The following is a 63116-nucleotide window of genomic DNA, read 5'->3' as shown; positions in this document are numbered from 1 at the left end:
CTCACATTGGATGCTTTTAGTATTTTCTTTCAAGGTTTCAAGCAGCTATTTACAAGTTGTATAAACTATGAAAGAATTCTTAAATAGTACCTTCCTCCTGCCCAGCGATTTGTCCCTTTGCTTATGGGTTGCTCCATGCCCCTCGCAATGACGTACTATTTAGCTAGCCTTATAGGCTCAATGTTGAAGGACAATAGAATGTTTTAGATAGGATATGTACGTTTTTGAGAATTATCTTAAATCAACTGACACTACTCTGTTGTTGGCTAGCTAGCGTTGGCATTGCCAGTGAGCCAGGTAGTTGAGACCAAAAATTTACAGGTTCATTTTCAAATTGGGTCCTCGTTCCTCTAATTTATTTGAGTGCTTAGACAAGTAAAAGCACAAGACTTTGAGGAAAAAAAATCGAGAAGCCCACATCTTGTGTTCCTAGAGGTATATACCCCTTTTGCTTATTGGCTCGCAATGGTTCAATCGCCCCAATCTTCCAATGCTGCAAAGAGTTTCACTCTCTTCTGTCAAACTGGCTGTGCTGTTCAATACCGTTCTAAAGGCGGTTTCAACAGTTTTGATGATCTCATCTATGCAATGTGCATCACCAATTTTCAACATTATGAAAGAGACGGCGGTTTCCAAGGATGACAGTTGGATTTATGTGGTAGGAAATAGGGTGGCCCACCTTCGCCACATGGGAATTGACACCCCCTCCCCTGCTTGGGGTTTGGAGTTTTAGGTTGAGGGTTTTGCCATTTGCTACTTTGCTTGCTTTTACTGAGACCAAATTTTTCCTATTTTGCCCTATATTTAGCTCCAGGTTGGGTCAAATGGTCTAGTGTGATTTGGAATCTAGAGTTTGGTAGATCCTTGATGACAGTGTATTTCTTCTCTAATTGGTCCACCGAAGTGGTGGTGCTAAGAGACTCGTATTTGATTTCTTTTGGAGTTTGGCATCCCAAGGTACAACATGGAATATCGTCCGGCTGTATATATTTATGTTTTTGGTCATCGTGAATTCCTATCATCACCAAGGGGACAATAATCCCTGGCCAACTCCAAAACCTTTGGCCTAATAAGTTGCGATTGGTTTGAGTTGGTATCAAAAACTAAACCGTATTCCATGAGTTGGCACGAGTGATAAAGAGTATAAAAATGTATGTGAACCTTCCGCTTTGTATCAATCTTTCATCTCCTTTAATATGAGAGGGAGACTCCTTGTCTCCCTTGATCTTAGGTTGAATCTTGTTCTTAACATGAGAAGTAGCAATTCAACCCAACATCAAAGTCTCAATGATTGCAAGTATAGACACAAAACTGAAGAACATAAATATTTTCCATGAATGTTCAAAAACATAACCATGTTGATTTGAGTATCAAAAAAGCACATAGACGAACTCAATTACCAATACGCCACAACTACATAAAAAATTTACTAATGAACAAAACACATATTCTTATGGGCACCAACAACCAAAATAAAATAACTTGCTCCCATTTATATTTCAGCTAGGCTTTTATCATAATTCTTACCTTCAGTTTTCAAACGCCTTCTTCCAAGCACAGTCGAAAGGAGATGCTCAGCAACTGCATTGCCGCATGTGGGCGTAAAGAATTTTCATAGAGAAATAGGAGAAAAGAGTTCTAACAAACCATCTAACTAAAACTCTAAACCTTAAATAAGGACACTACTTTACTGTTGTTAAATTTAGTTTTACTGCATGACACAAACTATCAAAGTAATTGTTTTTTGTATTACATTTAACTAATGAAATATTGAGAACAAAAGGAAAAATGACAAAGCTTCTGTTAGGGTAATATTAAAGCAAAGCCCGTCCCTATGGTTTTGAGAAAAGCGCGACGACATAATTTTTTCTGGTTGGTGTCTATCTTAGTACCAACGAGGCGCGTCATCGAGGGTTATGGAATTGGCATTGGTTTCAGCGTCGATTTGGTAATGGTAGAAACGATTCCGGATTGCGTGCGGGTGGTGGTGATAGATGTAAGTGCAGAGCAAATCTTAGCTTGAGGATCGACATTCTTGACGGAGGTAGATCGAGACGTGGCACATCGGGGAATAAATCGTCGTTTCTCCCTGTCAGTGGATTTGGTTCAGTTTGCAAGGTTTCGGGTAAGATTTTATTGGTTTCTGGTCTTGGTTGTTGCGTCATGTTGTGCTGTAAAGGTTGGCCACCGAAGATGACAACGGTGCCATTGGCGGCAGGTTGGCAAAGCGCATGTGCCAGTGCTCCTTCAAATATTTTTGCCTGGGTTTGGGCCTCTAGGTCTGGGCTTGGGCAATGTAAGAAGAGGCCCATTTGAGTATGTTTGATTCTCTTTAGAGTTCGGCCAATATAGAGAGTGTCTTGACACCCTTAATAATTACTTAGTGCTCTGGGTTGGCTTCGCCTGAGTTTTTGACCTAGCTACTTGGGCTGTTTTGGGCCTTTTATGATCTCTTAAGTGTTAGTTTAATTTAGATCATGATTTCGGTGGAATTGGTAACTATCTTAAGTTGGACTGATGTATCTCCAGTAGCTTATAGATGAGGAATTGTCTCTTATTTGTTTGCTCGGAAGTAGCATTATGTTTTGTACCACAATTGAGTGTAGGCGGATGAAGGACTAGTCAATGATTTTTCCTTAGAATGCACGAAGTTAGTCTTCGTTTATAAGTTCGCTTTAAAAAACAAGCTCAAATAGATTTGTAATGAGTATGCAGTGCTCTTAGATAGAAATTTAGTTGTTATCCCGTTATACTTTTGTAACAACCCGACCCGAAACTAATAGAAGAGAAAAATAAGACAACACCATCTACTAGATCCATACCTGGATCAAGTTCAATGGAATTTAAATCGAATGAGCCATGACTTTACCTCTAGCGGTGGTACTGATACACAGATAGAGAAAGCTAGATTGCGTTGAACTGTACCATAGAAATCAGAATTAGAATCTAAGCTATAAAGAGAGAGATTCGTCTCTAATATGTATTCGGTTGGGTGTGCAACCGTGCAAGAGAAGAGGGGGAGGGCAAGAGCCACAAGAGAGAGGGCGATAGATCTTTCTCGAGAGGGTTCCAAAGAGACCCAAAGATAGGGACTACCGCTTTCAGCCTTCCATCTGGTTATATATAGCTAAGACAGATGATAGAGATCAGGCAGTGCTGGGATGAACGACCCAAATTGCACCATCTAAATTTCGATTAATTCATTCTTCTTCTTTTATTGATTTATGTATAACCCGAGTTTTCAGAAATTCTCTGAAATTCCTACGAACCCGTCATCACGTGAATCCCATAAAATTGATATTTGATTTTAGATCATTGAACAAAATTTTAAACATCTTGATAATATATGTAGGGTATTACACAACTTTCTGTCTTTAAATATTTGTAGACTACTAGACGAGTGTCTTTCGACCGATAATAATGCAATAAAAAAAAAATTTGAAGTAAACGTGTTTCTAGTTTTATTGGGCAATCCGTACGGACGACATATACCCAAATATCTAGAGCTAAAGTCTAAACGTGCCACTGCCACCCAATGTCTCAAAACGACACATCACATCACATCACATCACATGCGTCAAAAGCTTCCCCTCTGACAGTCTTTTTCCAAAGCAAAAACACAAATCCACATGTCGTCAAACTCGGGCCAACTCGACCATAATAAACGCTAGTCCCTCACGTACCCGATCATCTCCCCCTCACACCCCTGTTCGGGTCAGGCTCGGATTCCCGGGAACCGACGTATATAAATTGGACACGTCGCTCAGTAAAAATGGCGCAAAAAAAGAGACTAAAACCCCAAACCTTTCTTCACATCAGACTTACCGGACCCAAAAAACAAAAAATTAACTCTCTTCCCCAAAATCGGCGATTTCTAGGGTTTCTGGGTTCGATCAAGCACCTCTGAATCTCAGTCGGCGCCGCCGGAACTCTCCGATTCGGGGACTCTGAGATGTGAGGGATATTGGGTGAGTTCAAAGCTTCATGCTTTTTTGTTCCTGTTTTGGTAAAAGTTTATTGCTTTTGTTTTAGCTCTTTGGGTTTTTGATTCTGGGTTTTGATTTATGTGATGTGATTCTTTAAACTAGAGGAATTTGGGTTTGTGTTTAGGGCAGAGGGATTTTTTGTTTCTGGGTTTTATTGGGTGTAATGTAGTTGGTGCAGTTTGGTGGATCAAAGTTTTGTGTTTGTTTCTGGGTTTAGGTTTGAATGTTAGGTAGTAGAAATTGTTTGGTGCTGGAATTTGTTTCCTTTTACGAAGTTAATTTAGCGGGTTAGACTGAATTTTGTTAATTTGTGTTTTTGTTTTGAGGAAAAAAAAAAAATGGAATACTTTTGATTATAGGAGGACAAAACCCAGAAGTGTGGTTTGCAACGTCGATTTACTGACTGTGTGTGCTTGTGGGTGGAAGTAGTGGTAGTCTGAATTGATGAGGAAGAAGAGGAAAGGAGGTGTGGATGACACATCCCCAGATCCACCGGAGGCTCTGACATCAAAGTCGTGCAATTCACGGTCGTTGCCGCTAGAGGATTATTCAAGGTTGAAGAAGCGGTGTAAAGAAGATGATGCGGGTAATGAATCTGCGGGATCGTATAAAAGTAGGCTTGCAGGCATTGCCACCGCTCCGCCGTGTGGGACTTCGTCTTTGGTCACACCAGGAAGAGGCATCAAGAGGAAGATAGGGTGTATAGATGTTGCTACCCAAATGGGTAGGAAGAATAAGATTGAGGAAGATTATAGCAAGGGTGCTACAATTGGACGTGGAAAGTTTGGTTCAGTTTGGTTGTGTCAGTCCCGGGGGAGTGGGGCAGAGTTTGCTTGCAAGACTCTGAAGAAAGGGGAAGAGACGGTTCATAGGGAGGTGGAGATAATGCAGCATTTGTCTGGTCATCCTGGGGTTGTGACATTACAGGCTGTGTATGAGGAGTCGGAATGTTTTCATCTTGTGATGGAGTTGTGCTCAGGTGGGCGCTTGATTGATCAGATGCTTCAGGAGGGTCAGTATTCAGAGCAGCGGGCTGCTAATATATTCAAGGAAGTGATGCTAGTTATCAAGTATTGTCATGATATGGGGGTTGTGCACAGAGACATAAAGCCTGAGAATATTCTTCTTACTAAAGCAGGAAAGATAAAGCTTGCAGATTTTGGACTGGCCATGAGAATATCCTACGGTGAACACCATATCCCTTGTTTGTAGCATTTTGTCTTCATTTTCAAGATACAATTTCTTTTGCATGTCTAACTGTTGACCACTTGAGTTTTTATGCATGTTTATAGTGTTTGGTTTTTTTAATTAAACTATGCATGCTTATAGAATAAAAAAACTACCGTGCACATGCTTATATAGTACCTAGTTTGATTTATGATTTCTGTTGAATCTGCATTCTGTGTTATCTGGACATTTTAGTAGTTGCTCGCTTTTCATTTAGGAGTGTTGAAACTTTTTTTAGAGCTTACAGCAGTGTACATGTTACTTTTCTCCTTAGAATTTTATGTGATTTGATTCTGTTATGATAAGTAATCAGTGGAGAGGCTAGGTTGCCACACTAGTTTTTGTTTTTCTTTTTCTTTTTCTTTTTCCATGATTATTATGTCAAAGTAGTTGCATGCATGATTGCATTTGATTGGAACTCATTTTTAAGCTCTTTGCATATTTTTTGCGATTGTTAATAGTAATTTTTTTCAGCTGTTTATATGTGGATTAATTCTGTAGTTAAACCTTTCCTCTGCTTACTGCAGGTCAAAATTTGACTGGTTTGGCTGGAAGTCCAGCTTATGTTGCACCAGAAGTTTTAGTGGGGAAGTACTCTGAGAAGGTGGATATCTGGAGTGCTGGTGTCCTCCTACATGCGCTCTTGGTTGGTTATCTTCCATTTCAAGGAGACTCCATAGAAGCGGTTTTTGAGTCGGTCAAGACTGAGAAGCTTGATTTCCATACAGGGATATGGGAGTCAATTTCTAAACCTGCGCGAGATCTTCTTGGTAGAATGCTGACAAGGGATGTTTCAGTACGGATAACAGCAGATGAAGTACTTAGTAAGTTTATCGTTCTGTTGAATTTGGGAAGTGTTAGCTATATTCAACTCTTTATTACACATATTCCATCTTTTCTGTAACACACACACATATTTTTACTTTTAAAAATGCACAACTCATTTGTTCTGGGGTAAGGGCTAATTTGAGATCTGTTTCTTGTTAAATGGATTAGCCTACTTATTTGACTCTTTCTACAATAGTCTGAGAAGCATTTTCTTCTATTACGGTGCATGTGTGCGTCAACTAATATGTTGTTAAAATGGGTAAAGATGTTTTTTTTTTTATTACCATTTTTCACATTCACTTATTGCTGATCCAAGCAGTGTAATACTTTCAGAATTTTGAATGCATGACCCCCTAGCCAGACTTCTAATCCATGCCTGATTACCAAGATTCTTTTGCATTTTTTCTCAGTAGTGTCTCAAGTGTGTGCTTGCACTTCTACTGTTTGCCTTTTTAATTTTTTTTTTAAATTTTAATATTTTATTTTATTTTATCTCCAAGAAGACGTCAAATTATGATTTTTTGTTTGTTTTGCAATTCATATATAGTTCCGAACAAAACATGTCAAACATTGACATGTTTTGGTGTTTCACAGGGCATCCATGGATATTATTTTATACTGAGCGAACGTTGAAGGCACTACCCATTAAATCGAGATTGAAGAATCAAGCAGGAGCGCCTTGCCACCAACTTGCCATTGCACCCAGACTAAAGGCAGTACTGAACAAAACAGAAGATGGTTCTCTCAGTGAAACTCTAAGCGGCCCTTCATCTTCTGGTAGTTGCAAGTCAGATGATCAAGATGATTGTGGTTTAGTAGATGCACTTGCCACTGCCGTTTCACACGTGAGAATTTCTGAGCCAAAAAGGACCAGGCTGTGTAGTCCCACAGGTCCAATTGAGCAGCAGTGTTCATCTAACATGAAAGCTAACCTCTGTAAAGCATTTTGATCCTGCTGACAACTGACACCATCCAGTATCGTTAGCTCTACTGTTTTTAAGCCGGGGGATTCAATAACCTGCCCTGGTAATGATCTTCAGTGGGCAAAGATATCAAGTGACATTAAGCGGAGGAAGATGGTAAATTTGGGTTTAATATTGGTATTGCCTGTGAAATCTCGCTGCTACTCTTCTTTCTCTTTCATATATGCTTATTTTAATCAAATAATGGTTTTAACCTGACAAATTAAGAATCCTTGTACAGATTGTGTAAATAGAATGTTGCCGTGTATCATGATGTGCTTTCTCGACATTGTATCATAGGTGATATAGTTCATAATCTCGGGTTATTAAAGAGGTGTGGAGTGCTTGAAGCAAATAATCTTCCATTCCCTTTCCATCTTGCAGATTATATCTCTCCTGTAGTACTCAGTTACAGTCAAATGCCCCTTGTATATCAGCCTGATTATGAAGTTTTAGTTTTGATTATCTTTGTCTCTTTTCGAAGGATGTTTGGAGTTGGATGATTGTGATTTAACAATATAGTTCCTCTTGTAGCTAGCTGTTTCCAGTTTGGGTATTTGAGGACCATTTTCAGGTTTCTGCCGTTAGCTGAACCATTATTGTATGACTTTGTACTTGGGAAGATAAGGGTCCTCCTCAGCTGCATCCAATTCAATAAGAATTCCTGTAACCCTCTTCCTGTGTTGTATTATAAGGTTGTAGGGTTTCAATTTAATCCTGATTGTATTCTCCCCGACAGTGTAATATGTGATTTCTAATGTGCAGCAAACCCTCAAAATGATATGCAAGTGAAACCCAGCAGCTATGAAAATTATAATCAATATTTCCTGCATCTTTTATAGTAATTCTGGAAATTGGAAATTTCATGTCTCTTGGGCTGTGGCCTAGAGATCATTTCAAAAAGGAAAAAATGGTTTACATCTGTGATCATTTCAGAAAGTAAAAAACGGTTTACAAAGATGTAAACCGAGGACACCCATTGAAAAAACGGTTTACCTATGATTACACAACTTTCGCTACAGATCAAGATCACCCATTGAAAATTTTCCAATGGAACATGCCTTGACGATTCACAAATAGTCTTCTTATGGATGTTTATAAAAAAGGCAATCCCACCTTGTCTCTCAAACTGATTGGCTACTCAGCCATCGATAGTCCTGGAAGGTGGTCAAGTTTTTGGTAAAATCCTTCGGTCGGATTCAAACTGATGACCACTAAAAAAATCACTACCCAAAGTCCAAAACAATAATAATAATAATAATAATAATAATAATAATAATAATAATGCTAAAATATTCAAATCCGTGTCAAAGAAAGTTTCCTTTACAGTATCATTACCATATTATATTACATCAATTTTTGACGATCATTTCTTTAAGTCGGTCACTTTGGCACATTCCGAGCTTGGTCAATTATGGGTTTCAATGAAGCTGCCAGAAAATTACAAGAGGCATCGAAAGTTTGTATACATGATCATTGAAACTCCCAACTCTTGTTGCATCGGCCCAACAATGTGGATTTGCCATTACCAAAGAGAAGAAAAATCCATTCGGATTCCATAATTACTCAACAAGAAAAGGCCTCGAGGAAGCTAGTCCACCCCTTCATGTCTATATGATGTCTTTTTGAGTTTTAGAGGTGTGGACACACGAAACAACTTCACAGCCCACTTGCTAAACATGAGTGCAACCCTTATACATGGTTTTCTTTAATTTTGGGTCCAAGTTACCATTGCAAAGTTGCATCTGATAAAATATTGTTTGCATTTAAATTGGCAGGCATGAAGCTAAGTTCATTAGTGAGATCGCTGAAGAGATTTCATAACGAGTATCAAACCGCAACTATTTAAATGTGGCAAAATATCCTGTTGGAATAGAGTCTCGTGTACAAGATATGGTTGGCATTTTAGATGTCGGCGGAAGTGATGTTTGCATGGTTGTTATATGGGATATTGGTGGGCTAGGGAAAACAACAATTGCAAGGTATGCAACTCAATTGCCCATAAGTTTGAAGGTTGGTGTTTCTTGGCAAATGTTAGAGCAGCTTCAGTACCCCATGGAGGCCTAGTTCAACTACAAAACAATCTTCTTAATGAGATTTTAGGAGGCCGGAAAATGGAGATGACCAATGTTGATAGAGGAATCCAGGTGATAAAAAAAAGGTAGTAAAATGGTTCTCTTAGTTCTTGATGATGTGAATGAATTGAACCTATTGGACAAATTAGCTGGAGGATTGGATTGGTTTGGTCGTGGCAGTAGAATTATCATAACTACAAGAGATAAGTGTTCGCTAATTGCTCATCAAGTCATTAGATAATGATGACGCTCATAACCTCTTGACTTGGAATGCCTTCAAGGAAAACAGAAATCATGTGCAAAATTCCCAATTAATACATCTATGCTGGCGGTCTTCCATTAGCTATAAACATTTTAGGAGCTCTGATCGTCTTCAGTGGCAGCTCGATCCAAAATTCTTCACATCGTTGTTGATGCCACGAAGGATGATGTCGAGCGCCATGTAGATCTCCGCTTCAACTCAATCTAGAATTCTTCACATCGTTATCGCCACTGCCTGCCGCAGCGTCGTTGGAGCTCTAGTCCTTGAATTCGCAGTTGCTCAATGCCTCGGCGACAACAGCTAATTAGGGCTTTAAGGTCTAGATTGGGGACGGGAGAGTGAGGAGCTTGTGGCAATGTTCCATGTGACTCTTGCTTGTCTTAATTTGGTTCGAGAGTGAAGAAAAGGTGAAGAAGAAGTGGGAGAGAGAGAGAGAGAGAGAGAGAGAGAGAGAGAGAGAGAGAGAGAGAGAGAGAGAGAGAGAGAGAGAGAGAGAGAGAGAGAGAGAGAGAGAGAGAGAGAGAGAGAGAGAGAGAGAGAGAAGGAGAGAGAGGTATGTAATTTGTAAATTTTGGGATCCCAAAAGTGTGTTTTTATCTTTATATAGGGTGAGTAGACACACAAATCTTTTTAAGGGGGAAGTGGGTTCTTGTTGGGCCAAATTTGAGCATTTGGTCAATACCCAAATTTAAACAGTAGCAACAGTCAAACGGAACATTGCCACGAGCTCCTCACTCTCTCATCCCAATCTCGACCTTGAAGCCTCGATTTGTTGTCGCCGAGGCTTTGAGCCACTACGAGTTCATGGACCAGAGCTCCGACGACGCCGCGGCAAGCAGTGGTGATAATGATGTGAAGAATTTTAGATCGAGTAGAAGCGGAGATCTACATGGTGCTTGACATCATCCTTCGTGGCATTAGCAACGATGTGAAGAATTTTGGATCGAGTTGTCGCCAAAGACGATCACCGCCGGGGATGAGGTGGTGACGAGTTTGGCGCTGGTGAGTGAGAGAGCTGCAATGTTGCCAGAGGTGGAGGTGGAAGGGTTGCTTCTGTCCAACTCGTTTTTCTAGATCTCCAAATGATGGAGTTAGACTGTTTTGAAGTTGCAATGAGGATTAGAAATTTCAAAGCTGCACTTAGCCATTGATCATCGTCGTAATTGCCAGTGCAGATGAAGATGTTTAGGATAGATGCATGCAGATTGGGATCAATGGAGTAATCCAAAAACCAATATTGTTGTAAGGCATTGGCAGCGAGTTAAGAAGAGTCCTGGTGCATGCAAACAAAATGTGTGATGACACCGCAGCGCTCATAGTTTGCACAATGGATGAAGAAGCAAGTTTCTTCGATATTTCTTTGGCTCCAAAATCGTCATTCCTTCTCCAAATATCAAAAACATAAAGGTGGTACACCAACATTCACAGTTAGAATGGAATACAAGATTAAATTAGCTCTTTTTTTTCCGTTTTTTCTTTCTCTTTTGTGTGATGGAACTTTGTTATATATATTTACATAGATTGAGTTGAGAAAAAAAAGTTTTTTTTTTTTTTTGAAGAAACTGACAACTCTTTTATTGATCAGCAGAATCATATATAATGATTTACCCATGTGGGGCTGACAAAAAAATCATTACCTAAATGATTCAACCTTTTTAAAAACAATGAAGCACATCCAAAAAAGTCCTTGTTCATCCATGGAAAATAAAAAAGGCACAGATGAAGAGGACGCTCTTGGCGTCAAGTTCTTCAAGCATCTGTTGAGGAGGGTGCATCTGCCAAAAGCAAATTACCACCTTCCTCAGCAAAGTCTTCCATCTTCTCAGCTTCAACACCTCCAACAAATTCCAAATTAAGAGTCATTCGCCATTAGCATTGTGGCCACATCCTCCTGCCTAATGCCCTTAGGCGCTTTAGGAACCATATTCTTGCGTGACTTAGGACCCTTGGATGAGATCCATTATTGTATCATAGCTTTACTTTAAAAAAATATTAAAAAAATAAAAATAAAAATAAAAAGGTTGCTTAGATGAGATCCATTGTTGTATCATAGCTTTGGATTTATTCTTTTGAATTTTTGTTCTTTTTTTCATTTTTTTTTTGCGATGAATTTTTTGTCACAGAGATCAATTCTGATCATACGGCTTTTGGTGGACTAGGTTTCTTCATTTTTTATTGGGCAAATTTCATTTTACCTCCCTGATTTTTATACCCTAAATCATTTGTGCCCCTGCACTTTTAATTTCATCATGCGTGTCCCTGTACTTACCAATTTCAATCAATCTTGTCTAACTCTTGGCTTTTCTGCCAGCTATTGTGTGATGTATTTTGAAATTGTAGTCACATATGATATAATTTTGATGCCACATTAGTGAACCATCATCATATAAGGGAGCCCATTAGAACCACATTTTCAATTTACAAAATACTTGACAAAAAAATGAATTATTGGACATGATTGATTAAATTGGAGAGCACATGGATTCACGTGATTAAATTTGCACATTTTCATTTTTTTACCTCTTTTGTTTTCTTTTGAATTTTTTGGGTTTTGGCCTTTTTTTTTTTTTTTTTGAGTAAAGCATCATAGAGATTTTCATTAGTACAGGGGAAAGCCATAATGACCATTACATATTCTTCTGCTACCATCTACAGACAGACAAGAAGTTGTGATGAACACACCACAGTGATACATAGGATAGGACCATTCATTAATTTCATTTGACATGTCATGCTCACTTATTCAAAGCAAGCTTATTTAACTATGAACCAGTACGCATAGTAATAGACTAGTTTAAATAGAAAAACTAACTAAATGGTAGGTATAAAAACCCAGTAGTTATTCTAGACCCAAGCAAGCCAGGCCTAAAATCTATCTTCAATGCTCCAAGCCCAACCAATGGCCCAAGAAGCCCATCAAGGACAAGACCTAACTGCCACCAAGACAAAGTTAATCCACTAGACATTCTAGACCCCAACAAACTAAAGCCAAAGACTAGTAGGGCTCTAAACCAGGATAGAAGCCTAATAAGCCTATTAAGGGCCAACTCTAGCAGCCCTGCTGGACACCACCATAATGATGGCACCGTCATCTGGGATACTAACTTTGTTCAATCAAACAGCCACCACAATGAGAGAGCCTTTGCCATCGAAGTCACCCGTAATCGGTTTGAACTTGGGTCCAAAAACACAACCCAAACACACAGCCAACCATATTGATTTGGTCCATTTGGACACCCGGAGCCAAATCATTTGATTCCTGGCATCGCCGCTGCGAATCACTGCTCTTCTGTTCAACCATAACCAGCATGCTACATGCATCGCAACGTGAGGCACCAACATCACGGTAAAGCTCGCATCACTCAATACCACCTTCAGTAGAGGTAAAATAGCCCAAGTTGGATTCATAATGACCCCAATTAAATCGACACCACTGCACACCACCTTCGTTATCAACAGAAGAAGACCCAATCGCAGATGACCGCTAGTAGTCCTCTTCCAATCCCTTGGTCGGATCCACCAACCAAATCTACGATCCATATTTTCAGAATCAGCAAGAACATCTTCGAACACTGAAGAAAATCAGAGGCTAAAAACCCAAAAGAAAGTTGTCAAGAGGTTTCGACGTTGAATTCTAGCTAAGTTGATCCCGACTGGTGATGAGTTCGACGCCTCATAGCATCGCTGGATACCCAAGCCAGGGCGACTAGGGTTTACGAGTGGCAGAGCTCTCACTACCATGATGAAAGTATCCCAATAAAAACCTCTATTTTCTTGCCTTGTATATTTTGTTTAATTATTTGGGTTCTGGCCTTTGGAGATAATTGTTGGGTTTTATTATCCCCCAATAAACTTTTATTGATCCCAAATAAATTATTATTTTTCCTAATAAAAGGCAATAAAAGGTTTTGATTTTGATGTAATCTCCTAATCTTCTTCCTCAATCAAAGCTTAATTTGTTTAATTTTAATTAGATTAGTCCCCCCTCCCCCCAAATAAACTTTTGTTGCCCTTCAATAAAAGGTTTTGAATTGATGATGTAACCTTCTAATCTTATTTCTCAATCAAAGTTTGATTTGTTTTATTTTAAGGAGATTAGTCCCCCCCCCAAAAAAATAATAATAATAATAAAACTCTGTAAAATTTTATTGCCCCCTAATAAAGGTTTTGAATTGATGTAATCTCATTTTCTTCTTCTTCAATCAAAGTTTTATTTACCTAATTTTAGGGATTTTTTTTTAACTAATGAAATTTCATTGATAAAAACTCATGCCAAGAAGGCCATTATATACCCATCCGCTGACACATACCGATGGCCACAGTGGTACATAGGATAGACCTACTATATTAGAACTTATCGCTCACTTATTAAAGCGAGCCTATAACTATGCAAGACATCTTCATAGTTTAAGGCTAAACATAATGAAAAACCCTATATCTTCTCCTTGCCCTTTAGACTAGGGCTTGGAGGCTTACCCGAATACATAACACTCATGACATCTTCAACAGGAATCTTTTTTGCTTTGGGAGGATTTTTGTTCTTGGCTCCCAATGGCCTACCTCTCTTCTTCTTGCCTCCAGGAAGCTCTACTTTTACCGGTTTAGGCATCATAACCTCCACAGGCACTAGCAAACCACCTGGTGTCTCCACTAATCCAAGAGATTTTGCATTAAACTTTGTAGGGAATTCAGGCAGCTTCACCTTCTTTAAGGGAGCAATAGGGCTAGTTTTACCCTCCACTAAATCGGACATCAAAAATTGCAACTTCTTTGGAGATAGAAAGGGATGATCCCTCTTTGCAGACTGGTCAGTGTCCACGAGTACCAAAGCCAAATCATTATCCTCATTAACTTGTTTTTTCTCTACATTACAAGTAACAATGGGCTTGCGTACCTTACTTGTCTCAGCCCCTCCAAAAAGAGACCTTCCCACAAGCAGAAGAATGGGGGTATTAAGACCTTGGAAGTGAAACAGTCCATCCTTGAATTGATTTACTTGAAACCCTAAAAAAGGACCATCAAGTTCCAGTTTTCTTGCTGCCGGCACAGGAGCAGCCATGCTTGTTGGCGTGGTATCTTCAGCCTTACATGCATCACCCTTATGATACACACAATGGCAAGTATTGCATTTGCCCACCAGATTCTCAAAGATGAAGTGAACCTCTTGCTCAACCCCTGTGGCAAACCTTAGGGTTTTTTTGCATGAAAAAAGGTTTTGAAATTGCATGAGAAACCGTAACCCTAATATCACGCGTTGCATCAAATAGCTTTTGATCCAAATGAAGAAATTTACCTGCAACAGAGGCAACGTTGGCAATAGTTTTCCTCTGCTCATATGCTAGTGGCATATTGGTGATCTAAACCCAAAAGAAAAGATCATCCATCTATACAGATTGCAGAGGTACCACTCCATCATAAGGCTGAATAACAACCAAAGCTTGATTGAAACTCCACAGTCCACCCATTAATACCTTGTTCCTATCTCCCCTACGATCAAAGGAGAAGAAAAAAAAAAAATTTGAAGCTTTCTGCTGGACGCTAAAGCCTTTATTTAGCACCCAAATGCGACTAAAATGCCTACGCAGGTCAGCAACATTTGTTGGTTTCAGAGTCAGAGGCCTTGCCATAAGATACGATTGAGCATTCCTGTTTAAATTTGGATAAATAGATATTTTCCTGTTTAAATTTGGTTTGATAGCGAAGAAACGGTGAAGAAGAAGTCAGTTGGAGAGAGAGATAAAGAGAGGTCTGTAATTTTTAAATTTTGGGAGCCCAAAAGTGTCTTTTTATCTTTAAATGGGGTGAATGGGCACATAGATCTTTTAGTGGGGTGAGTGGGTTCATGTTGGGCTAAATTTGGGTATTTGGTTAAGATCCCTCAAATAATTTCTTTTGGGGTTGGTCAGGACTGGCCCTATATTTTACTAATATGGGTTGCTAGGCCGGCTTTGGCTTTGAAAGCATAGCCCAAGCCACGTCCTATGTAAAATGGGTTGGGCTAAGCCAACCCATAGCCCAAAAAATAGTGCTGGACTTAGGCATGTTCAGCCCTATGCTGATTTTACAGACCAAGACTCCTTTTCCAGTTAGGGCTATGCCCTTTCGTACTAATCCTCACTTCGATTGCAAAGACTTTCTCCTTAGGTGCATGTCTGAACAACACTACTTCTATGATCTTAGCAGCATTGGCCGCCATGGCCCAAACGAAAGTAAAAAGACATGTAGCTCATAGTTCAATTAGACATGTAGGTTTTATTTGTACCTACTCACTATTTAGGTTAGCCCCAAAGGCATTGATTAAGATTTGCATTCACTTCCTCTATTTATCTTTAAACATCAAATAGCAAATAGATGTAACCCGAAAATTAACTACTTGGACACTAAGAATGACAAATGAGGCCGGTTGGAGATGAGGATCACAATATCATCACCATGTTCATTATTTGTTTCATGCCCTCCTCAATGGTCAATAAAAATTATCGGAGATTCCCCAGTCTCATTAAAATTTAGGTATGCAAACCGTCCCAATCTCCAATAAAAATTCAATTAATCAATTTTTTTGTTAAAGATATTTTTTATACAAACTAAAATGATTTTTGTTTGTCATCTCAATCGTAAAAAAATAAAAAATAATCATAATAGAAAGAGGTAAACCACACACAAAAAATACATACACAATATATATATATATATATATTTTTAATTAACAAATATTGTTGGGAAGGGTTTGGAAATGGGGATTACAACACCATCCCCACATCATCTCAGATTTAAAAAAAAAAAATAGAGATCAGAGACTATTCCCCAATAGTTCTAGAATTCTCTTCCATTAAGGTCGAGGATCCAATAAGAAAATTTATATCATCCTTGTTTGGCATATTAAAAACTACTAAATCAATCCGCTGTACCAACAATGGACATTGCTCATATTACATGCACTAGAACACATGCATCAAGAAGACTAGTGTAAGGGCCGCTTTGGTGCGACTGTACGTGCTTATAGGATAAGCTGGCTTATGTTGTGATATGAAAATAAGTGGCTGTCAAGTAAAGCAATTGAGTGTTTGATAAATTGATTTTTAAACTGGTTTTTAGCAGTACTAGCTTGAAATTAAAAAAAAAAACATTTAGTTTTAGTTTTAGCAATTACGACTGTCCGTTACTTTTAATTTAAGCTGCTTATAAATTTTCCCAAATTCCAGCCTATTTTTGAATTGAGAAGATACAGTTTTCCTGTTTGCAATTGCAAGGACAGAAGAAGTTGCTAAGGGAACACGAATTTAGTAAATGTGGTTTGCTATAAAAATTATGCGAGCGATGAAATTACACAATGATATTCCTCGTAATAGAGGCTAAATTGCTGTTGATGCCATTCTCTTCTCAAAAACTAACAGCAATGTCTCACATACATGAGCCAAGGGAGCACGCATCAAATCCAAATTCTGCGTCCGGTAAGACATTCTCATTTTGTTCCCAGTTTCATTAGCATGCTCATTATATCATTCAATGATTCATAACTATCTTGAACGAAGCCATTAGGTGACTTTGTTTGCTCCAAGAAGTAGTGCTCATTCGGCTTCATCTTTGTCTCCATAGAAGAATTACCAGCCTAATTTGGTTGCACGAACATTGCAGTGGCTCTAAAAAAGTGATTCACCTAGCATTACTCGTCAAGATGAATTCCTCTAATAATTGCATACTTCTTGAAGAAGAGAATGGCAATATAGTCATGAATCCAGCCAATTGGCCAAAGAGAATGGCAATATAGTCATCAGGGGCGGAGGGAGGCTGGGGCCCAGTGTGTCCCGTGCCCCACTCAACTTTTTTATGAAAAATAATATATATATATATATATATATTAATATTATATTACAATATGATTTTGTTATATATTTTTAAATTAATTTTTAACTTTGGCTAATGATGATGGACTCACGTGCTCCTTTTTTTGTGAGATAATTTGAGATGTGTACAGCCTCCCAATCTTGATAATTGATCACTGTATATATTATATAATATTTTTCTTTCCCAATTTTTTTTTTTTTAATTAATAATAGAATTGGTTATATATAATGATTCCTATTTCCATATTACTTACGGATTTTCAAGTCTAATACAGATACGATTTAAAAAATATTTTATTATATCAATAACATGTGTGTGTGTATCGTCAAGTAATGATTCTCAATATAACGCGTCTTCACTCGTTTACACAGTCGAATGGGTGACAAGTTTATGAATGATTGCTTGATTTCATATATTGAAAAAAAAAAGTTTTATTAGTATAGATGATGAGACTATTATGCAACGATTTCAGAATATGAAATCTGGTTTAGCACAATTACCATTATAATTGATAGAAATTATATTTAAAAATTTTGTATATTTTTATATTATTATTTTTTTGTGCCTCAGTAAACCTAAATTCCTGGCTCCGCCACTGATAGTCATGATAGGACCAAAACATAAACAGACAAATCTTATTCATCATCTATTAATATTCAACATGTTATAACATGCATCTCAGCCATTGACCCAACTATTATAATCACAATGATTTATGGTTTTCTGAAAGGTGCCCCTAGATCTCAATCTCGAGGTCGATCAATTCCCTATTTGACATATACAAACCTCCAAGCGAACCATGCTTGACCCTGAACAAATCATGGGAGTGAAAAGCAGTGCCAGACCACTCCACAAACCGAAGAGCTTGAGCCCCTCAATAACCCTACTCCTCATAGGCCTCTTTTTGCTGTCTCTCATTCTCATCCTATTTCATGGCTTTTCTTCACTCTCCATCTCTTCTGCTTCATGGGATTTCCAGAAATGGAGAAGTGAACTTGGTGCCAACAACAATGATGCTCGTGATGATCTTAACTCGAAGCTGCGAGACTCGGTTACTTTCCTTCCTCTCAAAGACCTGAGGTTCACTAAAACTGCAATGGAGGGCAACACTTGGTTTATGAGCTCTTTCAACGACACATGCGAGGAAAATGAATCCCAATTCCTCTATTTCCCTTCACAAGCGTCAAAGGGAAGACTTCTATGCATCAAAGGTCATGACCAAAAAGATGGCACCAAGAACTCATATGCCTTGGCATGGCCTCAAAGTCTACCAAACTCCACCACAGTCTTGAAGGGCCTCACCTTTGTGTCTGACACATACTATGATTATGTAAACTTGTGGCATGGACTCTCTGCAATGGTCCCTTTTGTGGGTTGGTCCATGAAGAACAGGTCATGATCCAAAATTTTGATGATATCTTCGAATTTTTTCTGATGTTTTCTTTTGGTACATTTTTCTCAATGTTTGTGTACTTTCAGACCTTCGATGTTAATCTTCGTTATTTCCGTTAACATTGACATCTTGTTACAGGTGTTTGAAGCCAACGAGATGGGTGTTGTTCCATTGGGGAGAGCTGAGAGACAAAATGGGGTTGTGGCTTCAGAACCTAATGGAAGCAAACTTAGGGAAAGTGCTGATTGAAGAAATGGGAAAAGGAGAAGGGCCTTATTGTTTTGAGAAGGCTGTTGTGATGAGACATAATGTTGGGAAAATGGGCAAAGAGAAGAAGCGTCAAGTGTCTGACTTATTGAGATGTAGAGCAAGAGTGTTTTGTGGCATAAATCCTTCAGGCAGAGGGAAAGAGGTTGGTGTGAGTGGGGAGCCAATTATAAGGCTAACTTTGCTAATGAGGAGAGGTTCAAGATCATTCAAGGATCCAACGGCTGTGATTACTATATTTGCAAGGGAGTGTGCATTGGTGGATGGGTGCTTGTTAGAGGTTGTTCAGTCTGAAGACCAAAGTTTTTGTGATCAGGTTTGCCCTCTTCTCTATTACATCTGAAGAGGCAGAGTTTTAGTATTAGGCTTGGGACATACTGCTACAATTACTAGATTTGTTTATCATCAGGACTCGCTTGATCTCATTTATGTTTAACACCATAATACATCATTTGGTAAACATATTCGTTAAGACTCAAGACTAGCATTTTGTTTAAGTACATGTAGCATTTGGCAATAATTTTCTCACTTTTCTGTTCCAATCATGCAAGTAATTTCCTCCGTAGATAGAACATCAAATTCATGAAAAGCCACACAAGGGAAATAGTAAATAAAGACCAACTCTTTTTTTTTTTTTTTTTCACTGAAAATAATCTTAGGGTCACCTAATTTGTTGCATAATTAGGTGACTGTTTTCCTTTTACTTGTTTATTCTAGAACCATTGTGGATTTAGATAAAATGAAATACCCTGCATCAATGTGTGAATGCATGTGGCACCTTTGACGTTCAAGTAGTTGTATTTTTGATTTTGGTCTTCTTGAACAGGTTAGGGTAATGACCAACACAGATATTCTTGCATCCCCACATGGAGCTCAGCTAACAAACATGTTATTCATGGATAGAAACAGTAGCATAATGGAATTCTTCCCTAAAGGATGGTTGGAGCTTGCCGGGATCGGTCAGTATGCTCATCACTGGATGGCAGATCAATCCGGTATGAAGCACCGAGGTGCATGGTGGGATCCTAATGCTGAAGAGGAATGTCCTGACCCTAAACAACAACTAGAATGCTTTAACTTCTATAAAGATGGCAAGGTCGGTCACAACGAAACCTACTTTGCAGGGTGGGCTAGAACTGTTCTCAACCAAGTTCGGATAAGCAAGCAGCAAGCCATGCAGAGTTCACAGAGATATTCAAATGTTTGCCAATGCTAGCTATCTAATCTTCATTCATACTTTGTAATCTATAGCAACATATGAAAATAATGACATTTCTTTCTCCATGCAGAAATTAAAAAAACAAATGAAATGTGTAAGGGGAAAAGCAAGAGCAAAGATTTCATATCTAGCTGACTAGGTTACATAGATCATTTGTCTAGTATCTGAAACAAAAGATTGTTTCCCTGATAGGAAGCAAAACTGCTTCAACCACAATATTTTCAGAAACCTGAAGTGCTATTGTCAATATTTCAACTTGTTATAGTAACAGAAGCGTGAGGATTGCTTTACAATGACACCAGTAATTTGGAATTCCAGGAAATCTCTTCTTGAACAAAAAGATATTTGGAAGGTGGAAAATACTTTTGAGATCATCTTTCATCATCTGGATATCTTTGACCAAAAGTACACCAAAAAGAAACAAATGAGCGCAAAACACACCACATGGACAACATGGTTTGAACCACTCTGGATGGTGCTCTTGTTCAATCTCCTGACATTATTCTTCAACCATGCTTGAGCTTTCATCACTGTCATGTCCTGCAAAAGATATGGGTTATTCAAAGTCACACCATCTCCACACACAGACAATGAGAAGCATGCACAAAATGTGAAGGCAAACATATGGAGTCCTTCAACAAGTGCCAGGAGTACAGTATTACCTTCAACATGACTCGATAACTAAGTGATCTTCTAGTAATGTATACTATTTGTTTATAATAAAAGAGTTGCGAGAGAGAGGAGATAAGAGGAGCAACAGATCAGGAAATAGATAAGGAAATGGATAGGTTTTAAAACACAAACCAAAAACCATTTCAAATTGTATTACCTATTTGACTTCCAAAGGGAGCTTGAGCAAAACGTACATTGACGACATAGGGTGCTTTAATTCTGTTTCCTACAATCCTACCTCTCCTAATATTTCCTTCTAGTTGCATGAAGTGGTAACATATTATTCATCTACTATATTAAGTTTTAACTCTTGGATTTCAAGCAAGTCTCTTATATGAAGAGCAACTTGTTTTAACAACAGAAAATACCACTGCACATTCCTGTGAACTGTAAATATATTCATCAATCCTACTTTATATAATTTTACTACTTTTGAGAAACAATCCTTCCTCTCGTTCTTCTAACCAAAGTATAGATATGGAGGATCCTAGATGATGGTAAAAAGGTTGCCATCTAGCATTCCTAACTCCAAAGTCAAATTGTCGAATACAGAATGTAAAAGTTGTAATCCATCCTTCAGTTGTTAATAAAATGAATTATATAAGCAATAATGTTTGAACTTTGAAAGCATACCAGCTGATTGAGCATAGCATTCTGAGATTTGGCTTCAACCTCAATCTCTTGAGCCACCTGCACCAGTACACAACAAACAAAAAGAAATCAAGATTAAAAACCATGTAGGACATTGTTGTGATCAAATTGCACAATCAATATCAGCCCGAGGCAGCTAAGCATGGAATAAAAGCTTTTATTGAGGCAAAGTGAAGTTACAAAAGCAGATGGACATGATAAAGAAAATTCAAACAGCTGTTCTACAATTCGTAAAATATTAGGGTCCGAGGTATAATCAATCAAACAATATGATGCAGTCCCCACACCCCAAAATGGGGAAAAAAAAATATTTCCGGACTCAGTAAGTACAAAGAAACCTTTCATCTTGTCATGTGGAATAGATACTTCGACAATGCTCCCCTACCAACATATTGTCACTTCTGGAATACTAAGCATGAGGCCACTCAGTAAAGGAATTGAATATGCAAACATGAATTTACCATATAGTAGCTAATTAATGCTACAAACATTAACAAATTCATGATGAGGGTCGTAACATCTGTAATATTCAAAAGTTCTTATTCATATCCTTTTACGTAGGGCCTCTTCTAGGCAGACTGCATTCCAGTTACGGCCAAATAAAACCCCAAGCGAAAATCTTTCAAGATGAAACCATTATTTAACATCTAGAGATCACATCATTCTCCAGAACCCAACTGCAAGAACATATCTTTATCGACAAGGTCAAAAAGAGTATACTTGTTGGACTGCAATTCAATAATCAAGATTCAAAAATCCTGAAGAGAAGCATCGCTCCTGTACCATATTCCATCCTTCAGCAAAGTAATTTCAACCCTATCCTAAACCATCAAGCAATATACTTTTCACATTGAACTAAATAACCCAATTAAATTTTATATATATATATATATATATATATCAGAGTGCATACGTTTCTCAATCTTCTGACTTGGGATCGAAGACCAGTGATCTCCTCATCGACGTCGGCGTGAATTGGATCAATCCTCAATTGGATTTCATCTGGGTTAGCCCTTCTATGCGTCATCTTTCAAATTCAAGCCTCAAACCTATCAAAGATTCAAACTTTTCTTCACTACCTGAAGAACCCAATAGCACAAGTCACAATCACAATCATAAAGTTTCAATTTTTTTTTGAGCCATGAAAACTACAAAAGTAAAATAGATCGAAGCAAAAGGCCATCGTCATCCTATAAGTTAATTGATCAAGAACCCAAGAGGGGGCCGATCCTATGTACCTTCGCCGGCGATCAGAATACGGTATCTCCGAGCGACGGTAACAGTAACGGTAACGGTGACGGTGCTGACGTAAGAGTCGGAGAGAAGAGGAAGAATCGAGAGAAATGTAGAGTTGGGAGCTTAGACGAGAAGAAAGGGTAGAGGCTGTTATTTTGAGCAAAGAGCGAGACCGAATTGTTATTGGACTTTGTAAGAAAGATAAATTTCAGTTTGATCCCTAAAGTTTGGGTACATTTTCAATATCCTCCTTTACTTTTCCGCCGGTATTCAAAATTGTCCTTCAAGTTTAAATTATAGTATACCGACATGGCGACATTCAATACGTGTAGATAAGTTATAATTCTAATATTATAAAAGTCATGTTTGATTCTCATTGACATATATAAACGTAAGGTGAGAACTTTTTTTTTTTAAAATAAAAAAAAAGACTTAATTTTTTTTCTTTCTTTTTTTTAGAATATGTACCTTACAGTAAGAGTTCAAATTTTTTTTTATACCAATATCTGTCCAAATTCGAGTATTACATCTTTTATTTACCAAAATTTTAATCGAAATAAAAATTTCAAAGATTATTATTATAATATCGTTTGATAAAATATAATGAAGCATTTAGTATGCCGTTTACAAGATTAAAATTGTTTTATGACTCTGACTTCTACTAAAAGCATGTTGATCGCATCAAAATGCCAAATTAATAAAATGAAGGGGAAAAAAAAAGACTAGAGAAGAGAGGAGAAATATATGTCACTAACTAAGAAGTCAAGCTGTTTATTTTGCCGCAGGAGATTTGTCATCTTTGTTTTTGTGCAAGCTCGTCCAGGGAAGAAGGCTAAACTGCGTACTGATTCTTTGGCGTTAATGTGCTTGGACGTGGAGGAGGGTTTTGGCTTACCTAATGATAATGGGAAAGTGAAAGACTCACCCTTGAAGACTAAGAGGGGTAGGCCTAAAGGGTCTAAGAATAAGTTGGGACCAAAGGTTCGTAGTAAGAGAGTGGTTCGGAAGATTACTATTAACGAGACTGCTGAAGGACAGCTGGGTAGTGACTTGTATGTGATGGGCGATGTAACTCCATCGGGGGAGAACGTGGTTTCTAAGGAGGTATGTGTGAGTCCTCTCCTAATGGGGATGGCTTCGGGTATAGCTGAAGAATGAGTTTTGTCGCCAAAAATATTCGGGACATCTTGGCCTTTTGATTCTCGAGGATGTTCTAGGATAGATTTTGGCAGGGCTTCATGATCTGTAAAAAGGTTGAATTACTTAGATAGTGACTCTTTTGACAGTCCCACAGGGATGAGTGATTATGTATAATTTCACTGATCAATGCAATGAGTTGACAATTCTCTAAAAAAAAAAATCGTTGTTTTCTTATGCTAAGATATATATATATATATATATATATATATATATTTCTAGAGTTATGGGTAATTTGAGGTTATTGAAAATACATAAGAATATTTTTGGGTAGAAAAAATGTGACCATGAGGCTTTCATTCATAAACTAATACCCCTCATTGGTCATTAAACTCCGAGTTATTGAAGAATCGATTCCTGACAATAACGTGGAATCCACACTCATTCCAATATCTATATATATTAATACGTAAGAAAACTCATGTGATGCCCCGGAAATTCGTAATTATTTTCCGAGGATTTTCCGGAATTAATTTTATAACTAGTGGACGGTTTCGTGGCTCGTGGATGGAGCGGAAGTGTTTCGGGCGAATAATTAATTGAAGAATATGGTTTTAGGGGGGTTGCCAAAGGTTGACTTTTTATTCGTTGGGATTCTCCGAAAACTTCCTTCACGAAAGTTGTAGAGCGCGTTGATACGAGTTCGTGGACATGTGGAATCGGAGTTCGTATGAGAAAGTTATGGCCATTGGAAGAAATTTCCATTTTGGTATAAATAGAAGTTTCCCAAGTTGGAAACTTACTATTTTCATTACTTCCATTTTCGGAAGTTTACTTTCTCTCTCTCTTCTCTCTCGGCTGCACCTTCAGAATATAAATAATCCGACTGACCCGACCCGACTTTTCCGGCGAACTGCGGCGGTCTCCGGCGACGAAACTTTCCAGATAGGATCGTCTCCTCCGTCTGGTCATCCCTCTGATGTCCTCTAGCACCGATTCTCCTAGACGGTGGCGCTGCAAGGCGGTGCAGGTTGGTGTTTTCGGACCCGAACGGAATTCCTTGTTCCGACGTCGGCGAGGCTTCAAGTCTTCTTGGTTGAGCTCAGAGCAGCCTCGTTGATCGATCCTTGGTGGTTGTTTGGATCGATTCATGTGAAACTTCGATCAACTCGGATTGGATTACTGTTCACGGCTTGTGAGGTGTTTTCGATCCCTTATGCTTGTTTTCTGACTTCGAGTTAGTTATGAGAATTCACAAGCATGCTTAGATGAAGAACTTTGATGTTGGGAGTTTTGTGAAATAATGTGTTTTTGGCTGGCAGCGGTGCACCACCGTCTGTGGTGGCTTTCCGGCGGCATTCTGGCTGTGTTCCGGCCACTTAAGGAACTGTTTTTGGTATTATATATGTTCTACTCGTTGATACGAGAGTTTCGATATATAATATGTAAATTTTGGAGTTCGTATGGAATTGTTATGATTTTTGCAATTTCATACCGATCGATTTATTCGATCCTTGAGGATTTAAGCGTCCGATCGACATGTGGTTTGGTCACATCGATCGTGGACGTATTCCGGGGACTTTGGGAGGTCTCGGATGTGGTTTCGCCTCATTTGGCGTCACCTTGGGAATTTTGGTTCGATTTAGGTTTCGAACGTTATCCCTTGTGATTCGTTGACTGAATGAGAGCTGTAATTCCTTAGGTATGTGACGTAGTACTCCTCAGACGGCTATTTTGTGGATTGGCTACCTTGTTCTGTATTGAAGACGCAGCGGGAGATTCAAGGTGAGTAATCTCACAAGGTTCATTAATGAATGGAATACCTTTATCGTTTGGTAAGTAAATCTCACGATATTTGTTATGAGTAGGATTGATATGTGTTATGAGTAGGATTGATATTTGTTATGAGCAGGATCGATATGTGTTATGAGCAGGATCGATATTTGTTATGAGCAGGATCGATATTTGTTATGAATATGATCGATATTTGTTATGAACATGATTACCCTATTGTCTTGGAGTTATTAGGTTAACTACAACTATAGTTGGTATTAGTGGCATTTCTAAGTGGATGACTATGTGTGTCTATATATATTATGGGATATATATATATACATATATATTCATGTATTAGTGACTTCGTGGTGAATCTTTGTGATGATTGTCATGTGTAGCTTGTGTAGGAATATGAGTAGGATGGTTGAAATCTATGTGATGATCGCTATCTATGTGATGACCAGCGAAATCTATGTGATGGTCGTTATCTATATGATGACCAGCGAAATCTATGTGATGATCGTGATCTATGTGATGACCAGCGAAATCTATGTGATGATCGCTATCTATGTGATGACCAGTGAAATCTATGTGATGATCGCTATCTGTGCGATGATTGGCGAGATCTGCGTGAATCTATGTGATGATCCTTGAAATCTAGGTGATGATCAGTGTGATGATTGCTCGGTAGCGAAGCTGAGTTGTTATTAAGTTAACAAAGATCGAGAGGACTGCTGTGATGGTTGGGGTTACCTACAGACGTCAGAGTGTAGGATTACTATGATTTGAATTACTTGACTTAATGTGACCTCCTGAACTAAATTATATGCAGGGGTTACTATGAATCGTTTGGCTTGTTTTGATATGTGATTGCCTTGTTTCTTCTTGATTGTATTGATTGATGGTTTGATTTATCTTAAGAGCCACAGTGGTGACGAATTGTACTCTGTGTTGAGGATAGGAAGGTGATTCATTGATTTTCGCCTTTGATGTCATGTTGATGACAAAAGCTCCTAGGGGGAATGGGGAAATGAGTGTGATTTTGGAATTCGCCGTAGTGCATTAGGATGACGTCAAACATTGCTTGAAGAAGTCTTGTTTGACCTAAATTTGTGTAATTTGATGCTAGGATTGAGGTTATGAGCAGGAGGCTTTTGTGAAATTTGTGTAATTGGTTTTGAGTTACTCATACGAGCTTCATAAGCTTACCGGGTTTGTTGTGTGGCAACCCGGTGCACTATTCAATGGAATGGTGTAGGGGTTAATCCTGCAGGTCAGGGAAATCGTGGCTGAAGCTGAGGTGGCGCTTTTGCAGCTTTACGGTAGGAAGCTATCTTTGTGACTTTACCCTTGATAAGGACTTCTGTTGTATAGTTACTCTGAGCTGCATTTACGTTTTATTTGTTGTTGACAATTTAATTCGTAAGCATTGTAATATATAACTCTATGGAGCGAGTGTATATTAACTTTGAGGGTTCAGGGCATCAGTATGTACTTGGTTTAAAAGGAAAAAGATTTCAGGTATTTTGTATTGATGACTGAACGTTCACGCATGTATAATTATGGGATTATATATATCGATTTTCTTGTGTGTAAAATCAGGGGCGTGACAACTCATACACTGTAATTATTCATTTTATTTTATTTCTCATTCTAAGTAAGTAAACGTGTCAAGAAATTTTTTTATTTGTTTTTGAAAGAAAAGACGACAGACTATATTAAGTGATAACAAAGGGTTACATGGAGTGATGCAAAAGCATCGAAAGAAAACAATAAAGCATAACGAGATGCACAAACGCATCTATAATAAAGAAAAAACAATAAAAGATAATAAGATGCATAGACGCATCTAGAATGAAAGGTAACCAGGATGTGACTTGATGTCGAATGACATTGCTGCACTGCATATGTCACAAGAGCAGTGTAAATGTAATAGTAACTATAACCGATGATATGATCACCTAAGAGAGGTGATTCGCCCACTAGGAGTTCGAAAGTAACCGAAGGTGTCAGAAACTTGAAAATTAGCAGACGAACTCCTAAGAACCAGAACCAATATCATATCAATATGAGCAGCTGTCTCAGATCCAAGATCCTGATTTGTAAGCGACCAGAATCCCAAATACGGATCCAAATCTGGCCCAAGACCAAAGTCAAGTCTGCCAAAGCAGCCTTGACAAACGCCCAAGCCCATTTACTCCTAAACCCTAAAAATCTTTATTCAAAGAGAAATTTTTTATACACTCCTCTAACTACTTAATACACATCCCAATGTTTTTACATTTTAAATCATATTTCATAGGTAGGTTGAATGACTAAAATAGACATTTATCTATTAGAAGAAAGAAAGAAAAATTTGAATCATGCATTTGTTCTTTTCTGTATCTCTTATTCTAAACTTAAACATTGTGAAACATCTTTCCTTCTCCACATTTCACCTCAATTTCCACCATTGACATGAATTCTCAAGAAGTTGATCAACAACCTTCAATTGAAGTATGTGTTCTTTATGTTGTGTTGCAGTTGGAACATTGAGGTATAAATGAATTTATAAATATAATATGGTAACGTTCAAAGAATTTGTGATAAAATAGAAAATTTCTTAGTTCAATGCTCATTTTGTGGTCTTAATTATCATTCATTTGTCCATTTATTAATTCAATAGATATACATGTATAGAATGAGTTATTTTATGTAGATTATAGTTAACATATTAGGCAGATCCATCTTTTTAAATATAGGCCATCATAGTTTGTTAATATTTGGATTTGAATTCCTAAAATCATCTTTGAATGGGATGTGCGTAAAGCAAGTATTTTGTGATTATATCAAATAATTAATACTAACGGATACAAAAAGTAGCCTTAATATAGTCAAAATGCTAGGATAATTAATGGTTTATAGGATTAAGGACATTTTAGATACTTTGAATTGTGTATTTTTTTTATTTTATTTTTTTTGAACAAAGGACTTTTATTGATAAAAAAAACCTCAAGTGAGGTATTGGAGATCGTGACTGAGAACATCACGAATACATTCAGGGACTAGTCCCAACCATACAGAGTTGTGGTTTGCCTCAAAACCTATTCCCGCCAATCTATGTGCTACCAAATTACTAGATCGGGGTTGACAGCAAATGTGAATGCTGGGGATGCATTGCATGGCACATGGTATATCATCTATTAAACCTCCATTAGCTAACATGCTATGATCTAGGCTGAGAGCTTCAGCAATAGCCACTGTACTATCACTCTCGATGACAGCCTGCTGCACTTGAAGGGAAACCAGAAAATCTACTCCTACTCTAATGGCTAAAAGTTCACATTGCTTAGGAGATGTAGCATGCTGAACTGGTCTTGCAAAAGCTGCAACAAAATTTCTTGAGGCATCCCTTAACACTCCCCCTATTCCACCTGTGGTTTGTTGAGGTAAGACGGCTGCATCCACATTTAGTTTGAAGGCCCCATCTTCAGCAGGCTTCCATCTTGTTCTTGGTTGTTTGTGAGGCTGCTTCACAGTACCTCGAGCTCTCTGATACTCATCACACCATGCAAAACTACTTAATATGACATCTTGAGCTGTCTACCTGGTTCCTGCCCAGAGCACATTGTTCCTATTCTTCCAAAGGGCCCATATTATCTTCATTAAACATGCAAAAAGATCTGAGCTTAGAGTTAATGCCCGTTCCAACATCCAATCCTTAAAGTTGATCGATGGTAGTCGGGTAGCTTGTAAATGAAATGGTGGACCTGAAAGAATAGTTGAAGCTATTTGACACATACAGAAAAGATGTGTCACATCTTCTAACTGGAGGTTACAGAGTATACATCTGGTGTCTCCACTATAACCTTTAGTAAGTAATCTCTCTCTCGTGGGGAGTAGGTTGTTACATAGTGAAACATTACAATGAAAAATTAAATGTGTGGTATATTGAGGTGTATATTAAATAGTTAGGCATGTGTAATCTCTCATTCAAAACTTATTATTTCAATGTCATTCGACAAAACTTAATTAGTCATTTAACGTGCCGTTTGCAAGATTAAAATTATTTTATATGATTATGACTGAAAGTAGGGGCACGCTGATCGCATCTCTGAATCTTGAGCTTGCCTCAACTGAGTGAACGTAATCGGTGAATAAATCACATCATGTTACATGTCTCTCTCACCAAAAACTCGCTCCTGAGTGCCCTCTAAAATGTTTTCAGATGGCCCCCCCAATCGAAACAAGTTTGCCTTTTTTTATTCTTTCATATTTCAAATAGGGGCTATCAAATTACCAAACGCCCCTTCCTTTTGTACCAATAGATTTCTGTCTCCGAGGGTGTTATTTCCCACGCGGGTCAAAACCTGCGTTCTCTCCCTCTCTTTCGTCCCTCGTTCGCCACTTCGCCTTGCCCTGATGTCATCCAACGCATCATCCACCCTCCACTTAAACCGCACGCCCATTCTGGACCGTCGATTTCCGCTACGCGGTCTACGCAACCTATTTAGTGTTCCCCATTCCCTTCACTCCATTCGCATTGAAAGCAGGAAACTCCAACACGACGTCGTTGCGACCAAGGCCGCGCCTTTTAAATCCCCCACCACCTCCCGCACTAGCGGAACTGACCAGAACAACAACAACAGCCTCAACCTTTCCGAAACGACAAGGAACACCAACAACAACAACATGGGAAGCGAGGGTTGTGCCGCGGCTTCTGATTCGAGGAAACCCAGGTTTCTTTGCCTTCATGGGTTTCGAACCAGCGGTGTGATCATGAAGACCCAACTGGGTAAATGGCCGGAGTCGGTGCTCAACAATTTCGACCTGGACTTTCTCGATGGGCCTTTCCCGGCCCAAGGTAAATCCGAAGTCGAGGGCATTTTCGATCCTCCTTATCACGAGTGGTTCCAATTCAGCAAGGTCAGCCAAAAACACAGATCAATCTTTGTCGTTTTATAATTTTGTTGCGTAAATTTTTGACGGTTTTTTTTTTTATTTTTTACAGGATTTTCTTGAGTACACGAACTTTGACGAGTGTCTTGAATTCATTGAAGATTACATGATCAAGAATGGACCCTTTGATGGGCTACTTGGCTTTTCCCAGGTATTTTTCTACTTATTAGCGCTTTATTCTCTTCCTGGGTTCCTCAAGAAACGAAAAATAACACAATTCATAAATAATTATTAGCTTAATGTTTAGTCTTGTACAATTTCTTAGTCTATCTGATAGCAAATTGACTGATTGTTTATGAATAATGCAGGGGGCAATACTGTCAGCGGCACTGCCGGGTCTACAAGCAAAGGTAATTAACAATGACCAAGTGAACAAGAAAAATAAAAGTTTCCAAAACTATATTGAAGCTGACCAGTGATATTGATAGGTTTTTGTTGTTGTTGTTGTTGTTTGTTGTACTAATTTGATGAGCTGTTTGACTTGTTATTGTAGGGTTTGGCACTGACCAAAGTACCTAAAATTAAGTTCCTCATAATAATTGGAGGCGCAAAATTCAAGTCAGCAACCGTGGCTGAAAATGCTTATTCATCTCCTATTCAAATTCCGTCTCTTCACTTTTTAGGTAATTTCTGTTTCTTTTGTCTGGTCGACTTTCAATGCACAAACCATAGATCCTAAATCATATATTGTGTCAATGGTAAATCATATATTGTGTCAATGGTTGTAACTAACTCTTTTCATGCCGAATTATAAAGTATACATGCTCCAATTACACGAGTTATATTTCAAATAAGTAAAACCTGGTTTGATGTGAGTGTCAAGTTTGCTTTCATTAGCAAGAACAATTTAGCATGAGAACCCACTTTCCTGTTGAAATTTTGAGCATGAGAAACCATGTAACTATGTAAGGGCTAATATGCAGCTCTTTTTGTTCTTTTTTCTTTTTGACACTAATAACAATTCGCAATTTGACACGTGCAAAAAATCATTTCATTAATTAGTCGTCCTGTGCATATGAAACTGAGTCAGCTATCTGTACACTATGCCTGGTATCGAAATTCTTCGTAACCATACCAGCTTAATCTCTCCGTTTACTGGTTTTGACAAAACTGTCTAAATATTTGCAGGAGAAACAGACTTCTTGAAGCCATATGGACTCGAACTGCTAGAAAACTGTGTAGATCCTACCGTGATTCATCATCCCAAGGGCCACACAATACCACGACTCGATGAAAAGGGTTTAGAGACCATTATGAGCTTCATTGAGACAATTCAGAAGAAGTTGGACGAGAAGGAGGAGCAACAGTAACGATGAAACTTAAGAAAATACACAAATAACTTGCACAACATTCTGGCCATATGCCCCTATTTTGGGTTTGTTGAGGTGTATCCGATCTGTATTGTGTTGGCGCTATTTTAAGCCATATTCTTTGCATGTTGTTGTTCAGTCGAACTTAATAAGAAAAATCTGCATGTGCCCAGAAAGTTTTCCATAGTAAAAGAAAGAAAAAGAACATAAATATGTCATGTATATTGGTTTTATTTTCTTATTGTTGAGGAAGATCAACATTTTTTTAAGAGAAAAGGTCGGGAGGGAGGAGATCATGAGATGGAATAGGGTGATTTCGCTCTATGAATTGATGATACTAATATCATTAGAAATGTAATGGTCACCACAATCTTAACCCCATAGCTAGCTCCCCTCTTTCTCTATAACCTATTGTGCGGATATTCTTGAAGCTATGGCCTAGCCTCGTTTGGTTCGTGGAAAGGAAATCAATTCCTTTTTATTTCCTATGGGAAAGGAAAGCTAGTGGGAAGTTGTGGGGGTGGTCAATTAATTTGACCATGCAATAATGGCAGCAGTAAGTGCGATAGTTAATGTAGCCGTAAATGCGACGGTTAATGTGACATTTAGCGTGGCAATCATGGCCGCCAATAAGTGACGGTTATTACAGCAGTAAGTGCAGCCTTAATGGCGACTTGCCATCCAAGTCATCGGTATCTTGCCATGCAAGTTTACTTGCAGCCCAAGTTGTAAGTCGCCTATAAAAGGAAAGCAGAACCTCCAGGTATGGCATCGAACTCTAGTCGAGACTCCAATCCTTGACTCAGAAAAATACTGACTTAGGCATCGGAGGGTCTTTTGCAGGTACCCCCTCCTCCTCTCTCACACCAATGACAAAGAAGAGACTCCGCTTCTTCGTCAAAACCAAGAAGCAGAGAGAGATTACGAAGAGGAGCTACGGAGAGAGGTTACATAGAAAGTTTACGTAGGGAGATTACATAGAGAGGTGACAGAGCGGAGAGAGATTATGAAGGGAGGTTACGGAGGGAGCTCGCGTAGGGAGGATACCGAGGGAGCTCGCGTAGGGAGGATACCGAGGGAGCTCGCGTAGGGAGGTTACGGAGGCATAGGGAGGTTACGGTGGGAGCTCGCATAGGGAGGATACGGAGGGAGCTCGCATAGGGAGGTTACGGAGGGAGCTCGCATAGGGAGGTTACAGAGGGAGCTCGCATAGGGAGGCTACGGAGGGAGCTCGCATAGGGAGAATACAGAGGGAGGAAGCCAAAAGGAGTAGGGCTGCACACGGATTGGGTTGGATCGGTTTTGACTCTAAACCATTTCTATACTAAAGTGAGCGGTTTAAGCATTTTGGACAACCGGTCATTAAAAAAAATAAGCTTAACCCGATCCAATCCAATCCAATTAAAAATGGTTTTGTTCGGTCGGTTAGGCGGTTTTAACCTATGTTATATTAACATACTATTTATGAAAAAAAATTATAGTAAAATTTAATCTAAATAATAAAAATTATATTAAATAATCATAATCTAAATTTAAAATACAATAATCAAATCCAAAACCAATATTCAAAAACTAAAATCTAAAATAGATTTAAAGTAATTGAATTATTTGATGGCTTAGCTATAAATACTAGCTTAATATGGTAGTATTAAAGGTTAGAGAATTTTTTTTTTCTTCTTTAAATAAAGAGGATCAAAGGATTAAAGGTTAGAGAATGAGAGATTGAGATATGTGATATGAGAGGATCAAATTAATCGTAGCGATTATATATTAGACTTCTAGGCCTTTGGGCATTGGATTTGATATGGTAGTATATCATTTGAGAATAAAGTTATAATTGGATATTTAGATTACTTAGAACAACTGGACAAATGAATATATAAATATATGTGTATATATATATATATAAGACTTTTTCTTATTATATTTCAAGCATACCGGTCGGTTCGGGTTCCACGGTTTAAGCAAAAAAGAAACCAAACCAACCAAATTCATAAATGGTTTGGTTCGGTATTGAACCGGCTTTCAATTTTTAAAGTTAAAAAACCTTAACCAAACCATATTTACCGGTCGGTTTTGACCGGTTTGGCCGGTTTGTACCGTGTTTTGCACACCCCTAAAAAGGAGCCTGCGCTTCGTCAACATCAAGTCAACTACAAATTGAAACCTCTCGATTGTCCCTGGTTCAGCTTCCGCTCCAGTCCACATTAATTGTTGGGTCAAATTCCTAATCAGAATTTTTCATCTCCAACAAAAGTTTGTTCTCCTTTCCGCTGTTTGGAAACGTTGGGAAAGCAATGAGAAAATATGTGTTTTCATTTTAGTGTTTAGTTTGTGCAAGGAAATGAAACTAAATTATATTAAAATTTCATTTATATCCCCATGTATTATAACATAGAATTACACAAATCTCATAAACTTTTTAAATAAAATTATCAATAATAATTTTCAACAAGTATATAAATGTATTTATAATATGTAATTAATGCTGGGAAAGTAGAAGAGAAAATGAATCATTTGGAGGATGGGAGGATCCACTTTCCCCCGTATTTTCCTTTCTAAAAGGAAAGCTGTTCCTTTCCTTATGCACACCAAACATAGGAAATGAATACATTTCCTTTCCCAAGTCCTTAAATCCGCGAACCAAACGAGGCCTAAAAATTATCGAACTTTTTGCCATGCCTAAATCGTCACCACTTTTATTTTTCTGTCTTTCCAGCATGCATAAGATGTAGAATAATTCCAATTAATTGAGAGAACTGTTAAAGGAAAAACACATTATGTGCATTCGTCAAAGTGATTGACGGAGAGGGAATCAAGCAATTAGCAATTACCATCAATGAACATGGATTACGGACCAATCAGTAGTTAATGTCATCATTGTAATTGTTCTTTCCATTGTAATTCTCTCTCTATATAAATGGGTTATGAAATAAAATGAGTAGACCAATTCCAATCCACTTTTACTTTTACACGTTATCAGCACGCTCAGAGCAAATAGCCAATAGAAAAAAAAAATCCTCATTTTCTATAGTTTTCTTTCTATCGAAAAGAAAAAAACCCTAGAAGAAAAAAATATTTTCTTCTTTTTTTGCCGCCACCAACAACCGAAAAAAAAAAATCTCTCTTCTCCCCCGACGGCCCTTCCCACCCGATCCCAACCGACCAGGCCGCGCGCTGCAACTTCCAACACAGCCTAGACCAGACCGGCCCCGTCCGGCCTCCATCTCCCTTGCAGCACATCAGGCCGCGCTTCACCTCCGCCTGCACATCACACAGCCCCTTGTGCTCTTTAATAGCACAGATCGACCTCAATCACACATCACACAGACCGGCCTCAATCAACCTTCACACAGACCGGTCTCACCTCACCGGTCGCGCCTAGCCCACCCGCCTCCACCCATCGCTGATGCTTCCCACCTGTAGATCCCAGCCTTGCAGCAGCACCAATCGCAGCAGCAAGCCTCCGATCTCGTCGCTGCAGCGCGCTCCCTCCAGCCTCGGCCCCAATCACCGGCGCGGCCTCGTCCAAACCGACCTCCATCTTCCTCTGCCGTGTGTCTTCAACCTGCTACGTCCGGCTCCAGCCCAGAAGAAGGACAGAAAGCCAGAACGAAGAAGACGATCAAAGAGAGAAAAGAAAGAAAAGAAAAAAAAGAAGAAAAAATAGTGTGACCCGGCCCAAAGAAAAGGACCCGGCCCAATCAAAAAAAAGAAAAGAAGCAGGCCTTGCAGCCCAGCATAACAAAAAAAAAAGAAGGCCTGCCACCCAGCATAAATTAAAAAAAAAAAAAAAAAAAGAACAAAAGAAGTAGGCCCGCGGCCCAGAAAAAAGAGAAAAGAAAAATATATATATATATATATAAGTCTTTGTGGCCCATTGCTGAAAAAAGAGGAAGCGGCCCAGTTTTTCTCAAGTCCAAAAACATCGCTACACACGCTTGCATCAACACTCACGTGTGCTAGGATTGTTTTATTTTCTCGAAATCAAGTATGTTTTCTTTATTTTATTTTATGATTTTAACAAAGCATGCTTTATACTTTATTGTTTATGCTTTTATTATATTTTGTTATTGAGCATGTTTTTTTCGATAATATTAATCCTCTTACAGCATGCCTTGTTATTTATGTTTTAAATAATTATGTTTAAGCATGTTTCAATTATGCTATAGTTTATACTTTATTTTGAACATGCCATATATATTTTGTTATATATTATTTATGCAATTCTGAGCATGTTTTGTGAATTTTATTTACGCTTATAGAGTTATTCCTAAGCATGCCTTTATATTATGCTATTATTTATATTTTATTTTACGCATGATATATTATTGCTATTATTATGTGTAACATATATTTTGGTATACATTTGTGAAATTTGAGCATGCCATGTAATTTATTTTAATATATGCTATGTTTTTATTATTTATTACGTGCTATGATTATTACTTGTTTAGAATGCTATACAAAAAGAATTGCGTTTTGCCATGATAATGAAAGTTCATGCGCATTATAAATACACACTTACTGTGATAAAGTATTGTCACATAGCATAGAAAAAATTTGACCATTACGAATCTTGGTCTTGAAATCTAATTCATATTTTTGGAAAATAATTCACGTGGATGTCTTTATGACTGCGTAATTTATATCTTCCCTCTTGTTTTATGTAGATGGCTGATCCAACTCGACCTGAGTTTGACATTTGGACTCAGAAGAACTTGAGTACCATCGTTGGGTTTCTGATATGGAAACTGCCTTTGTGGCAAAAGACTACACTGCCACCATTACTGACCCCAAAGATGATGAACTATCTAATAAGGTGAAAGCAGATGCCTTAATGTTTCTGAGGCGACATATTGATCCTAGCCTACGCTGGGAGTACCTTCAGTTGAAGACACCCAAAGAATTGTAGGATGCCCTTAAAGGATGTTTTGGGAACATTCATGACACTTTACTCCCAGAACTAGCTATTCAGTGGAATGGAATCCGCTTGCTTGACTATAAAAAGGTCAATGACTTCAACAAGGACATGTTGCGCTTAAAAGCACGTCTCAATTTTTGTGGAAGGGAAATCACAGAAGATGATATGATCTACAAGACTCTTACCACCTTTCCTAATTCAGCTTTTATACTAGCGAACCAGTATCAGTTGGAGTATGACAACAAAAGAATCACAACCTTCAATAAGTTGATAAGCTTACTGCAAGTGGCTGAGAGACATAATGAGATTCTCTTGAACAACAATGCCAGGCCCACTGGGACAAAGAAAATTCCCGAGGCTCATTATGGAAAAATGAAAGGTGGAAAGACCTCCAATACAAAGGGGTTTAGACGTGTTGATCCCTACCCACGTGGCAACCATGCACCACGTGGAAAGGGACATGGGGATCATGGAAACAAGATGCAAAAGGAAAGAGTTGACAATGAACCATGCTATAGGTGTGGATTCATTGGGCATTGGTACAAGAACTGCCAAGCAAACAACAGAGTAGCAGCCAATTACAAGAGGTATAGAGAGTCTAAAGAACAAGAGGCTCACTATATGGAAGAAGGAGGTCATGACCTAAACGTCAACCTTACAATTGTAGACGTCAATAGCAAAGAGGAACTTGCTAAGTCAATGGATGCTCTCAATCTTGACTGATCTGCTTTATTCATTTTATTTTCCAAAGATAGTTGTGAAGGCATAATGCCTCATTTTTAATTCGACTATTATTTGGTCTTAAAGAATGGTTTGATGAATTAGATTTTTGAACAAAGACCTTGATTTGCTTATCGTTGGCTTATTAACAAATTTCAAATTTTATTCTCAAGCACTGAATTTATTCAAATTTATTTACTACACATATTTACATGGTTCGAAATTGCAATATAAAGATGTAATGCAATACATCTAGAGGAAAAAATTATTATTCGAATGAAAAGATTATCATTTTACTAAAATGGAAATACTCTAAAGAATCTGAGATATATTTAAAGTCAAAAACGCTCTGTATGCACCTAGAGCTAATCGAACCTTGTTAAGTTTCAAAGATATTCGTGCCAACGGTTATTATGTAAAAACACACTGTGAGAATGGAACTGAATACATTTATATTACCTCTAATGAATGTGGAAGGAAACGCATTTTAGAGAAACTTATGAGTCAATCTAGTAGATTGTACCTCACTATGATTTGGATCATTGAATCCTATACTGTCATCAACAGTGAAATGTAGGACACTGACTCATACAGGCTTTGGCATGACCGCCTAGGGCACCCTGGTCGTGACATGATGATCCGTATTTTAAAAAACTCATATGGACATCCCTTCTTTTGAGTGAAACATAAAATGGAACAAAAAAAAAATCTGTCACACTGCAAGGTGTCGGTCCTAGTACTGCTCAAATGCAGTCATTGCCTTCTGAAGTACCAGAAGCACTACCACTCTCCCATTAGGCCTCATTGACTATTTCAAAGGCACATAACTCGTTTTGCAAAGCCTGCTCTTTAGCAAAAACAGGATCGAGACCTCCCTATGCTAAAGATACAAAACAGAACATTCCATTCTTACAAAGGATACAAAGAGATGTCTGTGGACCTATCCATCCAGAATGCGGACCATTCAAGTATTTTTTGGTTCTGGTAGATGCTTCGACAATCTGGTCACATGTCGTTTTATTGTCCACAAGAAATGCTGCAATAGTCCTAGCACAGATTATACGTTTAAGGGCTCACCACCCTGATCACCCTATCAAGTCTATAAGGCTTGATAATGCTGGAGAGTTTACATCAAAAGCATTTGATGATTATTGCATATCTATTTGGATCAATGTAGAGCATCCTGTACCCCATGTGCATACACAAAATGGTCTCGTAGCAGCCACCATCAAAAGGCTACAGATGGTGGCTAGGGCATTGGTTATGCGCACCAACCTGCCTATATCTGCATGGGGTTATGCAATATTGCACGCAGCTTTACTTATTCGTTTCAGACTCACTGCTAACCAACCATTTTTTGTGTACCAATTGGTAACTGGATATGAGCCTGACATTTCACACTTACGCATATTTGGTTGCGCAGTATATGTGCCTATTGCGCCCCCACAGTGCACCATAATGGGTCCTCAGAGACGATTAAGTATTTATGTTGGATACGAATTTCCAACAATTATCCGCTATTTGGAACCCTTGACAAGCGATCTCTTTACCGCTAGATTTGCGGATTGTCACTTTGATGAGACAGTCTTCCCGTTGTTAGGGGGAGATAGGAAAAAAGATTTTCCAAGGGAACGATAGGAATTGTCGTGGTTTGTCCCCACTCTGTCTCATTTTAATCCCCGCACTTCACAAAATGAAAGTGAAGTGAAAAGAATAATCGATCTTCAGAACGTAGCAGATTTGATGCCTGATGCGTTTACTGATATCGCAAAAGTGACGAGATCACATGTACCAGCTGCAAATGTGCCTGCAAGGTTAGAAGTCCCCAACAAGGGGCACGGTGCCGCAGATAGAGGCACTGCAACCGCACTTAGTGGAGGTGTGGTTGAGGTCGTGGCTCCCCAAGGAAGAGGGGGAGGCCACTTGGTTCGATTGACACTCACCCAAGGAAGAAGAGGGTGAGTAAGGCACAAACCAATCATCAATGTGTAGAATCCCTCTCATGAGATTGTCTCTGATTATAGTTATGTCCATGAATCAATACTGGAGGACGCTCCGATGTTAAAAATGATTCCAGAGAACAAAGAAATCTCAGAGGATTATGAGAGTGCGTATGAGTTGATAGAAAGATCTTCCATACATATTGATGATATATACTGTTGCTCAAGGAATCATAGAGCACGATGATATTAAACCACGCTCTGTTGCAAAATGTCAACAAAGGGCAGATTGGCCTAAATGGAAAGAAGTAATCCAGGCAGAATTAGATTCTCTGACAAAGAGACAGGTATTTGGTCCGGTAGTGCTAACCCCACCAAGTGTAAAGCCTGTAGGACATAAATGGACTTTGGTCAGAAAGCATAATGAGAAGAATGAAGTCCTGAGTTACAAGGCTCTCCTTGTGGTGCAAGGTTTCTCACAACGCCCTGGAATTGACTACGAGGAGACATACTCTCCCGTAATGGACGTTATAACGTTCCGCTACTTAGTTAGCTTAGTAGTTTCCAAAGGACTGGAAATGCAGCTCATAGATGTGGTTACCGCATATCTCTATGGGGATCTAGATTCAGAGATATATATGAAAGTGCCTGATGGCCTTACATTACCCAAGTCAAGTGACTCTAAACCACGGAGTGCATTTGCAACTAGGTTGAAACGCTCACTTTACAGATTAAAACAATCCAGGCGGATGTGGTATACCCGTCTAAGTGACTACTTGATTGGGAAGGGATATAAGAACGATGAATTATGCCCCTGCGTATTCATAAAGAAAACAAGTTCTGGATTTGCAATTGTAGCAGTATATGTCGATGATATGAACATAACATGTACTCTTGATGAAATAAGAGAAATCGCGAGCTACTTGAAATCTGAATTTGAGATGAAGGATCTTGGGAAAACTCGATTCTGTCTTGGCCTTGAACTAGAACACCGAGTTTGTGGAATACTAATCCACCAGTCTGCATATGTCCAAAAGTCAGGCGATACAACATGGACAAAGCGCATCCTGCTAGCACTCCCATGATCGGTCGAAGCTTGGATGCAAGGAAAGATCCATTTCGTCCAAAGGAAGATGACGAATAGGTGTTGGGAGCTGAAATTCCCAATCTAAGTGCAATAGGCGCATTATTGTACCTAGCCTAATGTACTCTACCAGACATTGCATTCTCAGTGAACTTGTTAGCTAGATTTAGCTCAGCGCCAACGCAGCGTCACTAGAATGGTATCAAGAACATTTTCGATACCTAAAAGGAACCATTGACTTGGGACTGTTCTTTCCCTACAGAGAGACAAGTGGGACCGCATATGGAACTGCAATCCCTAAAGGAAATGTTGATGGCGAAAGCACCACTCAATACACTGAAGCACCAAATGACGTTTTGGTTGGTTTTGTTGATACTGGGTACCTCTCTGACCCACATAAAGGTCGTTCCCAAAATGGTTATGTATTCACCATTGGGAACACGGCGATATCTTGGAGATCAACCAAGCAAACCCTTGTGGCTACCTCCTTGAACCACTCAGAGATCATTGCTCTACATGAGGCGGTTCGTGAGTGTGTATGGTTAAGAGCTATCATTACACATATTCGAGAGACTAGTGGTTTGAGGTCTACCACTGAAAAGCCTACTTGCAATTATGAAAATAATGCAGCTTGCATCGAACAGATGAAGCTAGGATATATCAAGGGTGATAATACAAAACACATATCGCCAAAGTTTTCCTACAATCAGCAACAACAGGGTCTCCTCAAGATTCAAATGAATCAAGTAAGGTCTGAGGAGAATGTGGCAGATTTGTTCACCAAATCAATGTCTAAGGACACATTTGAGAAACATGTGAAAAGCATAGGAATGCGAAGACTTTCCAAGCTCCCTAGATTAATGTAAGTATCAGAGGGAGGTGTAGACATCAGGGGGAGTCTAACACACACATGTCATACTCAAATGTAAAAAGTGCGTTGTGCTCTTTTCCTTAGACCAAGGTGTATTTTTTGTCCCACAGGGTTTTTATTGTTACTTGACGAAGTTTTTAGTGAGGCAACAACTCATGCACCATTTCATCTTTGACTTGGCACAAGGGGGAGTGTTAAAGGAAAAACACATTATGTGCCTTCGTCAAAGTGATTGACGGAGAGGGAATCAAGCCATTAGCAATTACCATCAATCAACATGGATTACGGACCAATCAGTAGTTAATGTCATCATTGTAATTGTTCTTTCCATTGTAATTCTCTCCCTATATAAAGAGGTTATGAAATGAAATGAGTAGACCAATTCCAATCCACTTTTACTTTTACAAGAACAATGTTTCATTTAATTATTTGATATTATTAGGTAGCTGCATGTCTTTTCACTATTGAATGTATATCAATACGTCGGGCAAATCATCATGGAAGTAGAGACTTGCCAGAATGCCGGTACAGCCCACGCTAGCGGGTAGTTACAAATATGGAAGTAGATGATACGGGTATGAAAATGGGTAGTTACATGTAGTTTTCATATTATCTAGCAATATTATTATTAATTAATTATTAAGAGAAAATATTTTGTTAGATAAATAGAAAAAATGTCTCCCGATCAAGGAAAAGAAAAGTACCAAAATCATTCTTTGTTTCTTCTTCCTCTCATTTCTCTACCCAACCAAACCCAGTTTTTGTTTTTTGTTTATCGTATTCTTTTTCTTCCATTGGCTCTATCTAGCTTTCTTAGCTTTCTTTTCTTGGTATTCTGCAATTATTGTAAATTGCACAATTGAGAATCAAGCTTGGGAATTTCTTCATCTATTTTGCAATACTGTAATTTGATATTTCTTGCTCCAATTCTTTTCAGTCGCTCCAATTCTGCAATTTGGTATGTATTGCTCCAATTTTGGTGATAGCCAACCTAGAAAAGTTAAATTAAACACCAAAATTTCATGTTCAACTGGCTTCTTGGGACGCAAATTAAGAGGCAAGAGCGTCTTGTTCTTGTACACTTCTCTCACAGCTTTCTGCTTCTGTGAGATGATAGTCAACACCTGAACAATCCTGAGCCTCACAACATTGATCTTGGAAAAGGATCATGGAAAACTAGAAATTAATTTTTTCTTGAAAAAAAACGTTTTTTTTTTCGATAGAAGAAAGAAAATTACAAGACAAACTCTCTAAAACAACCTAATTGTAACATATCAAAATGAAAAGCAGGAAGAACTGAAGGAGGAAGGTAATCATTCCAACTAGCAACAGCAATTCGATGCCTAAGATTTGCAAAAGCATCTGCAATGGAGTTGGCTCCTCTCCAAATATGGGTGAATTGAATGTGCTGAAAATGACTCGCTAGAAATCTGATATCATTCACCAGAGTACGTACAAGCTAGGGAGTTGAGATTTTCCTATTGATATGGTCAATAAACAGTTTAGAGTCACTTTCAACCAAAATCTTCGAGCCTCCATACAATAAAGCCGCTTGTAAACTAACTCTCAAGGCTAAAACAGGAAGGCTAGCAAGCTCATATGAGCTAATCACGCGTTTAGCTAATATGAGCTAGCCTTCCTGCACACGCCTTTGCTTTACACACATTGCTAGACGACCCCCACACTAGTGCTAGGGTAGTACTTATTAAACCACACTAGTGCACACGCCTTTGTGTTTAGCTATTATTAAAATCTCCATATGAGCTAGTCTACCCTTTTCACACACACAATGTGTGGTGGCCATCTAGTACTATTTATTAAGAGATTATTTGTTGTTGGCCAAAATTAATTTTTTTTATAGAAATGACCCTAAAATATTAAATTTTTATGAGGATTAATTAAATTATAAGGACAATTATGATAATTTAAAAAAATATTTTTATTAAGATAAATACATACAAAAAAGACCCCACAACTCATTTTTAAGAGCATCATATAAGGTTCTTTCATTAAAGGAGTCTATTAGATTGTTTTGGATTTTAAAAGCTATGGGTATTCAATTACGATTTAAGAAAAGTCTTTTAAAATCTTGTGGTATTCAATTAAGTTTTTGAATTTTTTTTTCTAAATTTAGTGGTATTCAAAATCCCAACGAATTTCAAGGATTTTATTAGATGTTGGATTGTGGAGGATTCTAGAGTGCTTGGTATAAATACCAAATCCTATCAAAAATCCACTCTTTAGACGCGAGATTGTGACGTCTTTCTTTTTCTCTCTCATTCTAAAGATGAAAGGACCTCAAACAATAGAAGATAAACAGACGACGAACTAACCTTGACATGACGAGAAGTGACCTCAACCTTTCTCTATTCTCTACTAACCAAGGTGATTGCTCATATTTGTATAATCAAAATTCTTTATTCATTATTTATCTACATAAAATCGATGTAGGTTTGATGAGTTCAAACTATGATGAATTGATGGTATTCAAAATTGGTATCTCTACTGTATGAAATTTTGTTTCTGATCGCACATTATTTGTTTGGTTATATATACATTCTCTCCCGTAGGGCACTTGGAGGAACTGGCGTTGATGTGACATATATAGGATTCCTTATAGGAATTGAGTTACAATTGCTAATATTTTCTATAATGCTTTATCAGAGGAGTAGTTAGCCAGGAAATCAAATATGGAATGTGAAATAGTTTCTCATTCCATTAATTTGTCGTGTTTGGTTAAGTTATAAGTCTGAAAAAGAAAGTAAAATAAATGAGTTGACTGGAGTTCAATTCCATAAAAGAGGCAGAGTAGAAATACCATCTAGGGTGTGGTATTTCAATTCCTTCACTCAATGGAATTGAAAATTTACTTGTTTAGCCCTTATAAAATCTGGTCAATTAATAATTCTTATCTCCTCTTATTCATTTTTCTCATGACTCTTGCTATAATAGATCTCTACAAATTTAAAATTCAATCCAAAAATTTGTTGATGGAATTCAACTTTGAACTCTATCCTTTGTTCCAAAGCTTGTCTCTTAGATTCATATTAAAAAAAAAAAAAATCTTCCATATTTAATTTGATTGTGCATTATTGGAAAATCATAGAATTCAAATCATTTCCTAATCTCAAGTCTTGAATTCTTCCAAACACCACAAATGGAAATGCTAAATCAATTCCATTCCATCCTTGAAAAGAAAATTAGTACGATTCCTTTTCCCACTGTAACATTCTGATAAACCAAACGGAGCCAATGAGTTTCTACTCCAGCAATTATCAATCTCTCACACTATTTTTGCAGGGTGATAAGGCCAAATAGAAAATCAACTAAAGAGGTATCCCATTTTCTCCATATCAGCTAATAAGTAAAAGCTTACAAGTGAAGGCGCATGCAGGAAAGCTAGCTCATATGAACTAATCACGCGTTTAGCTAATATGAGCTAGCCTTCCTGCACACGCCTTTATTATACTACATTACTAGACGACCCCCACACTAGTACTAGGGTAGTACTTATTAAACAACACTAGTGCATGCGCCTTTGCGTTTAGCTATTATTAAAATATCCATATGAGCTAGTCTACCCTTTCACAAACGTAATGTGTGGAGGCCATTTAGTACTATTATTAAGAGAATACGTGTTGTTTGCCAAAAGTAAAATTTTTGACAAAAATAACCCTAAAAATTAAAATATTTTGAGAATTAATTAAATTATAAGGACATTATAACAATTTAAAAAATATATTTTTATTAAGATAAATACATACAAAAAAAATCCCACAACCCATTTTTAAGAGCATCAATATCATGTGAGGTTCATTCATTAAAGGAGTCTATTAGATTGTTTTGGATCTTAAAAGTCTATGGGTATTCAATTAAGATTTAAGAAAAGTCAATTAAAATCTTGTTGTATTCGATTAAGTTTTTGAAAAGTTTTTCTAAATTTAGTGGTATTCATTATTCAAAATCCCAACGACATTCAAGGATTTTATTGGATGTTGGATTGTAGAGGATTCTAGGGTACTTGGCAAGCCCTATAAAAAATTCACTCTTTAGACGTGAGATTGTGACGTCTGTCTTTTTCTCTCCCAACTACCACGGCGTCCATTGTTACTGATAAGATAGTTCAAACTATCTAAGGCGAGGGTCGCTTAATGCACAGACTCCGTAAGAGCCATAACAGCATAACTGTAACAAAATGTATAATCTAAATATCATGCCCAAGTTGCTTCTTAAAAAAGCGTACCACATCCCGACATACCGTCTAAATTTGTAATAGGAGGAGGTGATTGCGGCCATTTACAACATCACAATTCACAGAGACATTTTAGGGTAGAGAAGCATAATAAAACTGGATGTGTCTTTCTTTTATTGATTCATTGCTTGTACGTTCAAATTGGAGTTCAAGTGAGAAAAGAAGTAAAACTAACATCGAGTATAGGCCATTTTTATTTTTATTTTCAAAAAACAAAAAACTACTTGGAAACACAGAAACCAGACCATTTTTTGTTGTTGTTGAGAATTTATTAAGAGAATGGTATCACTTGAGCCAGGAACAAATCCCAAATTTCCCGCACCTTCTTGAACCAAACCAGAAGCAACGATGCAAAAGAAGCAAACTTTCGACCTCTTACTCAAAACCCAATGTGGTCATCTTTGCGCAGAACCTCAAATATGAAATGTCTCTTCTCCTCAGCCCAATCACTATCACTATCACCCAAACCCATCTCTAACACTCACCACACTCCTTCTCCTCCTCTCTCCTCGGTAAGCCTCTCTCTCTCTTTTTCTCTCTCACACCCCTATTCCATTTTCTCTCTAACCCACAACTCATAAATTTCTAGGCTTTTCTCCAACCCACAACTCGGTGCCCTGCAATTCGTTCGCTTTGGTTCAAGCCCAGAACTGCAGAGGGAGTACGAGCACTGCACACCATGCAAAACCCAGAAGCTATTTCGTACCTGACGCAGAGCCAAGCTGCTGAGATCGATGAGATTCTCATGGGTCCTCTGGGATTCAGTGTGGACCAGTTAATGGTTAGTTTTTGGAGATGGGTTTTGTTAATGGAGAATTATTGATAATGGGTTCGTTTCTGATTTGGGTTTTGCTTAATTTGTAGGAATTGGCTGGTTTGAGCGTGGCCACTTCAATAGCAGAGGTAAAGCTTTGTTTTTTCTTCTATCTGTGTATTGAGACGAATTGCTCTTGCATCGACACATTGCTTTTGGATATTCTTGTTTGCATTGTTTCGGGTGTTCTTGTTTTTGATTCATGATCGTGTGTTGCGAACTATAATCATAACTTGCACATTGTGTTTTCCTACTTAGTAATCTAAAAATGTGTTCTAATTTGTAGTTGTAAATGGCGTATGGTGGATGTCGTATTCTGTTGAGGGATGAATGAGAATATGCTAGTACACTATGAATTGCGAGAATTTAGTTGGAATGAGGAGCTGTACTTGGATGAGAGGATGCTTTATGCTTGTTTTTCAATTTATCTGACAGGTTTATAAACCGAGCGAGTATAATCGTGTCCTCGCGATTTGTGGCCCTGGAAACAATGGTGGTGATGGTCTTGTGGCTGCTCGTCACCTGCATCACTTTGGGTATAAGCCGTTTGTTTGTTATCCAAAGCGTACTGCTAAGCCTCTTTATACTGGTCTGGTCACTCAAGTAAGGAATTGAACTTAACTTGAAATTCTTTAGTGCTCTGTTTTACTATACGCATATATATGGGGCTGGTGGATTTTTCAGTGGAGGCCTATATATATTGAAAGATATTCTTATCCAGTGGAGTAATTTTGCAGCTGGAATCACTGTCAGTCCCTTTCATATCTGTGGAAGATCTGCCTTTGGACTTGTCAAAGGACTTTGACATTGTTGTAGATGCAATGTTTGGGTTTTCATTCCGTGGTAACTACTACTTCTCTTCATTTCTAGTTAATCTTTTCCTTTTGCCCATGTATATTGTCAAAGGATGTTGAAACAAGTACTTTTATTCTCCTTGAACTGTAGTCCATGTGTATACAAAGAGTGAACATGAAAAAACTATACTTTACGGTCTTGTAGAAATTTGTAAACAACTGAACATTGGATGCATTGCTCTGGTATACTTGTGCATCAGAATAATTTCTGCACTGCTATTTCTCCAATATACCGTGATTTTTGTCATAGCAAACCATCAACTTTGCCAGTTTGCCCAACTAGATGGGAATTCAGAAAAGTCCTTTTAGTAAGTCTAACTATATCATTATATGGCCTTTGAGCCTGTAGCTTGTGCCCAATATTAATCCTTTTTTCTGGTCCTTGTTTATGTGTTAATCAGTTTCATGTCATCTCGTTTTCCTGTTTGAATCATTGGTTGGGATAAATATTAGGTACTCTTGGATGCATTCACATTGGCCTTATTGAACAAAGAAAAAAAAGAATGTTCCTCAGAACTCCCACTTCTTCAGTCTATTCATGTTGAAATGCATATATTGCCATTATAACTTAGTTGGAATGTAGTGCAGGAGATGGTTCTGGTGTTTTTGACAGAGGTCCACACTTATAGTTAGTGAAAAGACCGCTCTTCCCTCATGGTGAAGCCCTTTGGAATTTTGTTAGTTATCCTAGATTATGTGGTCTTATATAATTCATAGAATTAAGTTTTTCTTAGATAAGCCATAAGCCTTCAAAAAAATTCAACTAAACAAATGATTTATAGATTTCTTCTCCTTTTATTTATGCAGACCCTGGCACCTAACACTTGATAAAATCTCATCCACATTAGAGGTTCTTCACTGTTGATTATTCTGATTGTTATTTAAATGGATTATATCTAACTGCAATAATGTGGGATGCTTCAGGTGATCCAAGGCCCCCTTTTGATAATCTAATCCAAAAGCTGAATTATATCAATAATTATGATCAAACACACCAAAAGTCCTCTGCTGTTGTCTCCATAGATATCCCATCTGGGTGGCAGGTTGAAGGAGATGGTGGTCCAGAAGGCATTAAGCCTGATATGTTGGTATGTTCTTGAAGAACAACTCAATATGGGGTTTATTACACATGATTTGTACTTTTATACTTGATTTAAAGATATACGTACTATATATATATATATTTATATATGTAAATGTAATAAGACATCTCATTGATGAAAACTTGGTACTTTCTAGGTTTCTCTGACTGCTCCAAAGTTGTGTGCGAAGAACTTTTGTGGTCCACACCATTTTCTGGGTGGTAGATTTGTCCCACCATCTATTGCTGATAAATATAAGCTTCGTCTTCCCCCATACCCAGGCACTTCTATGTGTGTACGAATCGGAAAGCCTCCTCAAGTTGAAATATCTGCTCTAAGAGAGAACTATATTTCTCCTGAGTTTCTTGAGGAACAGGTTGAGGCTGACCCCTTTGATCAGGTACGGATCTAGTTAAACTACGTGGCTGGTTCTGATTGTGCCACCCTTAGTTGAAAAAGCTGTCCATCGTATATTAGTAACCTTCAATTTTTCTTCTAGTTCCGGAAATGGTTTGACGATGTAGTGGCTGCTGGCTTAAGGGAACCAAATGCAATGGCCTTATCAACTGCTTGCAAGAATGGAAAACCGTAATTTCTATTTCCTCTGTTACTCTGTATTTTGTTGTTTGTAAGTTATGTTTGGCAGACTCTTCATATATGTTGGACATCAACACCAAGGATTGTTGTCACTTAGTTTACCTCTCTGCAATTTCACCTAGAGAACATGCTCATTTATCATTTTGGATGTTAATATGATTTTTTTTTTTTTGGGTTCAAATGTACATGGAACCTGTTGACCTCTTACTAGTTTAGTTGACATTATTTGTTTCTTCTACAGCTCATCGCGAATGGTATTGCTGAAAGGATTTGATAAGAACGGTTTTGTCTGGTTAGTAGCAGTCTATTATTGCTGTGGCAGCGTACATACATCAAGATTCTAACTATAGATGCTTGTTATATTGTTACTTACATGCTATTGAATTTGTGCAGGTATACCAATTATGAAAGTCGAAAGGCACAAGAGTTGTTTGAAAATCCTCATGCATCTCTTCTTTTCTACTGGGATGGTCTGAATCGGCAGGTAAACCATTTTTCTCTTTAAGAGTAATTATTAGAATGTTTGGTCTACAGTGATTGTAGGCATAGGTTACACATGCTGATATCAGAAAACTGGATTATGCAGATCATTGTTGTGCGTATCATCCCTTATCAAAGTAGAATCAGACTTACTTTCTAAAATACTCATTAGTGCACCCCTGGAAGCACTTGATCTTGAAAAATGTGTGCCATATCCGTCTTTGGCCATATCGCTTTTTTTTTTTTTTTTTTTTGAGATTTGAAATTGTGGCCTCCACCTCATGGTTGTAGTACTGTGTGGCTGCATGTGTTATAGAGTTTAATGTTGTTTGCACCTTCTTAAATATTATGGTACTAGAAGTCAATCATTGCAGAATGCAGTGCAGGAGTATCCAGGCTGTGCTTGGAGGATTATATACCGCTAGTGATGTGTTGTACTGAGAGAGATGGGTAATAGTCTAGATTTTAGATACGTAAATGGATGACATGAAATTTACTGGCTTCCTAATGTTTAGAAGCCTTGGAAATTCAAATGTAGTCAAAAACTGAAATTGCAGTGCCTGATAATTGGATTGAAGTGATATATTTGCATGGTTTACATCAGACATGAGTTTGTCGGTTACAAATTTTTCTTTCTAGGTAAAACTCATATAGCATATGAAGTCATATAATCATGCCACCTATACCAACTTAAAACAGCACTGACTTTCATTTTTTTGATGATGGTAGTGTAGCTTCCTTTCTTTTTACACTGCTGTTTGTAAGAGCGAATGAAATTTGTTTTTGTAATGATCTATAAAACATGTGGCAAAGTATAGGATTTCACGCCGGACTTACAGTTTGGACGTAACTTCTGTTCTGGAAGAAAACATTTAGATGTGTGATAATCTTGCATGATGAAGATCATATCTTAATAGTATCTATGATTTATAGGTGAGAGTGGAAGGATCTGTGCAGAAGGTTTCTGATGAGGAATCTGACCAGTACTTTCATAGCCGTCCTCGAGGAAGTCAGATTGGAGCAATAGTTAGCAAGCAGGTTTGTTTGTTGTTGCATAAATTTTGAAGGCATGAAATATTCCTTTTCTAGAATCAGTGAAAACTAAATGTTATTACACTGATGTTATTTGATCACTAAAAGAAATAGATAACTTCTTTCACCGTGACTTGTTTAATTATGTGTTGCATTTGTTTTCTTATTTTATGAAAGAAAAATTTTGTGCAACTGCATTGTCAGATAAAATAGTTATATATATGGGAATGTGTAATGTATGGATGTATAAATATAAAACAAGGGTTACAATGTCAATGTGAAGAACAGGGTATTACTGAGTGGTTCGGTGGGTAAATGTAACGTTGCAGAAGCATCTGCAGTTATTTAAATTCATCATTTTTTACTATTATGCCATATTTTGGTGTTCTGTTTTACTGATACTATTAATTTCCTCAAAGGAATATGAATAACTGGTATCTTGTTCCTTCAGAGCACAATAGTTCCTGGAAGGCATGTTCTCTATGACCAATATAAAGAACTAGAAGAAAAATTTGCAGATGGGTAAGCAGTTACTATATCTAATGGCTTTATTTACAAATTACAATGTAATTGTCCTTGGCCCAAACCTCTATCAATCATCTTAATGACATGGATTATTGATGTAACTGTTTGCAATGTATCTACCTTTCTCTTAGCAACCATACCATAAAATGGAATTCTATGTAATTCCAGTTATTTGTTTCTGTCTGCAGAAGTTTAATTCCTAAACCAAAGAACTGGGGAGGATACAGACTTAAGCCAGAGATGTTTGAGTTTTGGCAAGGTCAAAAATCTCGCTTGCATGACAGGTGGTTCCTATCCCATTTATAAAGGGTGATTCTTAAATCCTTTTCTTTTGCTATATTATCTACTGATGTGGCCATAATGGGATGAATTGAAAAGATCTGATTCTGTGACTTGGATATGCAACTTCATATAGTAATTATTTGACACTGCCTTGGATATGAACTGTAACTCAGATATCACTTGGGTTTGGGTTTGGGTGGGTTGGAATTGGATCCAGAACTAGTTGATGATTTGAGTTGACTGTAGCAGTCCTTTTATTAAACTGTGAATTTATTTTCAAATTAATATCCGTGCTGTGTGTACAAAAATCAATAATAAACAACATACATGTGTTTCTGAAAGGTTGCTTTTTGAGTGAGATGGCTCATTTATGTGGTAGTCTTGAGTAGTAATCAAATTCGGCCAAAAAGAAAAATCAAGAAATCTTATCGTAACATAATTTGTTCCATATTGTTGGGAATTGCATATATGATCAAAATGTCAGCTTAATGAAAAGATAAGAAGAAAATAGCATGTTTATCGGTAAGACTTACTGTACAGTATATTTTTGGTGATAGGCTGCGATATTCTCCTCAGGAGATCAATGGACAACAAGTATGGAAAATTGAGCGGTTGGCTCCTTGATAATAATTTCAGCACCTTCATTTTGAAGTTCATCCTTCAGGTTATTATGTAATTTTTACTCATAGTTACTGGTCCTATTATTTTATTTATTTTTCTCTTTGGCATGCATGTGTAATGTAATGGTAGTTAAGGTCATCATTATGTCTGTTTCCGGTGGGTTCTGAAGTACAGCATAAGTCCCATCAAACACTTGCATATATTAAACACGAAATTGTGGTTGGGAGATTTAGCAGATTGCAGGTGATATCTTGCCACTTCTATTTCCCAATCGTCCTTATTGTTCAATCTTTGTTCTAAGTTCTAGTATACTACATTTCCAGAGTATGGAACATTTTGAATACCAACTGTACAAGACGGTCTGAATTAGGTACTGTGAATGGTGCAGACATTTTTTTTTTCTACTGTTAAAGTTTGAAGTCTGCCAAGATTGTGATAGACAATGTCCTTGCCTCCTGAATTAGTGTCAAAACTCCTGCTCTTGCATTCTTTACTAGCAAAGAAACTGCTTCAATCCACACAGTCTTTTGAAAAAGATCCCTTTTTTTTTTGGAGTTGAGACATAGAGATTCATTGATGAACTATCCTTCCTTGCCACAAGGGATAGTCAAGAAGGTTGAGATGAAGTAGCCATCATTGAACACAGCCCCCTTCCTGCGGGTTTGGCTGCAGTTCTGTGGGAGGTCAAACTGTGACAGTTGGTCACATGCAAAATGGCAATTGCTTTTGAATTTTGATAGGGGATCAAAAAGTTTTACTGTGGTGTTTCAATTTCATAATTGACTAACAAGTATTTGTCTTTTAGGTCACCAGAAGTAATATTCTCATAATATTGGAGTCTGAATCTTTCTCACTACATTTAGTGCACAATAAATATTAAAATTCCTATATGGGATCATTAAAAATTTAAACCAAAAGAAAGGAGAAATTCTTTTTGCTCTCTTAGAGTATTTAAAGCCACTCTTGAATCTTAACTTTTGGAGGTTTATTTAATGCATGCTACTTCTCAATAGCTTTGATAACCAAATTTACATGTTTTGATCATGCTTTATTAAAGTTAGAGACTCATTCTGCAGACTTTTGTCGGTACATGGTAGTCTGTGAAATGGTAGACAATGGGATTATATATGTATTAATTTTAAGATCTGTGACCAAAGATTAATTGAAAAGAAGAGAAACAATTGAAGTAATTGAACTGCAGTCCTTCCTCTTTAAAATGCTTATTATGGCATCCTCTCTCTCTCTCTCTATTTTGTAGGTTTCTTTAGTCCATGCTTCTTCCCTATATGAATATATATTGCTTAGATTTGTGGATAGTATCATAATAGTTTGATTATGGTTCATGACCAAACCTGGGCTCCACCATGAAAACCAAAAACTGGAATTTCTTCTCAAAGATCTTTTGACCAGCTGAAACTGAAAGCTGACACAACTTTATTATTGAAAGGCCACTTCGATGCAGAGTGACCACACCACTCACTTTCTTTTTAGAGTTATGATTTTGTGGATTTTCTCTTTTCTTTTTCCCTTTGTTGTTCTCTATATGTTGTATAAATGGAAGAGTCAGTAATTCAAAGGGCTTGTGACTGTGCCATGTTGAACATCACCAATATCAGAATTCAGATAGATCCCAAAGAACTAGAGGTAGGGAAAATATTAAAATTTCTAGAATAAGAAAGGATTAGAAGATTCCATCCCTTTCTGTTTCATATCATGCATCTGAAAAGGCTTGGGCCTCTTTTACTCATTATTCCACAAGTGGGTAATGCTGTTTGATCAAACCCATTAGCTGAAAGCATTTTGTATTTCAGAAATACTATTTGGAGACCATTGACCCCCTGGAGAAATGTTACTGTTAAAGACACTCAAAGTAGCCATTTTGGTTGACTGCTTTGCAGTGCCAGTGGCCACAATTCTTACTTGGTTGATGAGTGACACAAGCCATTGGAATTTCTAATTGCTAAGGATGAATATATGGATAAACTTTTCTTTTTATATCTGTTTTAGGAGTATTTTTGTTAGTGCTCAAGAGCCTTTTAGATAATCAACAACATATTTTTGTGCTTTTGATATTTCTTTTCATGGATTTCTCTTATATCTCAGGTATGCAGAATCAAATTTAAGGCCTTATTCGACATTTTCGTGCATTACTATTTGTTGTTTTCGGGTTTAAAGTTATAGGGTTATAGTACACGCTCGCTTGGATTGTTTCCTATCAGCTTTATAGTGAACTTACTGAGATATTATGTCACAGAAATTTGAGAATGCAAAACTTGGATTCTGCCTGCTACCAGAAATGGGAAACATTACTTCAATGAAAATGTGTAGTAGGAATGGTTTTGATGATTAATGTTTGGAAATATGGTTGAATTTAGATGGATGGTGCCCAATAGCTTAAATCATGATTGTGGATGGTGTGCATTCTTGAGTTTTCAATGGAGGTGAAACTTTTCCTTTCAATGCCTTTTGAATGTACAAAACAAAACATCCGAAGTGGGGTTCAATCTTATCTCCAATACAAAATTATGGTGCCCCTGAACAAACACAAAACAAAAGATATTGAAGAGGAGGGGGAGGACCCCCACATATATACACAATTTAGAATATGAGAGACTCCAAGAGGCACTTGTGAGCAAATGAGAGTGGCCCCTCCTACTTTTCTCTGTATCATGACCCATTTAGATGAGCACTAAAGGAATTTTATCGGTTAACCATATGACTTCCCTCACCTTTTTAATTTAGTTTCTGAGATGGCTGGATGCGCTTTGAATTAATAAAGAAAACTAGTTATATGTTTTAGAGAGAGAGAGTTCGGGAGAATATTGAGATACTTTCATTAATAATAGGTCTCTATTTATAAGAATTACAAGTATAATATCTTGAGAGAGAGAAGAAGGAGAAGAAGGGTATGGCAAGACTAACAGTAAACGATCTTCACCAAACCTCCGTCTATTGGAGAAAGAGATTCAACTCATCAATGTTAACCAAGCCAAAGAATATACCATGGAACTTGTACATTGCTACTATGCGCGCTAGGGATCATCAACGGGTCAGGCCGAACTTTTGACAAAAATTTCAAGCCCAAGCTCCACCCATGGCCTAGACAATGTTGGCTTGGGCTGGGCTTTTATTCATTTTTTATTGTTATGCAACTCATTTTTTCCAATGACCAAAATATCGAGTATCTAGGAAATATCGATGGTTCGGAAAATGGAAATTACGATGGAAATATCGAGAAAGTTTCGATATTGATAAATTTAAAAAAAAAATGATGGAAATTGGGAGAAAATCATTGAAATTTTAAGTGAAACTTTGTGAACTACTTATTTGATCAATTATCTATTATATTGGGAAGAAAGAAAAAAAAAACAAATGGTGACCAAGCTTCATTTCATAGTGAATTATAGTAATTTAGAGTAAATGTTTGAAGTTGCCTGTATACTATTTGGTACTTTTAGAATATATAATTCTAATCTTTAAAAAAAAAAATATATATATATATAATTCTAATTAGAAATTTATAAAATTGTAAAGCTATTCAATCAATAAATACAAATGAATTAATAATTCTACAACATGGCAAAAGTATTTAGGAATGTTAGAGTCAAAAAACTAAAAATCTATAATTGCTAAAACTATATCTTAGAAGTTAGAGGTTTAAATTAATTGTCTAAAGAAATTAGTAATTTATTCTATCAAAAAGCGTATTAATAATAAAAAAAATATAGCAGAGCTAAAATCAACCCCAGTCGAGTTGGCTGGGGTGCTTTTTGACTTGATATTGGAGGAGACAGGTTCGAATCCTGACAGTTGACTCTGTCAACTTTTTCCTTGTATTTTGTTTGAGGAATATTCGCGAATATCCCCTAAAATTTTGGAGATATCACACATTTTCGAAAATATCGCTAAATTCCGAAAATATCGCATGAAATATTGTTGGAAGTCAATCTAAAATATCGGAGCCTAAAAAAAATGGAAATATCGGCAAAATTATCGATTTTTTGGTCATTGATTTTTTCTACAAATTTGAACAAAGATCTTGAGTTTGAATTGAAGATCTTTGTTCTGCAAATCTTTTGATTCGAGAATCTAACTTTGCAAAGTTATTAAACAATATTGTATAATATATTGAACAATGGTTAAATTGTTTTAGATATTAAACAATACAGGGTTCGTCTAGAGGGATCTAATTTTTGGCCATTTTAAAGGATCGATTAATAGACCAACTTTTTGATCACATATCGAAATCTACACCATTTAGTTTGTAGGTCTATATGAGTAGATTAATTCTGTAAATTTTCAGCCAAATTGATAATCGTTAAGGCGTTCATAAATGTGATTTACAATGATAAGCGTGAACGGTTCAGGTTGAACAGATTTGGTTCATTCATTGATTTATTCTAGTTCGATTCCTTAACTGTCATCTATTTGGCTGAAAATTTGCATAAGTGATATATTCATGGAGTCCTAAGAACTAAACGGTCAAGATGCCGATATGTGATCGAAAAGTGAGTCCCACAAAGAGTCTCTTAAAATGATAAATAAATAAAATAAAATAAAATAAAATAAAAAGGATTCTTTAGTCGAAGGGCCTTGTTAAACAATATACTGAGAGAAATATTGTAGGAATAATAAAATATAAAAAAAACAATTAATTGGTCATTCAGGCAAGGCTTATAAGGGCAGGTCGGGTGGCCCTTATTGGGCATTAATCTAGCCGGGCTTCAACTCGGGTCTAGGCTTTAAACCCTCCGCCCTAGCTATGCCTTACACCCAAGCGAGCCAGGTTGAAACATGCTTTTCTTCAATGGGTCAGGCGGGCATTTTTGCGGGTGCTGGCCCACGGGTCAAATGATGATACCCTATTATGCACAACCACATAGAAATAAGAGGTCAACAGCGAACCCAACACCAAACTCTCTTCAACAGTATCGTGTCACTTCTTTTGGTAAGAAACCCGCACCGCATCTTCTGATTTGATGTTTTAGTTCATAAATATTATATGTTGTTTTAAGTTTTCCATTATTTGAAGTTGATTTGCATTCATTATTTTGGTTACACATTTAACATTTAGAATCAAATAGTAGTGTTCAGGTGATCACCTATTATTAGATTTAAATTCAATGGTTGAGGTCTAAACACTTCAAATACTTTCATTTAATTTCAACCCTTAAACTTAAATATAATAATAGGTGATCACAAAAGTTATAATCATCGGTGACCAAATGAACTCTCTAAGATCAAATACTCAACTAGTTATTTTTGTGCTTGGATGCATAGCCCTTACATGAAAACAACACAAGGGATGAGAGCTACATATTCATATGTTTATCATTGTTCAGTGACGCGTGATTGTCTTGAAATTTGAATGCACATGAAAGTGATCAAGTCTTTGTAATATATATTCGTAGAATCTCCATAGCCGTGACTGAAGAAGCCAGAAATTAGGTTTACGTCAAAACTTTTGATTTGTTTGTATTTGAATGTGATTGGTGTTGCCCACAATTTGAAAGAGATCAATCGGTTACGCATCTTTTCCTTTCACTTTGGAGTTTGGAAATATTGGCTTAATTAGATCGACCTCTTTAGCATCATGCCATGTTTGGCCACTGTCTTTCATCCTTTTGCTAATTTATATATTATACATGGGGATGTCGCACGTTTCTGGCTATACCTAACCTTCATCCGACCTTTGTTTATTGTGAATTACACCTTTTATTTATATTTTTCGTTCAAAATATTTAAATCATCTCAAATGTCGGCAGCCCAGTGTTAATTAATTAATAATGCTAGATGACTCTTCTAATAAGTTCAATGTTACAAATTGTCATTATATTTATCAATTATTCACCCCATGATCGGATATAAACTTAGAAATGAGACGTGCATAGACCTCAAATTCCATACACTACTATATATCTATTCGCTATGAAGCTTCACATCGTCTGTCGGTATGTTAAAATTGTTTTATATGTGCTCATTTGCTTAGAAAGGGTATCCTAACTAATGACAGTATTAACAACTCATTGTCAAGCATGTGTAGTGTCTAAACCCTAAACACATGTTACATATAGCCTTATTCAAGTTCAGTTTAATCTAGTTAACTAAGTTTTATAATAAAATTATTTTATAGATGATGTCGTGTTGAAGTCGAGTCATGTCATAATACCCAATTATCAAACGGGTTACCCGACCCAATCCGGTTAACCCATATAGTAAAATAGTTATGCTGATAATCTGATATAGATGACAATTGATCAATTTCAAGTATACAAAAGAGTTTGCTTGACTCATTTAACCATTTTACGTTATAAAATGCTTGACATATGATTTCACAAGAATTAGTACTAGATATTTTTGTACATGATTTACACTACAAGGAGGAAAAAGTAGAATATTACAAGTATATAAATTAGAGTTGTGTCATAAAAAAATAAAATAAAATAAAACTAGAGTTGTCAAATTTGACACGGCTCAATAACACGACTCGAAACTTACATAAAATAAAACGGGTTAAACCTACATGATTAAAAAGCAGGTTATTCGCATGTGAACCTGCCAAGACCCGTTTAATAAACGGTTCATTTGCATGTCAACCCGCGCCACTAACACGAAATGAACTTACGTAACACGTTTATTAAAGTGATCGAGTTAGGTTGTATGTAATTCACATACAAGAGCTACTGAAAATAAGTAATTTTTTTTTAATATTTAGGATTTTAATGTCTTAAATGGGTCAAGTAGTGAAGTTATACACTATTATTTCAAGATTTCATACATGTTTTTCAACTAAATATCTAAAATGGGTCAAGTTATATAATTTAAATGGGTCCTTGAATTCAACCCGATACAACCTATTTATTGAACGGGTTAGACAGGTCATCGTGGGTCACTCGTTTAATAAACAGGTTGGGATTGAGTTTGTATTTATGATCCAATTATTATATAGGTTGAGTTTGAGTTTGTTGTGATCCTAGTTAGTTAATTTGCAAGTAACTAACAAACTTTTTTTTTTAAAAAAAAACACCTTTTTTTTGAATTATTTCTAGGGTGATTCTAGTTGGACCTCCAAATTTGATATTTGGACCTCTCATACTTGTTAAACCTCCAATTCACTTTTTGTGAATACTTAAAAAGCTAATTACACCTCCTTAATTTTACCAAAACACCCTTGAACAATTAAATCTATATTTTCAACAATTTGTTGTTTTTTTTCCTTAATCTCTATCAAGTCAACCACTAAAAATTTTATGAGGAGAGCTACCTACATTTTTTGTGTACTTTCAATGATAGAACAAGAAAGTGATTTTTGGAGGGGCTGAACAAGTAGACAGTTATAAAGATTTTTCTTTTAATTCGGATTGTAGTTTTTTTTTGCAATATCGGTTGTAGAAAAGACTTTGGTTCTCAACTAAATTAGTAATAGTTACACCAAAATATTCAATAAATTTACTTGTTTAAGGAAAATCCAAATCAGATTGTTTTGAATTTACTTTAGTATTAAATGATAAGGCCATATATAGAAATTAATTATTTTAGGCAAATTATAAAGTTATATAAGGAAATTCTAAAAAAAGTTTGAATGTTATATTAATGTGATTGTCTAAAAGAAAATTGAATGTTATATTAATAAGGAAGGTAAGAAGAGTATTATTTGTTTTTCTCTCTCTCTCTCTTTGTTCTTATTTGTCTTTTCATATGAGTTGACAAAATCTATTAATAATTGAAAAAAGATGGAGGTCCAACTAGAACCACCCTTATTTCTAAAGGTTCAAAAAAATTAAAGTTTTTTTTTTAAGTCAGCCGAACTACACGTATTGCTGAATTTTTCAATTAAAAAAAATGCCAAAATTATAAATAAAAAAATATTTTTTATTTTAATTTTTTAATAAAAAAAGTCAAGTATAAGAATAATTGTTAATTATATTTTTATAATTAAAAGGTTACTCAATTATGGATCATCATTTTTTTTTCCTTCAAAATTTATGTTTTAGATTTCATATTAACTACATATAAAAGCAAGAGAACTACATATGATTACTAGAAATGACATATATTCATATTTGTATATCCGCATTTTTATGTCCGTATTTTTCATTACATTCCATTTTAAACACGTACGTATCAAATTTTATAATGTGTCATTTTCGTATTTATGGCCGAATTTTTTGGAGTATCTATTACTAAAAATTACAGAATTATTCACGTACGTATTTTTTATGTTAATTCCCGTCCCGAATATTACTATGACTGTGACACGTTTCAGATCTTGACACAACATGATTTGGACCCGACCTGCCCATTGACAGCTCTAAAACACTTGACATGTCTTGAATAAACGGGTCATTTGTGAGTTGAATGGTTGACTCTACCCACTCATTTATTTATCGTGTTTTGGTGGATTGACCCGTAATTAAAAATATGTAATTTGCAGGTCAATCACCAAAACATGTTTAATAAATGGGTCAATATAGGGTCATCACATCCTACTTCATGCGAATTTTGAGTCATGTTATTGAGTAATGCCATAATTGATAGCCCTATTCACATATATAATATTTTTTTTTTTTTTTTTTTGAATAAAGGGCTGGTGCGGCTACCCTTAAGCCTTGATTAATGAAACTGTTGAATACAAGGGGGGGACATTAAGCCTAAACCCCTGATAACAATAAGCATCTAGAGTATTTCCCAAAATAATATCAGAAATCTCTACAGGAGACATGTATTCTAACAAACACCAACTAGCAAAGAGTGCTCTATTGGCTACTCTATTTGCTTTAACATAGCGGTGACATAACGGAAAGATAACTCGATATGTAACCCGATTACAACATAGCATAATTACCATAAACCCAGCTTTCCAACTATGTTGCCGCCAGAGGATAAATCCGACGACACTTAGCTTCACCCTGCCACTAGGCGGTAGCGACCATTTGACGAAGCAAGGAACTCGCCACCTACCTAGAGCAGACAAGGCACTTTGAGTGCACACACAGGCACATAGCCCGACTAGCCCTACACAACAACTATAGGGACTTATTGCTCGCAAATAGCGCATAGCAACTAAATAACATAAATAAATAACAATAATAAATAAAAAACCAGCAGAAGCAGGGCCCAAGAAATGAGCCCAAACCCAAGCATACGTCCAAGTAGTAGAAGAGTCACAGCCACCAAGCAGGGCCCAGCCCAAATCCTGCACAGACCGACCCCCAGTCCCCTGCATGTCGCGCCACCACCCTTGACGGGTCGCCACCGTCGGCGCACAGCCAGTCCAGTCGCCACCATCAGCATGCCACCCCTCCGATGGCTCCACCGTCGACTCCCCCCCAAACCCGTCGCTCCCCAGCCAACGTTCCACAAACTAGACGACCAACCAACCCAGATCGGATCTGGGCGAACACCGACCAACCAGTAGAGATCGACCCGCCAATCCGATCCCCGCCAACCCAGCGCCAACAAGCCGGATCCTAGTCGCCGACCTGCAAGGACTGAACCAGAACCGCCTGGCAGCCCCGCACTCCTCGACCACCAACCACCGATCCATACGATCCAAAGCAAGGCCATCCCGATCCGAAGAGCCCCGATCACCTAGCGACATATCCCGTCCGACGACAGCGTCCGTGGACGCGCCGTCGGACGGAGGCAAAACTGTTTAAGCAAAACCCTAGCGCAGAGAGACTAAAAAAAAAAAGGGGCAATTTCCCCATATATAATATTAATTTAGGAGAGTTTTACGCAAAAAAAATCCTAATAAGATCTTGAGAAAATGATCATTTACCTAATTTTGGGGTTAATTAACCCCATTTACCCAAACACTCTAAGAGATTGCCCACTTACTCAAACATGCTAAGAGATCATTTCCCTAATACCCAATTAAGTTTTTTTTTAATTCATTTTTATTTATTTTTGGGAAAATTTTGCCCTCTCCTTCTTTGTCACTTGGAGAGAGAAGTCATCGGAGACCTTGCCGGACTCTGATGACTAGTGGCCGGCCACGGACTCTGGCTTCCGGTCGCCGGATTATCACCGGAATCTATAATCTTGCTACCGGACTGGTGACCGGATTCCGGCGTCTGAATTTATTGCCCCCTAATAATACCCAGTAACCATATTATTGCCCTCAATAATCATATTATTGTTTGAAGGTATTGATTCCAGAACAACAGGAACGTCTGAAGAAACTGAAGGTAGAACATGGCAAAGTACAATTGGGCACTATCACTGTTGATATGTGATTGATGAAATGAGGGGAATGGCAGGGTTGCTGTGGAAACCACTTTACTTAATCCAAATGAGGGCATTCGCTTAGGGGTTTGTTAATTCCAGAATGCCAATTAACATGTCAAAGTCTCAATAGAGAAATTATGAATAAAAGCTCTTAGTTGTGTTCCGACAAAAAAAAATAAAAAATGAAGGGTTAAAAACTGCTTACTCCCTATACTTATAGGGTTTCATCGTTTCAGTTCCTGACCTTCGAATTTCACCTAAAAAGTCCCTGAACTCACAATGACAAGGCCCGCCCCAGATTTCACCCTGAAATCCGAAGTGGCTCTGCCGGACCCACTTTAAAAGGAAATTTTACCGAAAAATTTCGGCAAAACCTCCCCTAAAAATGGGCAACCCAAACCTGTAAGAAACCAAAAACACTTCTAATAACCTAATCGGATCCTCCTGGAGCCGCCCTGCTCCCACAATCCAACCAACTCGAACTCAAATATAATAGCAGTAATTCAAATATTTAAAGTCCAACGAAACTCCATAAATAAAATACATCAATTCACCAAATTTAGGTCATAGACCTCAAATATAATTCATTACAAGTTTGGGTCACAATTCCCATAGTAATCAGAGCAGTCTAAAAGAAATAGAAAGTGATGTAAAGTTCAGTAGGTTTAACAGGTAACCTACTATACGAGATAATGGAAGCCGGTGCGGTCACTATGGCTTACTCCTAAAGCGCCGAGCAGCAACGCTGCAAACTGGGCATTTGAAACCGAAGGGCCCAAGGGGAAAGTATTGAAAACACGTTAGCGTGAGTGGACAAAAAGTTAAATAGGTATAACATAAGAAAAGAAATACTGAGTTGATACCTTCCCACAATTTAGTTTGGAAAAATAACTTTCCGACGCATGCAAGGTTTAGAAATCTTAATTAATTCATTAACTTCAAGGGAGCGTGAGAAAAGGAAATAATCCAGCCCCGCTGGCTAAAGTAAATAAATAGATAATATGGAGAAGAGATTTCACCATAC

General features: G+C 37.4%; 5 protein-coding genes across 13 annotated transcripts; 4 read left to right on the top strand and 1 right to left on the bottom strand.

Annotated features, from left to right (window-relative positions):
* Positions 1–3769: 3769 nt before the first annotated feature.
* Positions 3770–7691, top strand: LOC112176795 (serine/threonine-protein kinase PEPKR2). 6 transcript variants are annotated; one of them, XM_024314883.2, is made up of 4 exons: positions 3770–3968; positions 4346–5172; positions 5741–6037; positions 6636–6991. In XM_024314883.2, exons 2-4 carry the CDS (start codon positions 4431–4433, stop codon positions 6989–6991), a joined length of 1395 nt encoding a protein of 464 aa, XP_024170651.1. In that variant the 5' UTR covers positions 3770–3968; positions 4346–4430. The 6 variants fall into 6 exon arrangements, with proteins under 6 accessions (XP_024170651.1, XP_024170650.1, XP_040366889.1 ...); XM_024314882.2 differs by having other exon boundaries at positions 4319–5172; XM_040510955.1 differs by having other exon boundaries at positions 4316–5172.
* Positions 7692–17900: 10209 nt separating this feature from the next.
* On the top strand, positions 17901–20390 carry LOC112178907. Its single transcript, XM_024317178.2, has 3 exons — positions 17901–18577; positions 18717–19161; positions 19672–20390. The coding sequence occupies exons 1-3, from the start codon at positions 17985–17987 to the stop codon at positions 20059–20061; spliced, it is 1428 nt and encodes a 475-aa protein (XP_024172946.1). The 5' UTR covers positions 17901–17984; the 3' UTR covers positions 20062–20390.
* LOC112178908 (bet1-like protein At4g14600) lies at positions 20158–22785 on the bottom strand. The gene is made up of 4 exons (XM_024317179.2): positions 22626–22785; positions 22301–22466; positions 21370–21426; positions 20158–20604 (listed from the first exon to the last, which is right to left on the bottom strand). The coding sequence occupies exons 2-4, from the start codon at positions 22412–22414 to the stop codon at positions 20446–20448; spliced, it is 330 nt and encodes a 109-aa protein (XP_024172947.1). The 5' UTR covers positions 22415–22466; positions 22626–22785; the 3' UTR covers positions 20158–20445.
* Positions 22786–30023: 7238 nt separating this feature from the next.
* On the top strand, positions 30024–32015 carry LOC112180560 (esterase AGAP003155). Its single transcript, XM_024319116.2, has 5 exons — positions 30024–30441; positions 30527–30625; positions 30783–30824; positions 30968–31097; positions 31603–32015. Exons 1-5 carry the CDS (start codon positions 30208–30210, stop codon positions 31782–31784), a joined length of 687 nt encoding a protein of 228 aa, XP_024174884.1. The 5' UTR covers positions 30024–30207; the 3' UTR covers positions 31785–32015.
* Positions 32016–45820: 13805 nt separating this feature from the next.
* LOC112180153 (pyridoxine/pyridoxamine 5'-phosphate oxidase 1, chloroplastic) lies at positions 45821–54234 on the top strand. Of its 4 annotated transcripts, none has more exons than XM_024318658.2 (15): positions 45821–46087; positions 46165–46356; positions 46440–46478; positions 46825–46992; positions 47127–47232; positions 48168–48331; positions 48483–48725; positions 48825–48913; positions 49164–49214; positions 49316–49406; positions 50336–50440; positions 50886–50956; positions 51148–51243; positions 51799–51905; positions 54117–54234. In XM_024318658.2, the coding sequence occupies exons 1-14, from the start codon at positions 45965–45967 to the stop codon at positions 51863–51865; spliced, it is 1605 nt and encodes a 534-aa protein (XP_024174426.1). In that variant the 5' UTR covers positions 45821–45964; the 3' UTR covers positions 51866–51905; positions 54117–54234. The 4 variants fall into 4 exon arrangements, with proteins under 4 accessions (XP_024174426.1, XP_024174422.1, XP_024174423.1 ...); XM_024318654.2 differs by lacking the exon at positions 54117–54234 and adding an exon at positions 53966–54105; XM_024318655.2 differs by lacking the exon at positions 54117–54234 and adding an exon at positions 53121–53641.
* Positions 54235–63116: the final 8882 nt, after the last annotated feature.

Source organism: Rosa chinensis, chromosome 7 (genome assembly GCF_002994745.2).
Source record: "Rosa chinensis cultivar Old Blush chromosome 7, RchiOBHm-V2, whole genome shotgun sequence".
NCBI lineage: Eukaryota > Viridiplantae > Streptophyta > Magnoliopsida > Rosales > Rosaceae > Rosa > Rosa chinensis.
Note: the sequence above shows the minus strand (reverse complement) of the source record. Positions and strands in the feature narration are given on the sequence as shown.

Coding starts and splice junctions, on each gene's coding strand:
- LOC112180560 (XM_024319116.2), top strand. CDS start 30,208: ATGGGAAGCGAGGGTTGTGCCGCGGCTTCTGATTCGAGGAAACCCAGG. Junction 30,442..30,526: donor AGTGGTTCCAATTCAGCAAG/GTCAGCCAAAAA, acceptor TATTTTTTACAG/GATTTTCTTGAGTACACGAA. Junction 30,825..30,967: donor TGCCGGGTCTACAAGCAAAG/GTAATTAACAAT, acceptor TTGTTATTGTAG/GGTTTGGCACTGACCAAAGT.
- LOC112176795 (XM_024314879.2), top strand. CDS start 4,431: ATGAGGAAGAAGAGGAAAGGAGGTGTGGATGACACATCCCCAGATCCA. Junction 5,173..5,740: donor GGCCATGAGAATATCCTACG/GTGAACACCATA, acceptor TGCTTACTGCAG/GTCAAAATTTGACTGGTTTG. Junction 6,038..6,635: donor AACAGCAGATGAAGTACTTA/GTAAGTTTATCG, acceptor GGTGTTTCACAG/GGCATCCATGGATATTATTT.
- LOC112178908 (XM_024317179.2), bottom strand. CDS start 22,414: ATGACGCATAGAAGGGCTAACCCAGATGAAATCCAATTGAGGATTGAT. Junction 21,427..22,300: donor AAGTCAGAAGATTGAGAAAC/GTATGCACTCTG, acceptor GTACTGGTGCAG/GTGGCTCAAGAGATTGAGGT. Junction 20,605..21,369: donor ATGCTATGCTCAATCAGCTG/GTATGCTTTCAA, acceptor TATCTTTTGCAG/GACATGACAGTGATGAAAGC.
- LOC112178907 (XM_024317178.2), top strand. CDS start 17,985: ATGCTTGACCCTGAACAAATCATGGGAGTGAAAAGCAGTGCCAGACCA. Junction 18,578..18,716: donor GGTTGGTCCATGAAGAACAG/GTCATGATCCAA, acceptor ATCTTGTTACAG/GTGTTTGAAGCCAACGAGAT. Junction 19,162..19,671: donor ACCAAAGTTTTTGTGATCAG/GTTTGCCCTCTT, acceptor CTTCTTGAACAG/GTTAGGGTAATGACCAACAC.
- LOC112180153 (XM_024318658.2), top strand. CDS start 45,965: ATGTGGTCATCTTTGCGCAGAACCTCAAATATGAAATGTCTCTTCTCC. Junction 46,357..46,439: donor TCAGTGTGGACCAGTTAATG/GTTAGTTTTTGG, acceptor CTTAATTTGTAG/GAATTGGCTGGTTTGAGCGT. Junction 48,726..48,824: donor AGGCTGACCCCTTTGATCAG/GTACGGATCTAG, acceptor TTTTTCTTCTAG/TTCCGGAAATGGTTTGACGA.